The sequence below is a fragment of the Barbatula barbatula genome (genome assembly GCF_947034865.1).
Source record: "Barbatula barbatula genome assembly, chromosome: 5".
Classification (NCBI taxonomy): domain Eukaryota; kingdom Metazoa; phylum Chordata; class Actinopteri; order Cypriniformes; family Nemacheilidae; genus Barbatula; species Barbatula barbatula.
The window spans coordinates 19,650,368-19,715,813 of NC_136769.1; the positions used below are offsets into that span (position 1 = coordinate 19,650,368).

The 65,446-nt window shown below is 41.4% G+C and overlaps 4 protein-coding genes across 5 annotated transcripts; 2 read left to right on the forward strand and 2 right to left on the reverse strand.

Annotated features, from left to right (window-relative positions):
- Positions 1-1,144: 1,144 nt before the first annotated feature.
- On the reverse strand, positions 1,145-27,738 carry tbcd (tubulin folding cofactor D). Of its 2 annotated transcripts, XR_013786699.1 has the most exons (40): positions 27,243-27,738; positions 26,763-26,813; positions 26,575-26,672; positions 26,394-26,495; positions 25,397-25,543; positions 24,718-24,773; positions 24,205-24,337; positions 23,530-23,575; positions 23,318-23,450; positions 22,936-23,078; positions 22,789-22,849; positions 22,559-22,633; positions 22,378-22,472; positions 17,387-17,543; positions 13,769-13,826; positions 13,471-13,500; positions 13,278-13,363; positions 12,211-12,291; positions 12,043-12,116; positions 10,213-10,330; positions 10,076-10,136; positions 9,968-9,990; positions 9,836-9,867; positions 9,323-9,385; positions 9,152-9,228; positions 8,983-9,064; positions 8,765-8,883; positions 8,406-8,497; positions 8,091-8,231; positions 7,445-7,528; positions 7,202-7,360; positions 6,037-6,175; positions 4,286-4,387; positions 3,925-4,046; positions 3,404-3,481; positions 3,096-3,185; positions 2,911-2,998; positions 2,707-2,819; positions 2,540-2,624; positions 1,893-2,300 (listed from the first exon to the last, which is right to left on the reverse strand). XR_013786699.1 is itself a non-coding variant. In XM_079457126.1 (39 exons), the coding sequence occupies exons 1-39, from the start codon at positions 27,400-27,402 to the stop codon at positions 2,286-2,288; spliced, it is 3,567 nt and encodes a 1,188-aa protein (XP_079313252.1). In that variant the 5' UTR covers positions 27,403-27,738; the 3' UTR covers positions 1,145-2,285. The 2 variants fall into 2 exon arrangements, 1 of the variants encoding a protein (XP_079313252.1); XM_079457126.1 differs by lacking the exon at positions 4,286-4,387 and having other exon boundaries at positions 1,145-2,300.
- Positions 17,941-22,113, forward strand: znf750 (zinc finger protein 750). Its single transcript, XM_079457127.1, has 3 exons — positions 17,941-18,273; positions 19,614-20,862; positions 20,949-22,113. The coding sequence occupies exons 2-3, from the start codon at positions 19,658-19,660 to the stop codon at positions 21,553-21,555; spliced, it is 1,812 nt and encodes a 603-aa protein (XP_079313253.1). The 5' UTR covers positions 17,941-18,273; positions 19,614-19,657; the 3' UTR covers positions 21,556-22,113.
- Positions 27,739-30,291: 2,553 nt separating the features above from the next.
- Positions 30,292-35,874, forward strand: LOC306894913 (verrucotoxin subunit beta; the record flags this gene model as incomplete). The annotated part of the gene is made up of 3 exons (XM_079457752.1): positions 30,292-30,319; positions 35,374-35,570; positions 35,617-35,874. 3 exons carry the CDS (start codon positions 30,292-30,294, stop codon positions 35,872-35,874), a joined length of 483 nt encoding a protein of 160 aa, XP_079313878.1.
- Positions 35,875-41,780: 5,906 nt separating this feature from the next.
- Positions 41,781-54,163, reverse strand: LOC306894103 (interferon-induced very large GTPase 1-like). Its single transcript, XM_079456349.1, has 2 exons — positions 54,022-54,163; positions 41,781-47,208 (listed from the first exon to the last, which is right to left on the reverse strand). Exon 2 carries the CDS (start codon positions 47,197-47,199, stop codon positions 42,421-42,423), a length of 4,779 nt encoding a protein of 1,592 aa, XP_079312475.1. The 5' UTR covers positions 47,200-47,208; positions 54,022-54,163; the 3' UTR covers positions 41,781-42,420.
- Between the last annotated feature and the right edge of the window lie 11,283 nt (positions 54,164-65,446).

Here is a 65,446-nt window from a genome sequence, read left to right on the forward strand (position 1 = left end):
ATTTGGACAGATGCTTGTAGCCTAACAATTCTCGGACCCCATTGACTACCATAGCAGGAAACATTACAATGGTGACCCAGAACTGTTTCCCGTCATACATTCCCGTGTTCAACATAACAAAAATAAGCAATTTTACCCACTATGGTAAGAAATATGTAAATCTGTATAAAGAAATGTATACAAATTTGGCTAGTGAATGATGACAGAATTGTCATTTTTGGGTGAACTATCCCTTAAAGATGGTTTTACAAACTTGAAAACGTCAGGTGTTTTTATGCGGGAACCACTACTACCCATGGCAGAATCCTTCACCTCTAAATATTGAAATTTCTGATTTCTTATTGAACATGCCAGCAAGCTTAACCAACTCCCAAACACAAAGCGATGTCCAAATTCTGGTGGCACGCTGTCATCTAAACTTCATCTACTGCACCTCTCTACAAAAAGGAGACCCCATCCACCCGTCTCCAACTCAACAATCAAACCTTTGTTTCAGTCAGGAGTGCTGTTGTGTATTTTGAGAGCAGTTGTGAGTGGAGCTGGGAAGAGTGTAAGTGAGCGGCAGACATCCTCTCTCCCCACAGCCAGACACTCGGTTACACGTCGCCAGAGAAAGCCAGGACTGAAATGACCAGACCAAGCTTGTGTGTCCACTGCCAGGCCTTCCACTCCTGTAAATGTTATTGCTTTCCCTAGAGCAACTTTTTTTGGCCAGCGCCCCCCTTACCCCTTTGTCACTGAATTGAGGTAATCCGCCATCCCATTAAATGTACATTTGTTTTGTCTCGTGAAATACCAATAGAAATAAATAAAAAGCATGTCACTGAAAGATTTGATTGGTCGCTTGGAAAATTACCATACTTTCCCAAAGAGCAAAAAAGATTAGAATAACTTAGTTTCAATACTCTCCTAAATGCATAAAAACCTAAAAATCTGCTTAGATTCACCTTACTTTTAAACAATTGTGCGTAAATGTATAGGCCTCTGTGTGTGTGGCAGTGTGTGCTTCGATCAAAGGTCTAATAAAAGGTGTCATTTATAATTTGTGTTAATAACAGGCAAATGAAAGCAATATAATCTTCATACACATTTTAAACATTTCTACACAACAGTTGCAAAAAAAATCATTTTAAATGACTTCATTACAGTGGAAGTGAATGTAATTTATTGACAACATTTTCCAAGGCTTAGTCCAAATAAGTTAATAAGTTCATGCACAACTCTGTTCATGCAAACTCCACTGTCATATACTGTGCAAGGAAAGGTCCAGATGGTCCCACAGCAAATGTAGAAAGAGAGAAAAGAAAGCGGCGCATATACGCCTTATACGTGATCACGTGGTGTGTGTGTGGTCAGAAACATTCACGTCTACATTAAAACTCAGTATGCGCTCTAGCTGCTCCGGATACAGATCGTAATCTTTTGCAGGTAAATGTTTAATCTTATCTTGCCTGGTGTAAACTTGCGAACGCCCCCAAAGAGCACCTGAATGCCCCCTTTTAAAAATCTTGCTTCCGTCGCCCCCAAAGTTCTCTTAATGCCGCCCACTGGGGGGGTGGTACTGCCCCGTTGAGAAACGCTGCCCTAGAGTTTAATGAAGCGGATTAGATTGAGCTTCATTGCAAAAGTTGCTTGTCCAAAAAGCTGTTGTGTACAGTGGGGAATGAAGTGGGAAACTAAATGCAATTATATTCTCCCAAAAAAGTACAATCGGTTTGAAGATGTAAATATGAACAACACCAAACTGAAACCAAACCGAAATTCGATTAAAATTGAATGTAGGTACATTAAAGTTTACCTAAAACAAAACAACGTAACCCTTATATGCATGAATAATGAAAATCACAGGATTTTATCTGTGCACCAAAAAACGGATTTCGAACTTTTGTTTCAAAACATATTTTTCAGTTTTTATTTTAAACTTGAGTAGACATCTGAAGAGTTGTGATAGTGGATGATGTGCATCTATGCCATGGAAATCAAGAAACTGTAGTGACCTATATGAATGAAAGGGTTAAACTGTGCTAGATAGGGTTTCTTCAAGAAATGTATGCTATGACTTGTGTGCACTGACTTTTTTATGAAAAATGAAGTACAGTATTAAAAATGCTGTCAATAACTGTAACTGGTGGATTATTAAAGAATTTAATGATGACAGATCACAAGTTAGTAGATGGAATGCATTAGCTGACAGTTGAGAACACATTCTGCAGACTGGTGTCCACAACACAAAAGGGTACAGAGAGCATCTGGTGGTGCTTAAGTTTGCTTGAGAACGAACTGAGCTATTGGTGTGCACCCTGAAACACAAACACAACAAACAAACAGAAAACGATGTCAAGTATGTCAAATGCATTAATACCAACAAAGTCCTACTCGCACCACTTTGTCAAATCAATGGAAAATACAAACACCTTTCCCACCCACTAACATATGAGCAGCTGCATCTGGATCTCAGATGCTCCAGGACGCAGCTGACGCCACACTGCAACACACTCTCCCACAAAACCACAACCGTTTAATGGCTTAAAGGTGTTACCTTGGCTACCAGCGTAGGCCTTGGCACTCCCAGCCAATCACAGATCTGATTCCTGTGGGCGCGCACTGTAGCGATGTCACTTTCCCTGCAAGGTGAAACAGAAAAGATGTCATCTGAGCTGTACACCTTTGCTATTCTCCTAAATGACAAGAAGGGTCGACGCTCACCAATTGGTGTCACTGAGCGAAGCCATGACATCAGTCAGCACTTGCTCATCGTCTATGACATCGTCGTAGGTCAAGAGCATCTCATATACTTGGCTGGCTGTCGTCTTTCTGATCTTCGGATGCAAGAGAAGACAGACGTGCGTAAAGAAATAAGGCAAAATAACATCGGATCTGTAAATGTGGAGTCGGGCGGCAGATGCTCACCACAGGAAAGGGGTGACAAAGCAAAATCAACAACTGCACTAAGACCTTCTTCCTCATGTCACCCTGAAACTGGACCATTCCACAGAACCTGAGGGCGAGAGAGCGAACCCATCAGAGAGAGAGGATCTTTTGGATCCAAATGTAACATATGTGTGTAGGACGTTGGGAAAACAAACTAGACTTACACGGCTATACATGACAACAACTTCTGGACTTCTTTGGACTTCTTGATTTCCTCCTTACAGAGTGACAGCAGCTCCACAGAAAATGGATGACTGAAGAAAGAGAGATGACAAGATGAGATCAAACCATCACACACCTTCCCGTTTCAACACACGGTTTGGCTCGGTTCATCGTTGGTTCTCTTAAACATTCCCTGTGTGACTCTGATCTGTGTATTTATGTTATGATATCATCTCTGCTGTCGAGCTCTGGGTGGTTTTCGTCTGAGCCTAGGATGGCTGTAATGGATGCTGGGCTTTCCCACGCTCACCTCTCCTCACTGGTGAAGAGGTCAAAGCAACCGTTAGCCAGGAGCTGATCCACCATCTTCAGTAAAGGGACGGACACCCTGTGGGCGGAGTCAGACGAGACAAACCAATAAACTAACAATGACAACCGTAAGATACATTATTAACATGTAGGGTAGAGTGAATACGTTTCATTTATAAAATCCCTTGCATTATTTGTCTAAAGATATTTTGTTAATTATAATCCATTATATTGTTTTATTAATCATGATTTATTTACATTAGATTACAGTTTTATTACAATTTATTTCAAACGATTGAACTAAACGTTGAACCATTTTAAGTTCTGCCTTCGGAAACTGAGAAATGTCACCGAAATATTAACCTCTTTATAGATAAACCCAATACACCTAGAAATGCTGGTTAAATGGAAACTTGGAAGGGTCTCTTAATATTTTTCTTATTTTTTAATTAGGGAGATCCATAAAAAACGTTTACGTTCCTGCCAGTTGCATGTGCATCTCAAAGCAGGTGTGTTGTGTACCTGTCTTTGCGCAGGTGATCTCTGAAGATCGCTAACACAGTGTCTCCAAACTGCCGGAGAGCTGCTGCATCCTGCTGAATGGACTTCAGATACTCAAATAAAGACTGAGACGAGAAGCGCACCTGTGGACACACATTCAAAAATAAGATTTAGACTTTTTTGAAACATATTTTTTCTACATAAAAACAATAATCACCCTGTATAATGTACATAAGCTTCTGTGAAAAGACCACATTGATATTTTGTATATAGACCACGTTAAAGACTAAAATCTTAAGGACAATGAATGATTTGAAATCCAATTTAATTCGATTATGAGACTTTAGCCTGGATTTCACAGACAGGGTTTACATTTCCTTACCACTGCTGCACACACAAGTTGTTGCTCCTATCTCTTCATATGCAGTATGAATTAGTGAGGTAATGGTACTTGAGAACATAAATGATGTGTAAGTTCCTCTTCCTGTAGTATCAGAGTGAAAACAGGAAACAATCAGCAAAGAAAGCAGCGCTGTAAACTGTGTTAAGGTGTGCATGTTTCTGAAAAACTGTTTTGCTATGCTATGCTTCCCAGTCCCACTGTCATTCACCATTTAGTCTGTGGGAACCAATCATTAATATACTAGTTTTGGCTTCAAATCTTTTCAGGCTGAAGGTGAAAGAGAGAGACTCTTCGTGGTGTAATGGGGAAGTTGTTTATTAGGTTATTAAGGTCCAGTTGGTTGATGGATTGACATTTACTGCACTCAGAGCTCACATTAAAGGCCTTTTCCTTATTTTCATCATCAACAAAAACCGATGGCTTTAAATAATAAAGAAAATAACAAATATGAAATGATGATTGGTCACATCAGCCACTACAGCTAAGCCTCCAACGCTTCGGGTTTTGAATGAAATGAAACTCAATAAAACTGAAAATGAAATTCAGCTAAAGAGGAAAGAAAGTAGGAAAGAAACAGAACCATGCCTGTCAGATTTCCCCCGTTATTTGTCACGAGTCAGATTGCTTAAAAATGACTAACACACTTCTCTTCAACAAGACTCAAGGATGGCATTTGGAAGGGTGTTGGAAGGGTTACACGGCACCCTAAAAATGATAAAATCAGGAGCAAACAGAAAACGAAACAAGACAAACGGCATAGTATAATATAAAATAAAAAAGTCAGATAGAAAAACAGCGAAAAAAGGATTGTTAAAAAAAGCTGTGGTTCTGCCGCCAAGCAGTTTACACAAACCATGTGCACTCTTGGGGCCAGGATGGGCAAAGCCTAGGGATTGTGGCAAATTTTTAACACATGTAAGACATTTTCAAGAAACAGCATGACGTTTCAACACCCGCTTATTATTTTGAGCACCAAAAATAATGGAGCATGTTTATGTTGCAATTTTTGCAAAGCTGACATGAAGTAATGCAAAGTAAATAATACACGGCCTGAGAGTCTCAATGTCCCTGAGACAATTCACACTCCTGACCACAGTCACAAACTCCCTAGAAAAAGAGTGTCAACAGCGCCGCCCGCAGGTCACTCTTCTGCTATGTTCTGTTATTCATTATGTTCTATTGCAGTTTTTGTTAATTGGTCCATTCGTGTGACATCACCAGCAAGCTTGTCTCCTTTTACCCTGAAGGGGTTTCTTTTGCATCAACACCCAGCTTACTGTAAATCATCCTTCTTATTACACAGACACTTGTCACACAAGTTATTAGAAACTGCCTCATGTAACGCATTTTATTTGCATATTTTTATTCTCAAAATTGGAGATGGCATAATATTTAATGCAATATTGTTTCAAAATTATGAATCATTATTATTAAATAAGATATTTAAAATATGAAATTACTAATAGTAATTTTGTGTTCTATAAAAGAAAGAGTCATATACAGGTTTTGTTCGATATGAGGGTGAATAAATGACACATATTTTATTTTTAGGTAAACCATACCTTTAAAGGTCCAGTATTTAAAATTTAGCAGCATCTAGAGGTGAGTTTGTGAATTGCAACCAACGGCTCACTTCACCCCTCCCTTTCGGAGCACAACGGTGGCTGACACAGAACTAAGATGGCGTCATGTTTTTGCGTCTTTGCTGTGTTTAATGTAAAGTAACCTACTGTAGATTCCGTGAGACCGCCCACAGATACGGTGAGGCCAAGCAGCGTGTGGTACTGGTACTGATGGAGCCCCAGCAGCTGAGTGATGTGAGGAAAAGCCTGTGATGCTGCGTTCCAGTTGAGGGACTTTCCCGTCTCTCTGTGGTACAGAAACACCCGGGGAGAGAGATGAGTGTGGATCAAGCATCTGGGGTGGAACTTAGACAACTACGATCACAATTGAAAGCCATTACAAAAAGTATGTGCTTTTTCGGCACCTCCCTGAAATAATGGCCGAGATCATTTAAGCCTTGTTACTGTTTGACGCATTCACAGACGGTGTGTGACTCTGATGCAAAAACTGGACCAAAAAAACACACCTAACAACCAATATCATGCCTGCCTCTAAACCACATTAGACGTCAGACCTTTTCATTAATAAGGCTTTCAAGAAACTTGTATTAGCAAAAATGTTGAGATGCATCGATACTAAATGACTCCACGATAGTCGATTCAGCTTGATATCTGCCAATACAGATTCTGAAGATTAAATTAAAATATTTCTTAACTTTCTGAATGTTATTAATTCATATAACGACTATTTTTATTAAACATCAAACTGGTGATGTGAACTTCACATTTTCTTGTCAACAGAGCACAAATTCATTGCATTTTAAGAAGCCTACATTTACTTGAATGTATTTTTAACAACGTACTAAATTGCTGATCTCTAGGCCACAGCCTACCCAGGGAAAAAGGAACAAAAATAAACTAAAACACCAAAAAGTGATACGCTAGGGGATATAACCCATAATGTTAAGAGGTCTTTTGTTTGGCATGCACAGTGCTACTGTGTTTTAAAAAAAGAAAACAAAGGTTTCGTTATTAATGTTGTAAATTGAATTTCATAGTCCCATTTCACTTCAAAAGAAGGCCTGGAAAAAAGTAACCCATCGCTCAGATGAGAAAAAGTAACACAAAAAACAATGCATTACTGTTTATTAAAAGTAAATGAGTCACTTTTTAGTGAGTTACGCTAAACTGAACACTTTTTATTGAGTACTTTTTGATGTAACTTTTCCCAACACTGATGCAATTTTTATAGGGATGTAAAAATGCACAGGATTTTAAACCAGCGATAGGTCATTTAGTTTTAAAAACTAATGGTAATGTATTCTGCACTCACGGAGGGAAGATGCTCAGTAGCTCCTCCCGATGGGGAATGTGAGGTACTGTGGGCTCCACGCTGTGAAGTAATCGCAGGAAAATGGTGCCGGCGTGCGCTCTGTAGCGGTCTATTTTCTCAGCGGCCTGCTGGGCTAGGCAGCACATCATGCGCTGAACACTACCACAAAAGAGAACAATACAGATCAACCCGTGTGGTGTAGGGTAACGGGACTGGATTTATGAAAGATCGCGAGCGTCTCACAGGTCAGAGGAGAGGAGCTCTGGTGCGGATGCCACGACCATCAGGGTCACGTCCATGAGACTGCTCATTGCAGCTGCCCTCACCCTACAACAGAAGGAAGACTTAGAAAACATTACTCCAACAAAATATATCAACTACATATATAGGTTGTTGGGGTTTTCAGCGTGGTGTTGCTGGAAGGTCTGTCTGGAGGGCCCAGGGACCTTTCTGCGCACACTTAGGAGAGGAATGCATCTCTTGTGGGGCAACAAGGGTTAGGCTGTAGGGCTGTGGCAGGCTGGTCTGGTGGCATTCTTTAAGGTAAGCGTAGGTAAGCCTGGCCGCAGGGAATGTGTGTGAAACCAATACTTAACAGCATTTTCTGTACAAGACACCAGAGTTGTTATAATACTTGAATAATATCGTATTGATATGTGTCTTAATCGGTTTCAAAGTAGAAACAAAAATGTCAAAAGTAAACTGCACGAAAAAACATCCATATATGCAATTCGCAGTATATTCAATAATTGTATAATATTGCTGAAAGAACCCGTTTGAATGATGGCAGACCAAATAACACCATAACAGAACTATTTACAATGCTGCCGTCAAAGGGTTTTGTTTGGCAACCCCAGAGCGCATCTCTCAAAAATACGTGCGCACTCACCAGACGCCAACATCGCCTCGGCTGTCCGTGCTGTAGTCGTTCATGCAGCCCAGCAAGGCTTCATACACGCCCCTTATGTTGTCCTCGCAAAGCACGCGGTCCGGGTTGCCTCGTGCGAGCACTCCTACGGCTACACACACCCTGCAAGGGCGAGAAAGCGCAGGACTCATGGACGTGCAATACAAGACGGGACACAGCGGTGGCGTGAGACAAGTCGTGAATTTCAGGTCCTGCAGGAAGGAGCAGGCGTCGACCGAGTTGGCTCACGCCAAGACTGGTTCTTCAAGCGCAGAGGAGACGAGAGGTGTTACTCACTGAGACATGGCAGTGGCGGCATCCCTTCTGGCTTCTGTGAGACTCTCCTCTTTCGGTGCCACTCGACAAACGGTCTGGAGCCCGTGTAGGATCTAGGAAACACGCACACAGACCCTGAATAACAGCTGCAGACTTCATGTGGTTCCTTAAAGGGATAGATCACCCATAAATAAACATTTTGCTGCATTTATTTACCCATATGTCGTTCTAAACCTCTATATGACACTAAATAAGATATGAGAAATGTCTCAGTGGTTTTGTGTGCATGCAATGGAAGATCAATGAAAACCTTTGACAGACGTACTGTCTTGAGCTCAACATGAACACAGTGTTAGTCAGAGGGTGTTGAGCGGTGCTACCTGCTGCAGTTTGCCGTGGATCATAAAAGGAGGCAGTGTGCCCAGAGCGAGAGCACATCCACAGCGGGTCAGAACCACAGGACTCCCCAGAGCAGACAGATATTGACCGACCAGCTCTTCTGTATGACAAAACACACACGTTTGTACGCACATACATGCACCCATAAAGGTAAAGTATAATATGGTGAGTTAACCAGAGCGACTCTTTTTTCCTGTACCTTGCATTTTCAGATCAGCCACCCCCGTCTCAATCTGATAATACTGCCAACACAACGCTGCCAACGCTGAAACTGCAGCATCCTTTACAAAAAAACACACATTATCAGCAACTGAAACTTTCCCGTAGTAAACACAGACCTTTAAGACCTTTAGTTGAAGATGTTCTACCTGTATACCCTGTCTGGCCCCAGAGGAGACCATTTGAAGGTTCTTTAGGCTGTCATCTATCAACCCCTGCCAACTAGCTGCAATACAAATCATAATACACGTTAATCTAGACTCACATTCAAAATCCATCGACCAATCTTTGACACATTTGTGATGGCGTGAACGACTCACTGATAACCGGATCGTCTTTAAAAGGCATCTTAGAGAGAGACAGCTTTTCAATGAGAGCACACACTGCAAAGAGAAAATAACAAATCCAATAAATTGCTTGCTTGGTCAACTGATGATTTATTGGACTCTTCTTAAATTGACATTTCTGTCATCATCGGTTTCTGTTAAGATCTGTATAAATGTATTTGTAAAGAATGCTTGTAGTAGGAAAAATGACAATGGAAGTAAAAAGTGCTCCAGAACTGTTTGCTATCGTACATTCTTTAAAATATCTTCTTTTATAAAACAATTTTCCTACTATGGGAGTCAAGGTCTGTTTGGTTATAAGCATTCCACCAAATATCTTTGTGTTAAAAAATAAATGACATCCACAAATCCACAAAGCGAGAGCAGTACAGTAATACCCTGCAACATCATCTTTTCAATCAACACTTTATTTAAAATGATTTTATCATTCAAGCTTAAAAGTGTCACCAGTGCCACAGAATAACCGTACATCATTGGTTTATTTACCAGCTGGTCTCATGAGCTCTCCACCAAATCCCCTAGGGTGAAAAGAAGTTCAGTCACAAACTATAGACAAATTAGTCCCTCTTAAAAGCTTTTTGATGTCATAACCTGACAGTTTATGGGGCAAGTGCTTACCTGTACTGTCTTCTGTCAGAGAGCTGCAAGTGAATGTACATACAAAGAGTTAGTTTCAGCATACAGCCTTTGTTTTACATTTTGGACATTTATAGAAACACTACAGACCTTCTGATGAATGCCCTTAAGGCCTTCAATGGTGTCAGAGGACAGGAAGTCAGTCACTGACCTAAAACAAACAAACAAAGGCATTAGAGAATATTTTTTAATTCAGGTCTGATGTGGTAAAAGAAAGGGTGAGTGACCTGTTGTCCTGGGTGGCAAGCTTGTGGAGAGCATGAGTAATCTCAGCGCAGGCCAGTATAGCACCGTGACGGGTGTGTAGGTCAATTCCCGTCGCCATGGGCAACAGCTGGGGTAAAACTAAAACCAAATACGAAGCATGATGGGTTATAGTGCAGATTTCGCTAAATGTTTAGGGTTTACCAACATATCAAATCAAAGTTTATTTATAGAGCACTTTTTTAAAACAACATTTTCACCAAAGTGCTGTACAAAGATCTATAAAACAAATTTGACACATAGCAAAAAAAAACAGATAACAACACTAACAAAATACATAAAACATACATAAAACAAAGTTACATGCCAGAGTATACAGATGCGTTTTAAGACTGGATTTAAAAACAGCAAGTGTTTGGGACTGCCTAACATATAGGGGCAAGCTATTCCAGAGCTCTGGGGCTGCGGCAGCAAATGCCACCCCTGCTTTTCAGCCTTGTTTTAGGTAAAACCAAGAGTAAACTGTCAGCAGATCTAAGTGCTCTTGATGGATTATGTGGTCGCATTAAATCAGAAAGATAACTTGGTGCCAGACCCTTTAATGACTTATAAGCTAAAACTAAAACCTTAAAATCAATTCTAAAACGAACAGGAAGTGAATGAAGAGAAGCCAGTGTGGGTGTAATATGTTCACGATTTAATTAATTAATTTGTTTATCCAATTTAAAATCACTGTCCATTAACACACCCAGGTTTTTTACGTTTGGCTTTACATATGATTTAAAACACTCAACTCTACATCAAGGGGGTCACATGTGCTGCCAGGAGTAAATATGACGACTTCTGTTTTTTTCTTCATTGAATTAATAACATTTGCAGCCATCCAGGCCCTAACCACATCAAGACAGACCCAACAGTGGTGCTATAGAGTTTGTATCTTTCTGTTTCAAAGGGAGAGAGTTGTGTATCGTCTGCATAACAATGAAACGAGATGCCGTAGTTCCTAAAAATGAACCCCAACGGATGTAGATATAATGAAAATAGGATAGATCCAAGAATAGAACCCTGAGGCACTCCACATGAAAGAGATGCAGAGGATGACACAAAATCCCCAAGGCGGACTAAGAAACTTCGGTCAGACATATAAGATCCAAATCTCTCCAGTTCAATTCCCCTGACATCAACGCAATGCTCCAACCGAGAAACCAGTGTCAAATGCTGCCGTAAGATCTAGGAGTATAAGAACAGCATAATCACCTGAGTCAGTAACTAGTAACAGGTCATTATAGCCTCTCAACAGGGCAGTTTCTGTGCTGTGGAGTGATTTAACCACTTTTTGCAAATCATGTTGACCTAAAAAGGATTGTAATTGAGTAAATACAACCTCTAATATTTTGCAAAGGAACGGAAGTTTTGAGATAGGTCTAAAATGATCAAGAATAGAGGTATCCAAGTTTGATTTCTGAATCCATGGTTCCCCTATTGCATGTTTAAATTTAAGGCACAACTCCTGAGGGAATACTATTTATGATTGCCTGGATTTTTGGTCTAAGAGTTTCAAAAACATTCATTAAAAATGTAAAAGGAATGATATAAATTCAGCAGGCAGATGGTTTCATCTTAGATAAGATGTCTCTCAAAAAGGAAAGGGACACAGGCTCAAACTGTTCAAAAGCAGCAGAGCACATAGTAGCTAGATAAATCAACACAAGGAAGTGAAATGTGTGCAAACAATCTTTGTAAACAGATAAAGAGAGAACTCCAAACTAATTGATTGACGAGTATTCAAGGCAGCAGTAACAGTACTGAAAAGAATACAGGGCTTGAAGCAGTGAATATGAAGCAGTTCTCACCGCTGCCGGCCATGTACTCAGGAGCCCTGACAGTTAGATTGTGCAATGCTTTAGTGGCCAGCTCTCTTATCACCCTGAGAAATAAAAAACAAAGATTCAGTTAGATGTCACTCTGTGGACAAAACCAATGTAAAAACAGGTAACCGGTGAAAGCACGCAAATTCTTACCCGTCCCAGTGATTGAGTTTCATAGTCACCAAGTGATCAATGAGTGCTTTGGTGTATTCCTCAAAACCAGCAATATAGACACTGAAAAAGAAGAAATTGTTCGGATAAAAACAAAGAAAAAAGTTATTTATTTACTATAACAATAATCTGGTTTTACAAGAAGAAGTCCACCTCTGATAAATACTAACAAGCTCATATAATCATTATCCAAATAAGTAACAGAAGACAAGTAGCAAATACTGTAAAGCATATAATAATAATATATTTACAGTCTCAGCTTTGTTATTTTACCAAAATAAATGTATTTATATATTATTTTATTATATTACGTATTGTTTATTGTACAATTATTTATTATATATTAATTTATTTATGTTATATTGTTTATTATTTAAATTGACCACTTGTAAACACTGGTCCAGAAGAACTTCTCGTTTTAATTTATTTATTTATTATTTGTATTCTTTTAAATTTCACATATATGACTGACTCTTAAAGATATTTGTTTAACATTTACATTTTGGTTATAAATGTTCTGTGGATTGTATATTGCTTAAACGTTTGTGCCGCGTTAAAGAACTAAAACAGGAAGTTCTTTTAGGACCCGCGTTGAACCATCGTTACTGTGGTCTAAAAACCCTGGTCTATATCCCAGTTAATTAAAGAAACACTCAATATTGCAATAATCATAAGTTGTCGATTCTATACTTCACCAGCTGTGGCAACACAACCAGCGTTTCATGTTTCTGACCCTTGGGCCAGAAGTAGACAACATCACCAGAGCATTTCCCATCAGGCTGAAAGTTAGCATCCAGTTTGGCTCTTTGTTCCCTTAGGCTAGCATTTTTCTGTAGGGTGAGCCCTTTTTGAGGATGTAAACAGCGTAACCGCTGCTCCGTTCAGTGACGCACGCAAAACATACGTCTTTGATTTGTCCTGGTCTGTTCACAAGAATTGGGGCGTACGACATGATCTGTACTTTCTAACGTACCTACAGCGTAGACTCAACCATAATGGAGATCGGTTAAATATGCCTAAACTGCTGTCAGTCACACATTATTCCTCACCTGATAGTCAGGTAGCAGTTATTCAGGTTACCAACAGTGAAGTAGTCTGCCGCTGTGACAATGTCTATGCCGTGGGGGAAAGTGCCCTGTGGAGACGGGACATATCAGAGCAATATAGTGCTTAAAAAATCCCTGCGTTTATTGCCTTTGTTCTCTATTAAAAGGTGTTTGTGTGAATTGGCTTTCTTTTTACCTGTCTTCCCACATTCTCCTGGAAAGCGGCCTAAAAACAGAGAACACCAAGGAGATATTATATTTCCCAAAATGTATTTAGCAGTAACAGTAAATACAATTAAAGCTGAGGTGTGTCACCTGCTCCATGTTATAATACAAATGGAGAAAGCACCACACCATTTATTTCCCAGTCAAGACAAAACTACGGCCAATGGCGCGAGTTGGGACCATCAGGAAACCCGCATTGAACATTTATTACACTAGTAGTGTGGAAATGACATGTCTCAGCCTTGGAGAGTAGTTTGGGATGAACTCACAGAGGCGGCCTTTCTGCAGGTGATGTTCCTGTCAAACAGAGTTGTGATGACCAGAGCACTGTGAAAGGTAAGATAACAGAAATATACATGATCGGTGATAATATATATTGGACATTAAGTACATCATAAACTGACCAATTGTTTGATATGTATTTGTAATTGTTTTGTTCCTCTTTCTTTCTTTCTCTCTCTCTCTCTCTTTACCGGCATACACTATGCCCCCCCCCACAACCACCACCTCCTCTGCCTGTTATGAGACATCATCTTAAAAACAAGCGTGTCCTGCTCATCTATTATTTCAGCACCCCCATCAGCCTGTTTCACTCTGATTTCCCTCTTTATTTCTGTGTGAACGTGCCTGCGAGGTATTCCCACCATCACTCACAGCCTGAGAGAATGAAGTATACAAAAACACTTGCGCACACACAACCCTACGGGCTTAACACTGCCACGCCGGTTTCGATGAACAACTGATAGTGGCCTGGAGCAACGTAAAACGGACATGGAACGAAAGCATTTAATTTTTAGGTAATGTTGTAAACACAATATAACAAATAACAACCACGATGATGTTCTTCTATGCATAATGTAATAGCAGGCGATATTTTATTTGTGCACTGTAGCAATGACAAAACACAATATATGTGATCATTTAATGCCACTACAAATATTTTGATATAAATGTACTATAATCATTTTTGTCCGCGCAATTTGAATGCACTGGGAATCCAACTTTGGCTTTAAATGGAGGCATGAAGGTATGATAATATGACAAGTATATGTGAAAGATTTGTGCGAGACAAAAGTCAACATATATAATAAGTGAGTATTCAAAAACAGGGTTTTCATTTATTTAGTCAACTATAGAGAACTGAATGAGTTTGTTGTTTCAGTTTATACACAAAAACATCCCGTCTTTTCATCTTTCGAGGCGTGTGTGGCTAGCAGCAAGATTCTCATCACATGCTCCGTTTTTTCACCTGCCACCACTAAAATACACTGTGACCTGCATGTAAAATGATCTTTAATCTGTATCTGCATCTGTTTATTTGTTTCAGTGCGAATGTTATCAAAAACACTCCTGCATGGCACAAAAAAAACAATGCCGTAGTTTCAAGCAATGACACAGTTTCTAAGCGAAACCTTTGACTGCTGATGAAATGAAGACAGGACTCGACAGGCCTAAAGCCTGTGTGCCAAATGGCGACCGAAACCCGCGACAACAGGCGAAACCTGGCAGCAGTGTGGGGTTTGGGAGGAGGGAAGTTGCAGGGAGGGCCGACGCAGTCAAGGTGCAAAGCAAAGCGCACCAACAGTTACCGTACACGCAGGTTCACACTTGCCCTAAACAGGGAGGGGGGCAAGCGCAACATCTTTCAGCTGTCATTCAGCGTAATATCATTACATTTGGATGACGACTTAAAGGGATAGTTCGCCCGAAAATGAAAATTCTGTCATCATTTGCTCACCTTCATGTCATTTCATACCTGTATAAATTACTTTGTTGTGATGAACACAGAAGGGATATTTGGATGAATGCTAGCGATTTTCAATTGATCACTTAGTAGGAAAAATTAAATGGTTGTCAATGGTGCCCAGAACTGTGTTCCTCAATCCTTCAAAATATCTAACTTTGTGTTTAACAGAACAAAAAATATACAATATTTTTTTCCCACTTATCTTTGTCGGTGTTTAACAGAACAAAGAAATGTATACAGGCTTGAAACAACCTGAGGGTGAGTAAATGATGACAGAAGTTTCTTTTTTTGAGTGAACTATCCCTTTAAGGACTGTTGAACCTAAGATGGAGCAATACTTTCTGCTGATGAAACGGTTTTCACGGGCTGATTCACCACTACATCATTCAAAATAACCAGCAGAACTGACAAAAGAATGATAGAATACATGTTTTTATTGAGATCCTTCAGATTTACCATTTAATCTAAATGCAATTTTTTTTTAAATAAAAGTAGAACAATGCCTAAACTCACAATGTTAACAATTATGTTGGATGATAAATTATTATTAATATAATATAATATTAATCAAGAGATAAATACAGTTATGTTTTGGAGTTAATGGATTGTTCACTCATCGGTCCGTCTTTCACCTTCAAAGAATTCTTTAGAAATATTTTATTCGTAGCGTAATCTCATTACTATGTATTATTCTATTCATGTTTTATCAAGGTTGTAACTATAAGTATGCATGGCTATCTCGAACCATTGAAATCTGCTTCCACTTTTGCACCATGTCATAACCAGCTATAGCTGCAATTGAAACCAATTTTCCTTCTAAATTACCAACAGTTTTGTAACCTATTAAGGAAAGTACGTCCTTTGCACCGTTCGTCTGAATAAATGCACGCCTAAAATCACCTTTCATCATGTTAATAGGGCTGCGGTGTAGATGTACATTACAAAAGCCTGTTTCTAGTGTCTGCACCTCATACAAAGCCAAGAGTTTTAATGTACCAGCAGAAACGTAGCTCAAAAGACTGAAGTGTTCTTCACAGAAGGGAGAGGTTGTGAGCCGGGAGAGGTGTATAAACTGGTTTTAAGGCAGTAAATACCTCTAGCCGGGTGAACAGGTATGAGAAAAGGCTGTTTTGTCGAACATTTTTAAGAGGTTTATAATACAAAAACTAATGTCCCTCCTTTATACTGTACCAAGGCCATTGTTACAAAAGAATAAAATGTCCCCACAGTGCATTAAAAGAACATGATGCAGCTCATTGAGATGAAATGATCACAAAGAGCAAGGAGGAATATAGTTCAATTATTAGGAATTAAAGACTAGGATTTAAAAATAAAACCTATTCAGTATGTGGGCTGCCAGTCCGGCTCCTCACCTAAACTAGGTTTTTGTTGGAGAGGAAGCATAACTGTAATATCAGAGCCACCCATGTTGAGCTGTTCACCCATCATGACATCAGATCAGCTCTTACCGTTGATGGTTTGGTGGAAATAGTTTCCTCCTGAATGGCTTCCAAAAACACATTCTTAAAGATTTAAGAATGGTCACATCACACTCTTATATAAAGAGTGGTGTACAGGAGCCACTTTCCATTCAGGGATGGCATAGGATAGATTTGCATATATTTAGCTGGCCTACTAAAATGACAAATACCAGAGTCAAGCAAACTCTATGTCTATTATAGTTCTAACAGATACAATTAAAAAGAGAAAATGTGATGGGTTCCTGCCTTTGGAATACTTGCTACTGTGCAAAATCAAAAATCTCAACTTTAGTCTTATAGAGTGTTCACATCAAACACGGTAAATCACGCTATTCACGTGTAGTTGGACGCTTGAACATTTTGAGTATACTCGCATCATTACAGACGCGAATTCACGTCATGGGAGGGGCTTCTGCCGCTCGCTCACGGCCCTACTAGAGCAAGCTCCTGTTTCAGATTTTTTCAACGCTCACATTCGCGTCATTAGCGCAATTTGCGTCATTCGCGCTGCCTCATTCGCACGAAACGCACCGCAAGTAGGTCATCACGTCTTTGCATTGACTTAACATGTAAATCACTCGCGCTTAAAGATTTTATGAATTACAAAAATAGGGTGTATTATGTAAAGTGCAGTTGGTGAGTTAGCGTTGGGATCTTACCTGGCGATCTTGTTGACGTAAGGCTCAAGTTCACTTGGGTCGTAGGCACGAGCGAAAGCCCAGCACACATAACAGGCTGCATCACGGACGTTCGAGCCCAGGCTGCAGGCTCCCCTTTTCTCATCATACGTCAGAGCCTTTACAATCAGCGGCACCACTGTTGGACCGAAAACATAAAACAATAGGCATCCACAAATGACTAGTTTGGGAATAGAAAATTAAGCTATAGCTTCGCATCTTTGGTAGGATATAACCATTTGATATGTTCTTTTCAAAGTAGTTTATGATTTATACTAGTGTTCAAATTTTGTCGAAAGAACAGAGAAACCTACTACTACATTCTTACAAAGGAATACACACTAGGCATTCTTAGATCAGCATACACAACTGGGCTACTAAGAATATAATCTGCATATTGGTGCTTTGCCATTTAAAGACATTTTACATCAAGTGTAGCACACATTTGGCTTCATGCAAATCTCATTGGTTTGTCTCCACACCCCTCTGACGAACCTGCTTCACACCTAACTGTACCACTCCTGTGCGAATTCAGCCATTTAGCAAACAAAAAAGCCACAAACTCTGTTGCAGGTGAGATGGAAGGCAAACTAGGCTCGGGGCTTGCCTAATATCAGGCACATTGATGCTGCCTCCGGGCTCTACTTGGGCATAGACTCCACCCCAAAGAGAATCTCCACCTCAGTCAAAAAGACTCATCAGACTTATCACAAACTAGTCAGACACCTGAACGAGCGGACACCTGCGTTCAGAGGCAACCATATCGGACAAAGTGTTCAACTCGAGGACCATTGTACGTTTTAGGAGGTTGGCTGTGGATATATATCTAACAACAAACATCCTTCATCCAGAGCATTGAGTGTCAACAGGTAATGCTGAGCAATATTCAATTGCATTTGTTGTAACTGATAAATCTAGTTTACCGACATGTTTCAGCAGCTGTAAAGGCTGAATTGATGCTGTAGTTGTAGCTGTTGGTTATGGGGTAGGAGTGAATTACTACTGACTACAGGTGCACCTGTTGTAGTATATTTGGTTCTTGTCTATGGGGTTCAACGTATGTACAAATAACACAAAAGAAAAACTAAAATCCAAATTAAAAAGATTCTTGGTATATTAATATTACCAGATATTTCGGAATCTAGGGCATAGAGGAAAGTGAAGAAACAGTCAAGTAATGGACCAAAATGAAATTGCACGGTACAAAAATGTCTCCCTTGAGGAGGGAGCGGCTTCGTATGAAACATGTGAAGCAAAACCTGAGCCACCACTTCTTGCGACAGCACGTGACAAGCAGGTTCCTTAAGGTGGAGTCACTTTCAGCAAAACTAGCTTGGCAATTGATTTCTCAGATCTTCTGCCCGGTAATACAAACCTTCAGGCCTCGAAATCTTTGCAAACTTACCGGACCGTTGTGTATCCGTGCTATAGTGCAGAATAACACCACAAACACTGAATGAACAAATTAATTCCATATCTGAAGCAACAACATCCAACTGGCTTTTGATATTTTAATACAGATTAATTTCATTTGGATAACTTTGTAAGCTTCTCTAGTTTGGAGTGCAAGCGAGATCAACTATTAAATATCTTGAGTTGATATCCTGCAGGTTAAGTCATGGGAAACAGGTGTATGTGGTTTCCCACGCCGTCAGGTTTTAAAAAAAGGGAGCATGTTACTACAGGCCTGCGCTGGCTTCAAAAGTGCAGCTAGAGCACATCATGCTTACACAAGGGCTGATAACCAATATAAAAAATGCCAAGTTGATAGGTTTTAGACACCATGCATATATTTTTTGTTACCGGCATGTAGCTAGGGCTGTGCAATTTATCGCAAATGAATCGGAATCGTACATTTTGGCCTTCATCAATTACAAAAACGAAATAATAAAGGTAAACGATTATTGTGCTGCATTCCATTTTGCAAGGATCCTCTCTTTTCTTGTAGTATAAATCCACAGCGAACCCTTTCCTTTACAGTGGTTCAGCAGTACTATTTCTTAAAAAAAAATTCAGACGTTTTTGTTTTAAAGGTTACCGAGTAGTCGTGTTAAATAATCAGGATCTCAAAATTGGCCAAAATAATCGTGATTATGATTTTTGTCATAATCGAGCAGCCCTACATGTAGCACCATTGACTGAATAAACAAAACAAGTTCTGCCGCAGGGTGTAACAGAATTGTTCTTTGTTTTTTCTGTTTTCAAACAGAGTTGACAAACCACGCAGTACTGGATTCAGAAAAGAGTGCCAGCATGGACACCCTCCAGGGGAGAAAACCAAAGAAACCCCATTACATTCCACGACCTCTTGGCAAACCTTTCAAATATCAGTGCTTCCAATGTCCTTTCACCTGCAACATCAAGTCTCATCTCTTTAACCATATGAAGTACAACCTGTGCAAGAACTCCATCTCTCTGGTGTCTCAACGCATGGAGCAGACAGGAAAATCACCTAGAGCTCCTCAACGTAACCTACCTTCTTTCCAAAACAGTAAAGAATCATCCCTGGAGGTTGAACATCTTGAGAAGACCAAAACCAACAAAACTGAAAAAGCAGAAATGGGAAAAGAAACCAAGGAAAAGCTGGAAGGTCCTATCAAGGAGATCAACAATGCGGTTCTTGAACCAGTTCGGGAAACTAGTGAGACTAGACACAAAACTTCAAACATTAACACTCAACAGAACAAACTATCTTCAGCTTTCTCTCCGGTTTCCCGAACGTGTGAAAGCGAAGCGCTACCGCTCCCTCTGCCCAAAGATGATCAATCAACGCCATACATTCCCCAGTTCTATCATCAAATGACACCCTGGGTCCCTCCCACTTCCACAACACCCCTTCATCCTCTAATGCCGGAGTATTCCCCACACATGGTGACAGAACGCCCCCTGCATTCTGTTTACACACATTATTTATCAAACCAACCAAACACTTCAGCCTTCCAACTCACACCCCGAGAGACCCAGAGACCCCTTGTTCCATCACCTCTGATACCTCCAAGTACATCCCTTCTCCACCCATATCACTACAGATATGGGCATTCTATTATTCCCGGTCCACCATTACCCTTTAGCCTCTATCAACACCTTGAACTGCCCATGCCCCTCCGGAGCTCTAGGTATTTACCTTTGGATGCATACAACAACAGATTTTACCCCAGAGAGTATGGAGGGCACTTGGCCCAAGGAATCCAGGAGGACAGAGGAATCCAGGAGCACAACATAGACAAGGGTACCCGCCAGAGTCCTTTAGCAGGCTCTGCTGCCTCTGGGTCTCCAGACAGACCCAGTGCTGCAGATTTCAACCAGCGTGTCCCCATTACACTCAGGCAAACTTCCCACGGGCAGACACTTGCAGTCAGCCAATTACAGCATGGTATTCAAGGGCCTTCCGCACAAACCACAGCAGCCAACAGCCCATGTGGACAACCTCAAGAGCATTTGTTACCAAATAGTGAGAGGTAAGTAAGAGCAAGGCTGGTAAGAATGTCAACAATAGAATCACAGAATTTGCAATAACACTGTGATGTTGTCTTCTTTTTTCCAGTAATGAAACAGCAACCACAGTTTCAGCAAGAAGCAGTGACATTTCATCAGAGAAGGAAGAGCATGAAGAGACCGAGGATGAGCAAGGACCTCTTAACCTATCGAAGAGGGACCAGGCCGCATACAGAAACGCAATGCACCATGATCCTGACCACATGCTCCATTCTGACTCAGAAAGTAGTCAAGATGAGGCACCACTCAACCTCTGCCTCAGGGCAGAGACCTACATTCAAGCCCTTCCCGACACAACAGACTCTAAAACAGAAAAAAAAGAACCCAATTCTGAGATGTCTCCAGCCAGAGAACAAGATCTAGACCCTTGTGATCAGAGGCACTCCGCAGCTTTTGCTCTTTGTCAGCTTGCTAGCTCAAGGCATGTTATCAACGAGTCCCCCGTTGGCCAACAAGAAATGACCAAGGGCCACAACATCAAACAGCTTTCTTCCACAGAAAACGATCCAGGCAAGGACACTCCAGACATGCTCAAACAGGGCACTCAAGCACCAGGGCAAAAACGGGCAAGAAGCAGACCTCTGAGACACACTGCCAAGAAAACAAGGGTACAACAACCAGCTCGAACTCAAAGGAAAAGGTCACAAAACTGCTGATGCAGAGATTGGAAAGCTTGGACACTTGCAATACTTTACAAAGACTTTACAGAATGATGAGCAGCAATTACACAGAGTAGCAATAGATATAAAATTTATGTCTGTACAGTTTTTTTGTCAATGGAGTGTTTACTGTTAAATATTCTTGCAAATAATCTGCACTGATTGGAAAAGAAAGCAGTTCAGATTGTTCACTTTGTTCACTTGGACACACTTAGAAAAACATGTAACTGTGCATTAGAAGGAACTAGGTGGTGGCATTTTTAAATAAAGAAGCTTGTCAAACAAGATATTTAAATAGTGTTTGCATAAAGTGTATCTGATGTTTGCTTATGAATGTGTTACAAACAGTGTACGGTATAACAGAGGGATTTGCAACTTTTATTTTGCAAGATTATAGTTAGGGTAATACGAAAGGGCTGATATTAAGAAAAAACAGCATATTTCCTGTTATTTCTTCAAATTTAAAGAAACAAAATGATGTAGTCATCATTTAGTAACTGTCATGTCCAAAATCATATGAATTTCCATATAAAATATTCAGATAAATCCTTTTTTTCAATATATGTTTACATATTTTCAATGTTAAGACTTAAAACATTGTTAAGACATCTAGTCAAGAGACGTGCATGAACAAATGATGTTTGATATTATTGATGCGACATCACATTTGATCTGGGTTTTCTATGTGTCAATCTATCGAGTATTCAATTGTATACAAGTAAATTTTCGTACAGAATAGCAGCTGATACAAACTCAAAATATCTTCTTCGGAGTCAGGTCAACTAAAACGATGGTTTTAAAACAAGAATGCAAACCAACCATCTGACAGACGTGAAGGAAGCAGCAGTCCTCTCCGACCCAGCTCTGCAAGAGCCAGGCAGCCTCCATGCCAGGCATTATCTGTTTCCTGGAAACTGTATCATGGAAATATTAACCAGATTCCATGAAAGATACACCGTTAGGTTAACTTAAATTGTCATTGGTTTCTGTCATAACGCACCTGAAGCACTCTAAAACAGATCCAACCACATCATCTGCGAGCTCTTTGGGTAACCTACCGGTCACTCTTCCGATCCTGGAGAGGGTTAAAGAGAAAGACAAGAATGACATTAATTCTCATGCCAGTGCGTCACTATTTATACTATTTACAATTTATACAGTTATTACACTGCATTATTTAACCTAGCCAAGATACAAAATGTAAACTGTGATTTTTCTTTTTTTTCTCACCCCTTGGCAGAGGACCATCGCACTATTGTCTCTTTGTCTTTCAGTCCAACTAACAGCTGTTCTACAACATTAGAAAGCAGTACATCAAAGCATTTATTATTGTGTAAATACAACACAGATAGATCAAAACTGTGCTTGGATTCTTACCAATGACAGTCTCAACGTCCTCAGGTATGTCATAGTCTTCCTCTTGACTGACGGATGACAGGTCCGATTTTGTAGCCTCTACACTTTCTATGATGGCCGACTGAGCCAGGTTCATTGCGAGAGACCGACATCCTCTCTGGTATCTGCATGATGAAATAAAAAATGTTTACTAACCAAAACCAGCACACATTTCTACATAAACTAGTTGATTACAAGCTTTTCTTTCATTTGTAACCATTTCACACATCTTTCTTACAATTTTGATATTCGCTATTCGATTTTGTTTTATATCAGAATACAAAGTAGCACCGGTCTACTAGGGCAAATAACATAAAACTATCCTACACTGGCCCCAGGCCATCCCTTTTGTTAAGCAAATTACCTCCATTTAGCCAAACGTGGTTTTAGAAAGGTCAGGCCTAGTCTCTGGACAACTTTGACTCCCAGTTTCCGCAATGTGGCCTGGTTACTATCAGTTATTCTCTTCTGATTCAGGCACTGAAGAACTGTAGGGGCTGCAGAAAGAATGAGAGCCAGAAAAATTCACATATCTCTGATATTATTGACCAAAATATTTTAATGGCTTATACGCACCATACTGCAGGAAGTCATCACGTTTTCCATGCTTGAAAAGCTGGGCCTGAAAATAAAAAGGCCATTTGAACACTGTTTTTCCTATGCATCATTTATAAAATTTGACTTCACATCAACATAAACCTGTTTGCAACGTGTCTATTAAAATGTGTACCGGACATGTTCCTGTGCTATGGCTTGTGGCACTATTAAAGCACATATGCAAAACTTGTGGCACTTGTTTCAGCACCTCGGGCCTTCCAAACACACAGAGCCAGTTTTGAGGGCCTCGGGCGACAGAGACGAGCTTTATACAAATTGAACAACAACCGGACCATTTTCTACCCCTATCCGGACTACAACCAGTATATTATGTTTTATTAAAGAGTAGACCACATGTCTCACCAGTGCAAACAATATGGAACAAACATATGTAGTCCATTTCCCTCATTACCCTTAGTAAATAAACGGCACGGAAACAATAAAGATTACAGTCAGAAAGACAAAGGTATATATAAATAAATAAAAGTCCTATCATCAACGAACTCTTCCTGAGGCAATATAAATAGACTTGAATCTTAAGAGAAGCTTGTTTTTGAACGCAGTAAAATCTGCATGTGGTATTTGGGCTTTCTGTCAACAGGAGAAACGGGCAAATGATTGTGTGAAACGTGAAAGAGGAGATTTGAGACTCGCCAGTGACTGTAATGCTCCATCGAGGGCCACAGTTCCTTCCATGGTCAGCTCACTGGACTGAGAGATTGTGGTCAGACACCAGTCCAGAAATTTTCCCAAATGCTTCTGCTTCACATCTGGTCGGGTCACAAACCTGTTTTTTGGTTGTATAATTCACAAGTGGTTACACAGCGCCCTCTGCTGCTTGAGAAGTAAAACTGGCAAAAGTTTCTGGACCAGTATGGTCGACAATAAAAAATATTTTTGAATAAGACCTTAATGATCATTTTATTTTATATACAGAGTATATGTCAATATTTTTAATAGTGATATTGTTCTAATATAGTTTTAAAGGGTGATTTGTGTCTAATTTTAACCATACACTCAAAAAGTTTAGCAACAAAACTACAGGGGAAAAGTGAGAATTCTTCTTTACTTAAAGGATAAAAGGAAGGAATTATGTTTTATTAATTCTCATTTATGCATCAACATATTACACATACATATAGAAAACCATAAACAAATGTAGCTTACTTAGACACCAGTACAGATGCAGCGTCTCGAGATTTGTCACTGACTCCAAGAAATGACTAAAAACATAAAAACAAGATCAATCAAAAGAGAAGACAATCGTGACAAGTTCAAAAGTGTATAAGACTGGTTCTACCAGAGGCTAGAGTGTGTATTTTACAGGGTACAATTACTTTATACTTTAAGTTTATTTACAAGCAATGCCTTGCCATCACTAAATCCAAATGATCTTGTGCTGCAATATATTCAAGTAAAAAATCCTGTTTTCAGATACCTCAAGAGCAAATTAGTAGAAATGTATAAATTCATTCTCAAACATGCAACAACAGCAGCACTGAAGATGACAAACAGGAAACCAAGAACACTATAACAGCAGAATCATAATTTAGTCATGTCATGACGCAGTGCATGCTGGGAGCTCACAAGTCATTAACCAAACAGCAGCATTAACCAATATAAAAACAATTGTAGACTAGGGGTAACAGCTAAGATAACCCTGTTGACAAAATCTGCCTATTATGTAGATTCACTATATATTTCTTAAGATCTGGGATGACTCATGTATAAAATAATAAACAGTTTTTACAGTGTGTTGGTCCACTGTACACATGTATATGGCTGAAATCAATTTAAACTAGACCTGTTTTAGACCTGACACATGATCTGCGATTCTGTGCGTTACCTTTGCAATAGATAGGATACGATCCATCACAGGCTCTCTTTTGACTTCGGAGTCCGTTGACAAGTGGCCATCCAGGCGGGACAGGTCAAAAGGAATGAGGCATGTCATGGAGAGCCACAGGAGGAGTATGTAGCGTGTTTCCCACGTCTAATTAAAAACATACAATAATAGCAATATAATAATAATATAAATGACATCTCTCCTCTACTTCTTTCTTTCTCTTCCTTTACAAAAGTCATCAACACAGGACCGTAGCCAGCTTTGTGAAAAGGGTGGTTCTTTTTCTCAAAAAGAGGACTTTTTTGTGGTTTCCCCCCACATTTATTGTTCTTAATCTGTGTAGTTTCAACACATGAATCCTCGTGACTCCAGTATTACCTAAGGTTAGTAGTCCTTTCGTGGCCGTAGCCAGGGTTGACTATGGCATGCTGCGAGATCATGCACCAAAATAAAACAAAAATGTTCCCGTACAGTAAAAAATAAATCCATGTACGATGTGATATGTGAAAATGTAGAAAAGTTAGTTTGGCGAGAGGTGGATTCGAATTGGTTGATAGCGTCAAAACTAATATTACTCGTCACACGTCTTAGTCACTGAAGCTGTTGATGAAGTAGTGTGGTTTTTGCCCTCACATTTTTTGTGCTTCCGACGACCATGGTCATAATTATTGGCAGTTGTTATTTTAAAGGACACATTTTCATTACAAAAGTTCAGAAAAAAGATAACTTAAATTTAGGACCTTTGACAGTGAAGGGTGGGTCGTAGCCCTCTGGCTACAGGCCTGTAACAACTGTAAATGTACCACAGCACTTTTAATTTAACATTTTATATCCCTGTTATGTTAAGTCGGCTTGTTTTTCTTACTTTTCAAAGTTTTGAATAAAAGCCTCTTCTATATGTCAAAATCAAGATTCCGTCACTTAAGAACTTTGGAAACTGATAAGGTATGTCTCATTATACTGTAGAGTCCATGAGGGGTTAGGAATGAATGTCTACCTCAGTGTCTGTTGGGTCCTGTCTGCATAAGAGGTCCAGAACGGGCTGAACGTCTGACACCTCGTGGGGGAAAAGCTGCATGAACACCTTGTAGCCTCGGACCTGCAAAACCACCAACATTCAGTCACTGTATCGCTGCAAAGAGTCTATGAGACACTTATAGAGCTGTGCACCATCTTGCCTTTGAGATGACATAGAGAAATTTGAAACAGAGATGGACCAGAAGAGGTGGCGACTTCTCACTGCGGATCATCTCCAACAGCATGTTCAGCATCCACTCTGCACAAGAAGAAATGTAAGGTGTGCGAAGAGATCACCCATCTTCATCCCAATCATAATACTAGACATCTAGCATCAGGATCCTCTTACCTAAGTGACGGTCTAATAGATGTGGTTGTTCCTGGTAGCGGTCCATCGTTACTGAAAAGGTTAAGCATTAAGCAGACAATCTTAGCGACTGCTTTAGACACAGATATGGAAATAACATATTAATATAATGTGCATTAGAGCATGTGAAGCTGACGTCACGCCCTACGTTACATGTTGCAGGTGCGCCGCCATCTTGGGAGGATCATACACTGCTATTATTGTTTTAATATGTACCGTTACTTGTTTTCTTTGACATATGGAGAAATCGAAAGTGAAAGAACTACGGGCTTTTCCTGAACACCTTTGCCTAATGCTATTGGATTTTTTAACACAGCAAGGCCGACCTACCCTAGTTACATTTCCTAATCAAACAAGAACAACAAAACACTTCCAGCGATCCTCCCAAGATGGCGCAACATTATTCAACAAGGCGTGACGCAGCTTCACGTTCTCTATAGCTTGCACATGGGAGACTCTTACCCACGAATTTCTCAAAGGTGTTCTCTCTGCAGACCAGGTCGTGATGGATGTCGGGTAGACTGCTGATGACAGTTCGCACTTCTACGCATTCACTGAACTCAGAAAGCACACACGTCTGAGACATCACATCTGACTCTTCAGCATTGCAAACAACCTCCATGGCTAAGTGCTGTTTTGTACACACGGAATCTAGTAATGCAAGTCGGCGATGTCATCCGACATCAACGGATTAAAAGGAGTTAATGGGTTTGTTTTTGAGCGTCGCAGAATGAAAGGATACGACTGGTTCAGGCTAGTGCACAGAACTAGACACGTTTTTCTTTAAATTTCACAATATAACCCTGTATTGTGCGAAACATACACTCTAATTTATCATATGTCTTTTCCTTAAAACTGAATATTTATAAAAGACACAAAATCTTATGCGAGAGTGAACTTATCGCTATGTGATGCATCCCGGTAGGTCTCCATTGAGTTGTGCGACACAGTTGACAACGGACGGCAAGCCGCGAGGGTCAAATAAAATGGAAACGCGTTCATATTTGAGAGAGCGCGAAATAGAAAATAACTTTGTTGAAATAAAATATAACTTTGTCACGGTAACTTTATTGTAATTCCTCAGCATCTGAATTCACGTTTTGCTTTAAATGGAGCAAAGCTGCAATCATTATTTTATGGGAAAGTTTGTTAAAAACATATTTGAAAACGACAAACTATTTCTATGTTTGTGTTACCTGGGCTTACTAAAACTAATGTGTATCTTTAGATCTTTACTACTGGGAAGTGTGAACTACACATGTTTTGAACCAACGTCACAGTTTTCTCCAGTCTGAATTTACGTGAGAGTATGAAGGTAAATCGGTAGCAAAACTTGAGAGCGTGTAGATTTTAATTTGTGAACATGTAAACATATACACTAAAATGTACACTCACAGCCCCATTGTGAACACTTGTAAAATAAAAACTGAAGTTGAATGTTGAGATTTGCACTTGTGGACAAAACGCACAAGTCTGACCTTCTGAATTTGAAGTTGCAGAAAAATTGGCACAAATGTGTAAACTGGCATTTTCAAAATAAATTGGCAGATACAAATGCATAGCACATATTTACACGTTGTCCTAGATTCAAATTTGAATTGCAACCACAAATAGGCATCTACAACCTCTCAAACCCGTCACTGCAGTTTCAAATCTGCCTTACTTTTGCTACTTCTTTCGCGATAAACAGGTTGCAAAACTAACTTGTGCACTTGAAAGCTCAGAGGCGAGAGAAGGAGCGGCATTTGATGACGCCATCCACGTGTTAAAAAAACAGCATGACTTGAATAATTACAGACCAATTTCTAATCTGTCTTTTATTTCCAACGTTTTGGAAAAGGTTGTCTACCATCAGATCTCCTCATACCGGATTACTTTTTATATTTTCGACAAATCTCAGTCTGGTTTCAGGGAGCTGCATAGTTCTGGCTGTATTTTAGTCTTACTTGATTAAGTTCAGCGTCTGACACTGTTGATCACAATATCCTTCTACACAGACTAGAACATGTCGCTGGGTTTTCATGGCCCTGTGCTGGAGTGGTTTGCCTCCTACATCAAAGGGAGAACATTTTCTGTGAAAGTAGGGAATTATTTTCTACCCACGTCCGATACAGTATGGTGTTCCCCTGGGTTCCTTTCTCGTCCCTCTTTTATTAATTACCCTTAATAATGTTTCTGTGTCCGGCCTGTTGGATTGCCTGCTGGTTGGACATGAACTTCCTACAATTAAACAATATAAAACTGAAATTTTTATCTTTGCCTGACCAATTATGACCTTTGACTTAATCAACTTGGTTCTTTATCTCCATATGTTCATGCCCATATTAAAAATCTTGGTGTCATTTTAGATTCCAATTTGACTTTTGACTGTTAAAAGCAGTTTCTTTCAACTAAGATCTATTTTTAAAAAATCAAGATTTACATTTACATTTAGTAATTTAGCAGATGCTTTTATCCAAAGCGACTAACAGATGATGAAACATTGGAAGCAATTATAACAACATAGGCAACAAAATACATGAGTGCATAAAAACTAGTCCATTAAAGCCTAGCACAGTATACAAAGCTATATACAAAGATGATGCTTTCTAAGAAAAATCTTGAAACCGTTTGTAACAAGGTTCAATAAAAGGAAGGAGCAGAACTGGCGAACAGTAACACAAACTTAAAATGCCATACAAACAAAATAAAACGCAACATAAACTTCAGGCCTGGTCCTCTCTCGTCATACCCTCCGGTCGCTCCTGCTGCCTGAGCACCTCCATGAGAGATGCGAGTTCTCACGGCTCTCGTCCCGCCTTGCTCGTTACACCGTTATTCACGCATTATCACTTCAAAGTTAGATCATTATAAATCCTTATACCTGGTTTTACCTTATTCAGCTGTAAATCGTTTCAGATGGTTCAAAACGCAGCAGCCAGGTTTTTGACTCAAACTAAAAAATTATTTTTGTTCTTGCTTCTCTCCATTGGTTACCGGTCAAGTCCCGAGTTGATTTTATGATCTTGCTTTTTGTTTATAAAGCTTTACATGGGCTTGCCCCTCAGTATATCAGTGATCTTCTTGTTCTGCACAATGTTTCAAGATCTTTATGCTCTTCAAATAAACTTATTTTTATTCTTCGTTCACTTTACATAACGAAAGGTGACCAGGCTTTCTCAGTGGCTGCTCCCAGACTTTGGATCAGTGTTCCTCTCAATATTACATCTTCTCCTTATGTTTCCATATATATTTGCATATGTCTCTATGGTTTTGATCCCGTGTGATAATTTTGCTTTTAATTATTTTCTTTTAATAAGGGTTTTAATATATCTGTACAGTACTTTGGTTACAACATCTGTTGTTTTAAAATGTGCTTTATAAATTAATAAACTAAACTAAACATTGTATGTGATACCAGAATGCATTGACAATTCCAAAAAATCTATTCAAATGTATTTATAAAGCGCTTTAAATGTTGCAAAGTTTAAAGGCAGTTTAAAATAAATAAAAACAGGAGAGATCTAAAAATATGGCACATCCAGAGCTGTCAGTCACAGGTATCCTCGGGATGAATCTCTTTTGATTCTAGGAGAGGTTGGCATCCATCTGGAGCTGTGGATTATATGGACATGCAAAGGTAAGTGGAAGGGCAGAGAGTAAGTAGCTCCAGTTTATGGATTTTTAGATCATTATTAGTGTTATTTGAATTTGATCTTTTACTTTTAAAGTCCAGGGACAGAATGCATTCTCTAAAGTGGACATTTTTTTTATCTGGATTTAGGTGATTACTAGTCAAGAGATGCATTTAAATCATATTACAAAACTAAACAGGGCCTAGGCATCAACAAAACCATATTTTATAGGCATATGTTAAAAAGTTAACCCACAAATCGACCCAATTTCTAAGATCCACAGTCATGGAAGGCCAGTTAAATGCTGACTGAGGGCATCTGTTGTTTGGACAATGCCACAGTGGGCACCAGACTGCTATGAATTTCTATGAAAACCTGTTTGGCCTCCTTTCTGGAGTTTAACACTTTGGGTAGCCCGCCCAGTCCCCGTCTTCATAATACAAAACGTAATCTAAAGACACTAAATTTTGTTTATTAGAAAACAGTATTTTAACACACCAGAAGACTCATTCAATATCAGTTTTGATACTGTCATTGGTTGATGTACATCTTATAGAACTTTTTTCAATGACAAAGAAAGTGCATTTTTTTCTTTTCAACTTTGTAATCCTGCTACCAAGTTATTTATTTATCAGAGGTTTTTATTTTTAACTCAACACCATAGCTCGTGTATATTGCTTAACAAGGAATCATGTAGAAACATGGATTAATTATTAAAATGTTTACATATAAGTTTCCTTCAGTGTAAAGGAATGATGGGCAAGGAACAGATTGCCAAACCCAATAATATTCTTTTTTTTCTTTGGTTTGGACTTTTAATCATTGCTATAACCGCCTTTGACATTTCTGTATTCAAATTGTTTTAAACATTGTGTACATACTGTACATCATGTAAACATATTTCTAATCATACAGAAAATATGAAATTAGATTGTGTGCCAGCAGTTTCTTGCATGCTGCTTTTAAACAACAAAAAAAACACATCAGGGTTTTTACTTGTTTCATTTGTTTATTTCAACAAAATAAAATTGATTGTTTTAAAATCAAATCCCTTTATTGTCACTCAACCATAAGTTATTTTGTAATATCTTGTGTCTGTGCATCCAGAGAACACGCAGTCTGGTATTGCCTGCAATGTGTTATGCATTGTTGCATGATTTATTTACGCATGGTTAAATTGTGAAACGTTAACTCTTTGGGCGCTACATTTTGAATGTCCTATTTTTTGTCTTTTGGTCTCTCTTCTCCTTTTGAGGTTTTTGAAAAAAAGCTTGACAAAATAACAAGATAGAACACGACAGAAGCCTTGTATACATGCATCCGACGACATCTGAGTTTTATTGCGTCAATGAAAGTTTTGAAAGTTACGATGCAGCTAAAAATACACGCAGCAAGTGACGTTAGGGACGCAGTTTACACAGCTTGGAAATAAACGACAGAACGTGTTCGATTCGCTCTGCATGTTTAGTATCATCCACGTAAGCTGCAAAGCAAAACCATTGGCATATTGCCATGACAAAGCGTTTTCTAAAGAACATGCAAACGATACGCATTTTAGTCTATTATGTGAATAACATAGTTTAAACGGCCACGCCCACCACGGAATGATCAATGGATAGTCACACTAACCCAGGGCTGGACTGGGATAAAAAAAGGGCCCTGGCATTTTTGCTCAGACCAGCCCACCACAATCGGTCGGACACAACCAACCAGTACACCATCCTTGCGGTCCCTGTAGATATGCATATCTACTTTTCCATTCCCAAAAACCCCTACAAAGCTGAGAACTAAGTGCCATGGACCAGTGTACTCACTCTCTCTTGACTGACTCCGTGGTGACCAAAGGTGGCAGTGGAGTAGGGCCTACACAAAGTGAGGGCAGCCTGAGAGAGAGAGAGAGAGAGAGAGAGAGAGAGAGAGAGAGAGAGAGAGAGAGAGAAACGAGAATGATAACTGAATGAGAAAAATGATCCCCATACAAGTATCACAATGTAGAGAGATGGTTGCACATATTTTATACACAAACGTGAGGGCATCGAGAGAGAGAGAATAACAAGTCACATTTTCAGTCTACAATATTATGAATATTTTTATAATAATATCAATAATCTCAACTCACCTTACAATAACAGCAGTTTCCTCAGTAGCTTGCTCTTCTTTGCAACTCTGTCAATTACAATGTGCTCCATGTTATAAAAGCTAGTTAACATTAGAATAACCAGCCGAAGTTGCAATTGAATAAATTAACTCTGCTAACCTAGCTCCTAAAACAATGCAAAATAGCTTATGATGTGTTATTTGACTTTAGCTGACTGAGTGGCTAGTGCAGTAGGTGACAATCTGACAGACATTATAATAGCGGCAACGATTATGTTGTCTTACTATAATATTCATTGATTTAGGTAAATCATCATCTTCGTCGTGGCCCAACCAGGCCCACACACTGTGATGTCACCGTCCAGAGCAGAAGGTGGCAGTAATGCACCAAAAAGCTGTTTACCGTAAAACACGAAGAAGTCACCGGCCGGTCCCTGTATGGTGGTGGCGTCACTTACTGGACCAGGATCGGTGATCCTTAGCAGTTGTGTTTCCGATATGAGCTTGTTCTTCAGAAATGTTTGGTAATATGTAACGTTAGCTTGTGTTGACGCTACCGCACTACTTGATCAACAAAAGACCTTCGCTACTGAAAAGCTATTTGATTCAGAAAACAGCGACGTTACCACCACGCTACTGAAAAATGTAGTTAAGCTAGTAGCGTCACTGCTTGTAGCGACGCTACTGCCCAACACTGCTTACCGTTTCAAGTACACTCTCCTACTCACTCTGTCTCTCCTTGACTTCACTATCAGACACCAACTCCTCTGCCTGGGTGCCGCCATGGCTTGTCACCTCTCCTCCATGTGCTATGTTCACCTGTTTTTGCAAAATTTCGTCAGGTAAGCTACTATAGGCTTGGAAACTGAAGCTACAGCACTTAACATGTCGGTTATTTTTGCACATGTTGAGGCATCAACCTCTAGAATTTTTATTTGTTTGGCCCGCAACTGCTCCGCACCCCCCTTGCCCTTCCGCTTTTGTTTCTCCATCCTAAATCCACAGATTTCTGGCTCTGACCCACTAACTGCATTTGACACAGGAAACCGAGGGGGAGGGGTGGAGCCCTAACCCTAAGAGATGATTGGGCCAGCCCAGTGTCAGTATGGATAATGAACCAATGGGCCGCTGTCCCTGCTTTATGGGCCGGTCGTTGGCAAATAAAAAAAAACATTTTATATCAACCGGCCCCCAAGTGCGTCGGCCCACCGGGCATTTGCCCGGTATGCCAGATTACCAGTTCAGCCCTGCTTCACAGCGACATCCATGAAAAGTGTCTCTACTGTTTTTTTATATAAAGTTGTGCTCTTTTGTCCATTCCGGACTAAATGATGTCTGACGTTTCAGCAAGTTACCGTTATGATGTGACGAAGCCAGCATGTGGACTCCACTTCCACGACGTGGAGGCTTGTTTACGTTATTAACCAATGATATATCAGATATTTATTTGACACCTCTTTCAGCCAAATCATTTGTTTGACCGGAGATCTTACGGCGTCAGACGCTATGCTGCTGCGTCCCAATAAATGTTCTAAAGCGGGTTTTGTTTAGGCCGATTCAGGACAACTCCAAAAACGAGTACAAATGAGTGTCTGGTTTGAGGCTGCCCCGGACGCCGGACAGGGGGCTTAAAATCCTGACTGTCCGGACGAAATCCAGAAGTATGGCCACCCTAGACAACGTTGAGTCGTATCACCCGATAACCGCGACAATCTCCTTCTAGGGCCGCTCATGCAGGCTCAGCTCAGGTGCCGGTCGCGTGCAGCGCTGCACCCCCGTAAACAGAGTTTGCCCTTCCCCTTCTGACTTTTACTTTAGTTGGCCGAATACGGAAGTGAATGAGGCTTTTCACGTTTTTTTTTATCTAGACGTATGTGAAATTCTGCATCCATTGTATGATTTATTTATTTTCCACCTCGGAAGGGCAACGTGAGTCGAGAAGGGCATATGGGCAACCTGAGCAACCCCCCTGTGCACGTCCCTGTTCCCGACACATTCAGCCATTAAACGCTAATAACTACAAAACGAATTGCCCCCGAAATTTCAAAATAGTATTACCTCTAAGATAGCAAACTTGGTAAAGTTTCACAACCTTCTTTAAGATCGTTCTCGCTCTATATGACAATGTCTGCCCCGCAAAAGCTGTCGCAATGTGCAAATCGCCGGGAGAGCTCGCTCTTTGCCGAGCTGTAAGTAAGGGATCATAGGGAAAGTGCAAATTGTCTCAGTTTTTGTAAAGACCGGTGGGTATTTTTGTAATAGCTTTTTTTGTTACAGGACATACAGACATGAGGAGAGTGCCATTCAATAAAGGGTGACAGTGGGCATCTTTCACAATTAACATAGTATTAACATAGTAATTTATTGTCAAACTATCAGTATGCCTGTATAAGTTATTTATGCCTGTATATATGTGGCACCTTGGTCCTGTGAGGCACGACATTTCCTTCCACTGTATGTCCCATAGACCGCGGAACTGGGGGGGCCACCGCCCGGGCAACTTTTGTACTCTGACAAACTATCTTATATGAATTAAAGCCTAAGTTGTATCTGTGTTTTTACGAGCCAAACAATACTAGTCACCACACAGCTTCACTCACTCTCACCAACTGCTGCCGGTAAAAAAACTCCCACTGACTGCTGGTTTTTGATTTAAAATTAGTGTGCATTGTTTATCAACTATAACGTTACGTCGACGTAGTTACTAGGTCTGTCATGTGTGAGCGTCGTCGTAAGCTAATGGCAGGCACCTGTTTAACCGCTGGCGGCATTACCAGGCTGCGACAATGAAGGGACAGAAGTCAATATCAAATTTTTTACAAATAAACTGGCAAAACAAAATGAGCAAACTACTCCAACTTCCACAGTGGCCTTATCAACAGACCCGGAGCAGGTGGAGAGATCTGCCAAGTATCTGCATGACACCAAATCCTCAAACCATCAGTCCAGAGTAACAATGTATTACAGTGAAACCACAAGACTTGACCAGCTCACCATGACCCATCTGGGACACATCACCTACCCTCAGGTGTTTGACCAAAAAACTGCAACTCATGTGGTCACAGCTGTACTGTACGGAGCTTAAGCTTAAGCAGAACCCCACCACATTCATGGAAGCTCTGCAGGTGTACAAGCAGCTCCCCAAACTGCTGATGGACAATCCACAGAATGTGATTCCAGTAAAAGTCTACCTTTATCCTCTTTTTCTGTTAGACACGCAGGCTGCTCGGCTGGTGAGAGAAGTCAGCACAAGTCTGGTGTCCTACACTGAAGCTGTAAGGGAGGATCTGGAAGAGGTGGAGAGGAGATGCAGTGACCTGCTAAAAGTTAAAAATGTCAATATATTCAGTGACATTAAAGAGAGGCTAACCTCAGTTCATTGAGTAGTTACAAGACAGCGTTTTAGAAAGCAGTGAGAAGGGTCTTGCCCGCTATACGAGGTGGAGAGAGCACACACTGGAGGACGTCATGAAGATCCACGAAACCTCTCCTTTTAATGCCAGAATACAATGGTTAGATGACGCAAAGTCTGAACTTGAACTCTTGAGTTCCTACACCAAATCTCTGAAGGGGATCAAAGCTGTAGATGCACGTCAGATATTGATGTTGTGGTGTGCTTGACCTTTACGTCACTGAGGTATGAAGGTGTCAGGAACTGTGCAGGAGAACCCAAATGCAGGCAGCAAAACAGGGATGAAGGGGTTAACAAACAGACTTTAATAATAACAGAAAACAAAGACCCACGAGGGGGTAACAAAACAGTAGACAATAACAAACACGATAAACTGAAACTCACCAAGAACTCAACTAAACTTAAGTCTCTTACAGGACAATGATTCTAGGACAAAATACCAGGCTTCTATAACGGGGTAACAAGTACAACGAACGAGCACAAGACAATAGACATGAGGGCATCTTATAGGAAAACTAACAAAGGAGATAACAATGGGCAGGTGTAGGTACTGAAACACTCAGGGAAGGTTAACGAGACAAAAGGGCGGGAAACACTGACGAGACACGAGAAAGCACATGGCAAGTTAGAATCAAAACAAAGCCATGCCTTTCTCACACAAAACCTAAGACTATGCCATGACTCCGCTGCAAGACCAAGAATAAACATGACATGATAGCGGAATCATGACATAAGCCCCCCCTTAAATGAACACCTCCAGGTGTTCATCAAGGGGTAGACTGACAAGACAAGGCAGACTGGGACAACGACAAGACAAGGCAAAACATTGTAAACAAGATTAGGGGCAGACAAGAATAATTTACAAAAGGGTTGGGGTGACATAATAAAAATAACAAACAAGGGAGGGGGGAAGGGGGAACAACAGAGTTAATGGGGGGAACACATGAGTCCATGGGGGGAAGTCCGAAGGGATTGGGACAAGGGGGAACAGTTCTTGTCCCTGGCGTTCGTAACTGCGGAGTCCCAGGGTACACCCTTGGGGGCGGCGCTCTAGAGTGCGGAGGCCCAGAGGCTCTGGGAGGAGCCGGCTGAGACACCGGCTGGAAGGCTCTGGGAGGAGCCGGCTGAGACACCGGCTGGAAGGCTCTGGGAGGAGCCGGATGAGACACCGGCTGGAAGGCCGGCAGGGCAGGACTTGGCGCCGGCTGGAAGGCCGGATGAGACACCGGCTGAGACACCGGCTGGAAGGCCGGCTGAGACACCGGCTGGAAGGCCGGATGAAAGACAGGACCGGGCACTTGACGGACCGCCGGACTTGGGACCAAAAGACTTGGGACGTGATTACATTCACATTACAGTATATTCATTATCATTTATAATGATATTCATTCCATATGAAGCAGATATTTTCCACCGTCTTTGCCTGTTAAATCTGTATCTATGGTCAGACGAAGCCTCGAAGGACAACTAATATTATTCAACAATCTCTGTTTATTTTATTCTATTGCGTTGTCTTTATTATTCTATCACATCTACAAAGCTTTCGTTAAAATGCTGAAGTGCCATCAAACCATTTTGTCACACTTTATTCTAAGACTTAGAATATTTGACAAGATATTTTCCACTTCTGAAGTGTGACCATGTATTGGCCTACAAAACGTGATTTATTCGGAGACAATAACAAACAGAGCTGTTCCTAAAGGCACCCTTTCAACATCTCTGCTTGAGCCCTAAATGATAAAATAACAAAAATCCTAACTTATCTGGAAGCAATACAATTACTGTAGAATCTTAATAATAAAACCATTGAGAGCAAAATATGCTCTCAATTTAACCATTTCAGTGTATTTTGGCAGTTAGAGGTACATTTGCAAGGTTCAACATGTGTTTTTGGATAGAATAAAGAAAATGGTACATTTCAGTTTTTTTCCTAAATTAACTAATCATATCTCATAATTATCAGCAGAATAATTGACACACATTTGGGTTTCAACCATTGAAACCATACTACAATTTGTACATGTTGCCTTATTTAGATTCCCATACCTTGTACAGAGGGCCTTAAACGTTTGTCAAATAACCAGAATCAAAAAATTTATGAAGGTATGTTTAACAATTCTAGAGTAATGCAAACTTTGGAAAAGAGAACACAAAGTAATATTTCTCATTTTCAAATTCAGTGTGATTCAACAAGTTATAGATGCTAGTAATAGTCATTTACTGCTGTACTGTGTTTTACCAGATCCATAAAAAGAACATCTTTTATCTAAGAAATATCTGCTTTGTGGTATATCTGTATACTTTTACGTTTTTTTACTATAGAAATGTAAAAAGCCCTTGAGCCCAAGTAAAATTATGACAGAAAATATTCACATATCCACCAACCTGCACATTCCACATTCTGCAATTACTGTTGAATTTAAATGAGAAATCGAAAGAAAAAATTTAAATCCTGTTCTTTTTTCATGTTGCTTAAAGTCGACTTGAATGCCGCTATGTAGTGGGACAGATGCTGGGCTCAGGAAGCTTTGGCACTGTTTTTCGAGGGACGTGCAAATCCGATAGCTGAAAGGTAGAACTATTCGTGCTTAATGAATTTTTATGTATTATTTAATAATGTCCACAATTTTTGTCAAAACTCATTTTAACCCATTTATAGATTCTAAATGGTATCTTGTAGTTTAATTTGTACATAATATGATGTTCTAATGAATCATTATGAAAACAAACATGCTAATAAAATGTCCCTTTTGGAGAAAAGCTAATGCATAAAGTTGGGGTTGATTATTATGTCAGGTGACATCATTAAAGCATTAATTTAACTTAGTTTTTTGCAGGTCGCCATCAAATTTATACCTGAAAGGGACAGGGATAGATACTTCATAATTGTAAGTTGAAAAACTCAATGAATAAGTTCCTCAGTTTTACTACTTGTCTCCTGCCGTACAGAATGCCATGATGTGATCAGACAGTGCCTGAAACAAAATTCAGTCGAAAGACCGAGTTTAGAGCAGCTCTTACAACACCCCTGGTTAAGTAAGGTCAGCGGTGCATACAGGTAAGTGTAACGCCTCTCCCAACAAGAGTCGAGGACCAGACGAGAAGTGCAGTGCTATGCAGAGGTCATGTGTAGGATGATTCACAGGTATTATACACTGGACGCAGTGCACATCCTGTATGGGTGAGCTTTGGTTTAAAGTCCTTTCCTTATGCAAAAGGGACCTAGATCTAGGTTAAAACAGTCACAATTTAGAATACCTTATTAATTAAAATGAATAGCAGGCTCTATATAGTTTATTAGGGATGTAACGATTCACTCAGCTTGTGCTGCGATTCACGATTATGATCTCACGATGCGATTTTATTCACAATTCTCACGATTTTATTCACAATATTTCTGCAATGTTGCACATTGTCGTATTTTATGTAAATGTAACTAAATTTCAGTTAAAAAAAATGAATACAACTAAATTCTCTTTAATATAAACAAACTTAGACTTTGTGCTTTTTCTGACTTTTACTTTTTTAAGAAATATCAGCATATCCACATTTACCAAGTTTGCGGCCCCTGCTGTTCAAAACATGAACTGCGATTATTTTAACTTCTCAACCAATTTGAATCGTCAATGTAACAAAGATCAATAAAGGAAGGACAGAGGCGGGAACCGGCGAACGTAAAACAATCTGAATAATAAACAAACAATCAAAATAAACAAACAATACAATGGAAGTAAAAGACCGGCAGCCACCTCACGGTAGACTGCCGGCCACAAGAACATAAATACAATCTTAACTTATGTCCTCTCGTCAAAAGTCCTGCCGCTCGTCCTCTTATGCTCCCGCTCTCCTCCGTGAGATATGCGGGACCGGTGTGCACACAGCTGATTCCAACAATCACTCACGCCACCGGCCCCGCCGCACGGCTCTCGACCCTCCTCACCACAGTCACATATTATAATCGATTTAAACCAACTCACAGTGAATCGTTACATCCCTATACTTTATACCTTAGTTTTTACTAAACTGTAGTATACTGTAACATTTTACAGTTTGACTTCACTTAGTATTTTATAGTTTGCTTAACTGTAGGAAATACTGAGGGAGACTTAGTTACTATGGTAATACTAGTGTCTATGAGTTTAACTACTTAAAAAAAGTATACTTTAACATTTTCAGGTTGAAAGGTTCAAGGTTGTTTCTCCACATTTATAGTGGAGTTTTGGTTCCTTGCCACTGTCGCCACTGGCTTACTCACTGCTTTTATACTTACATTTAATATGAAACTCACATCCAGGAACAGCACAATCAGCCCTGGCGTCCCCCAGGGGTGGGTTCTCTCCCCGCTGCTCTTCTCCCTGTACACCAATGACTGCACTGCCCAGGACCCTCCTGTCAGATTTCTAAAGTTAGCAGAATTCAGGATAAACCACCCTGCATCACCCGTCACCATCATTAACAGCTCTGTGGCAGCAGTGGAGTCATTAAGGTTCCTGGGCACCACCATCTCTCAGTACCTAAAGTGGGACAATCACATTGGCTTCATTGCTAAAAAAGACTCACAGAGGTTGTACTTCTTACATCAGCTGAAGAAGTTCAACCTTTACCACAAACTCTGTTAAAACAGTTTACCCAGCCATCATAGAGTCTGTCCTCTGCACAACCTCTGCATGAAGCGGCATTGCTACCTGATGCACCTGCTGATATGTAATCATTGTAATTTTATGTTAGTTATATATGCTTATGTTGTAGTTTTTTTTAAATCCTGCTATATTTATATACATTTTAATCATTTGTTGTAATATAAATAAAGTGAATGATGAATTCAGTAATTGTGTCTGCTTGTTTTTTTATAGACAATGGTCTATGTTAGAAAAATAATAAGCAGGATTGTATAAAGGCAACACACTAATTGGCTATTAAAATGATGTGTTTCAAGTTTGTATTTATTTATATAGCACATTTAAAAACAGCAACCAGGGCTGAACAATACATGCGATAACAGGGACAAAACTTTCAATAACAAGAGATCACAATGAATTGAAAGCTAAAGAAAAAAAGTAGGTTTTGAGAGAGGATTTAAAAACATTTAGAGATGGGCCGTTTCGGATTTAAGCCGGAAGGCTATTCCACAGCCTAGGCCCGGCTATAGCAAAGGCTCTGTCTCCTCTTTTCTTGAGCCGTGATCTGGGGACAGACAGAAGTCTCTGATCACCAGACCTCAGGTTTCGTGAGGAATTGTGTGGACAGAGAAGATCGGACAGATAGCTCGGTGCCAGATTGTGTACTGACTTAAAAACAAAGAGAAGAATTTTAAACTCGATTCTAAAATGCACAGGTAGCCAATGCAGTGATTTTAATATAATGGCAGCAAGATTTGACTTACCTCACGTTCTGAACCTTTAAACCCAGAGTATCCCGTTTTCTGGGGTAAATTTACTCTGAGTTTGCACTTACCCGGCTTTCTAAAACGGCCACAGGAAGTAGCCTGTTTTTGTATTGAATGAAGCTACAGTAGTGGCATGCATAAAATCACTCAAAATATCAAAATCACATTGAACGTAATTGAGTAAATTCATGCATAGTCACATACTCTACTGTTTATGGGATTGCCCCACTCTCTATAAAATGGGGAAAATATGTAATCGGAGGGCCACCGCTAATCCAGCAGTGTGACAGGTGCTAAATCAAAAGTAGTAAAAGTGTGATAAAATTGTACACGTTAATTAATTTAAAATATTACAAAAGAACTCATTACAAGTACTGCAAAATACTTAATTTGTTAGGGTCGATCTGGAAAGTTTTACTTCCAGGTGTTGATAAATATATTAATTAACAAACACCTGGGCAGTATTAACACATAAATCCTCATGACTCCAGTATTTGCTAGCCCTTTATTTATTCTTGATAACTCCATTTCTTTATTCATCATTAGTTCATGTGGAATCAAGTATTAGTTCAGGTATTAGTACATGATTATTCATTGACTCTTATTGTAAAGTGTTACCACATTGACATTTAAACATTCTAAAAGTGCTAAAAATCTAAAATAATGTAGGCTGACTCAAAAAAAGTACTTCAAGACTGAAGTCAGATTATAAATTTGTTTAAATGCACTACACAAACAAAGAAATTTAAAACACCAATAATTATAAAAATATTAAAATATTGGTGAAACAATAATAATTTGTGTTGATATTTACATAACATTTTAGGTGTCCCAGACACCTGAGATTTGGTCCTGCTCAATCTTACATTGTGTTTAGGTTTATCAACACACTTTGTTTGATATCATCCCACCCCCTGATATAGATAAATATAATTGCATGTTCAGTTAACTTGAGTAAGTTAAGGGTTTTAATTGTCAAACTAGTGATAATAATATTGTGTAATAACATATTGCAGTGGACAGAAAATTTGCTTCATATACCTTTACAATTTTGTGAATTCAGAACTACTTTTCGTGTGTTGTAGTCTTTTTATAAGAGGTTTCTTAATCTGCTCATTCAGTTCATATTCATTAAAAGTTTTTATCCAAACTCTCAATAGCTTCTTGTTTTGTAATTTGTTTCCATTCATTTGGAATCCTGCCAGAACCCTTGAATGTTTTTTTGTAGTGTTTTTCCAAGTTTTTCTGGAATCTGAACACAAACCACTTCCAGTAGGGCAGCTCAGAGAGATCAGGGGTTATGCTCCAGTTAGCAAAACTAGGTCCTGCTGTTCTGTATTCTCTCCAGGGGACTTCCTCATCTGAGACATCAGAGTCATCAGAGTCATTTGCAATAAAAGATCCATCACTTGCTACTGAAGATGTGCAAATGTTGATACAAAGGTTTCGTGTTCCTCTGTAAAACCAGCCGTTAATTCCATTAATACGATGAAAAGGAACGCTATGATCTCCATCATGGTTTTCTATTGTGTTGGTGCAGATGGCTGCACAGAACGGACACTGAACCCAACAGCACTGACAAAAGTGGTCAATCAGAATCTCATCTGGTCTGTTGCTAAGAGCCAGTTTTACATTAAATGAATGTGTGTTGAACTCTCTGTTGATGTCAGACATTACAGAAGGAAGATCTTTAACTATCACATCTTCTAGGAGCTTGAAATCATCAACATCATCACGTTTTACTCCACTGAAGTCCTTCACTGAGAATATGAGAACATCTGAGAGCTTCTCTGTGAAAAACCTCAACCACAAATCGACATCATCATTGTTCTCTTGAACATGTTCAGTAGATCCATGTGCTGCCATCATTATCTTCTTCTGCAGGAGTTCAATGTTCAGTTTCATTTTGGGCTGAACACTGATAAAAAAATCATTTCTGATGTACTGATCCACTTCATTTCTGATAAAACTCTTAAAGCGATTTCTGGGCTTTTTTATGTATTTCAAGTAGTTATAAAACTTCTCCTGTTCTGCCAGTCTCTTCAGGATGTGTTTCTCCAGATTTGATCTGTTTCCATTGAGTGATGGACAGTTTGATCTTATTTCATCAGCTAAATCTATGGCAGTCTGTTTGTAAACACTCTGTTGAATGGGTTCTTTTAGTTTCTGACAGATGATTTCACCGAAAATAGCAGCTGATGTTGCTCCTTGACAGAATTTCTGGAAAATACTATAGTATTCTTCTCTCTTCTTTTCCAAATATAAAACAGGATCATTGGCTTCTCTGAACATTCTGTGTTGGTCAGCGAATGTCTTGTTTTCTGTTTTAAATAGAGACCATACCAAATCTATGAAGAATTCATTCTTGAATACATATTGCACTGGTCCCTCTTCATACTCTGTTATTCTTGTCTTGATGTAATCTGTGATCTGATAAATATAGTTGATGTTGTAGCCCGTTTTTGCTATGTCAAATGACCTGACCATCTTGTCTGTTTGCTGAGCAATGCCTGTAATCAAGTTTCCTATTTTCATTTCATCCTCTTCAGACAGAGTTAAGCCAAACTTCTGTTGAGCTGCTTTGATGGCATTTTTAACAGGTCCTGTAATGCCACATGATTTTTTCAGCTGAACATAATCTGAATATGTTGGGACTAAGAAAATATCACAGGTGCCCTTCAATTTGTCTACATGGCAATTTTCATAAGAATCACGGAGGAGTTTTTTCACATCTCTCAGCAGGTCAATGTCTTTGATTGGGTGAGTTTCTTTTTTGATCTTCTTCACACGCTCTTCCCAAAACAAATCAAACTCTCTCTTAAGAGTGCATTCATCATTTGTTTTGTCTTTGTGTTTTAAAGCAAGTTCTTTGCTCTTTTCCAAGAGAGTGTTTTCATGATGTGTCTTCTGAGCATCAATCTTTCTCTTCAGGTCTTTCTGCTGAAGAATCTCATTTAATTGTGTGTTCGTTTTTCTTACAATGTTCCCGTGAACCTCTTTAACTTTTATTTCAAAAGACTCCTTCCACTGAATGAGTATATCTTTATCTATTTCTTTGTCAAAAAATTCAGACATGGATTTTTTCACTTCTTCCCTTTTTAGTTTGAGTTCTCTTTTGAGATCCCCTTCGCTTATCTCATGAATTAATTCATTTTCTATTTGGTTCTGTAGTTTGTTCTCGATTTCCAGCATAGCACTGCGAAGAGTCCAGGACCATTTGCTATATTCTGTTTCCAGTCTCCTGTATGCTGAAATCTCTAGAGAATTTCTGAAGCTGAACACAAATTGTTCATTCAGTAAAGCCTCCCAGAGATCTTGAATACGATCTTTCAGTTGATTCAACATCATTCCACCTGATTTTGTAGCTTGTGAAATAATAGTTTCCTTAAGTTCTTGAAGATTCTCACAATAGTTTGGGTTTGGTGGGGCCATGGGTGGGCTTCCCTCCCATAGCTGAGCAAAATACTTCACATCATGACGTACATCAAAATTAATGACATCACTAAAACATTGTGCATCAGAGTCTTCTTCTTGTGCAGCAAGTTTTGTCATCTCATCCAGTGTCTCCAGCAGTCGTCTCCTTCCCTCCATGTTTTTCTCTCCAGCTGTGACGTCTGTAACATTCTGATGTACAAACATGCAGCTCGGGTTAAGCTTGACCTTCTTCATCCTCAGAAAGGCCTGTACAACAATCTGAAGAATATCCTGCATGTCAGAGGGGTTTTCTCCAAAGATGTTGATCAGTGTCAGATGTCCAAGACCAACAACAAATGTGGCCAGTTCATTATCATGATGTCTTGTGGATCTTCCATTCAGTTCTAGAGCCCGAAGACCCTCAGTATCAACAACCAGAATATGGTCAAACTTCATCTGTTGTTTCATCTCTTCTGAAACTTTGATCAGCTGCATGAAAGCTCCTCTGGTGCAGCGGCCAGCACTGACAGCAAACTCAAGTCCAAACATGGCATTCAGCATGGTGGATTTCCCAGAGCTCTGAATCCCTAAAACTGACAGCACAAAGACTCTTTGATCTCCCAGTTTCTGGACGAGTTCATCTAGAACAGCAATAATCCAAATCAGAGGAACATGAGCAGCATCTCCATCCATCAGCTCCAGTGGATATCCAGCGATCATCATCTCTGCCGCAAGTGTTGGGAGAGAAGAGAATGGAAACTGCAGGTCTTTCTTATTCTTCTTCACAGATGAACATGATTCATAGATCTGACCGATCTCTCTCATGATGTGCTCCAAGCCAAAGGTTGCTGCTTGAAGCTCTTCAGATATTCTATCAAGTTCTGTTTGTTCAGCTTTGAGTTGTTCAGATTTATCTTTGTTCTCTTTTTGTTCCAAGACTGTTGACCACTTTTCATCATATTTGTGATGTAGAGCCGATAGATCAACTGAGGTTAATTCATCCATAAGGATTCCGAGAAATTTTAGAAAAAGCATTCTAAATGCTTCATTTGAGTTCATTTGTTTTATAAAAAACTTTATAAACTCACTGATGTGGGATTCATGTTGCTGTTCACGAATGTTCTTCATGTCGGTTTGTTTTACGCTTATTTCTTGCTCAAGTTCTTCCCCTTGAGGTCGATGAAGTTCTTTGTTCTTTTGACACCACCGATGCCACAGTTTCCCCTGACAGGGCAGGAGTGATTCTTTGATTTCTGTCAGAGGTTTATTCTCCAGTAAACTCATCATCTGCTGCGCTGCTTCTCTTCCTCTCCTGTAGTGTTCATCATCTTCCTCATCTACTCCGATATCTGAGTAATTGGACACATCTTCAAGTCTGAACATGGATGCTGATGCTGAAGATGAGAAACAATCCTTTATAGCTCTTCTGAGTTCTACAGATACATCTGACTGGTTTCTATTTTTCAAGCCAATTTTGTATATCTCTTTCATCTGCTTTGCAGCAGATCCATCCTCAGTAAGAAGGCAAATAAGTGGTTTTTTGACTTTGTACAGCTCTCGTATCTTAAATGCGTTTTTGTCATTCTTGTCAAGATGTGATAAAAGAACAACATTGACCGAAGACATTTCAGTGAGAATCTTCAGCTGTTTCTCATTGTCTCCAGCATCACCATGAAGATTACAGAAAGCAACACAGTCAGTGAATGCGTCTGTGTCTTTTCCAGATGGACAGAACCAGGTGATCTCTACCACTCCATCCAATAGCAGTCTGGTTTTGCTGCTGCCTGGACAGTTTCTGTGGAAGAACGTGTGGTGTTTCTCATTGATCAGACTGTTCATCAGCTGAGATTTAGATGAAGACAGAGAACCAAATCTGAAGAACGACACCATTGGAGTTTCTGCTTTGTACACTGGCTGTACTTTACTGATAATTTTATTATCAGTATTTCTGATCTTCCAGCTCTTGTTGATTTGTCTGAATGTCCAGAGAGGGAACTGAATCTGTTGTGTAAATGGATCCGGAATTAGTAGAGGAAGAGCAAACTGACACTGTGAGAGTTTAGTGATCATCATCTGTTTTAGGAAACTATCAGCTGAATGAAACACAGCCATTTGAACATCCATTGGGTGAACAGAGTCCAGGGAAGTATTTGGACAACCAGACCAACATCTTTCATCAAAAATATCCTCCTCATCTTCAGACAAGTCATTGTCTCTTTGTTGTGTGTGATGCTGTTCATCTGTCTCTTTAGTTTGAATGTTTCTTGCTCTGTAGTTCATCATCAGTAGTTTCTGTAGATAATTCTTGACCAGCTCATGTTCAGCACAAGACTCATGACACTGTAATGAATGTGCTGTTATCTGAAGAATATCTGCAGCTCTTAGTTTGTGGTTCCTGCCTCTGGGATGCAGTTTGTCAAATAGTTGTTTTATTTTTATAGTTTTCTCCAGTCGTAGGTGCTGATCTGGTTGAGTTCTTGTTCCTCTGAAATCCATATTTTCTCCCTGTTAAATAGACAACAAAAAGGCAATCATGCACATGATTAACATATAATTATTTATTTAATTAAATTGCTGACCTCTTTAAACTAGATGCATCACCCTCACATTTTAAGACACAGACAAAAATGAAAGCCTTTGTAAGGTCTATGTTGTCTTTTTGAATTTGTTGTCCAATAATTACTGGTAAGTTGGTAATACATTGAACAACTAGGTTAAACTTTTTAAGACTGGACTTAACACCCTTGACAGCTTTTTCTTTCTACTGGATCCGATTGTATGCATGCATAATAAATGTTAAATAATTGACAAGAAGGAACTTATATACCCAAACTGAATTTGGCGTCTTCTGCCTCTAAATGCAAAGATGGAAATTACTTCAATAAAAATAATAAACACAAAAATAGAAAGCGTTTTAGTATTCTCTGCAGCCCGCCTCAACACACTTTTGCCTGAGCATTTAGATATGATTCATATTACTCCACAAATCATGTACAAAAAATAAATTTATAATCACATGAAGACTGAAGTGTTTTCTAAATTATTATGTGCAATCTTTGTAATGCTTTGTTTTGTATAATCTTTTATTCATGCAATGCATATCCTTGATTACGAAAATCAGTATATAAGGTAAGTTTGTTGTGTATATAGCTATAAATAGCTGTGGCGAGTAACCCCTTGCGCAATCAGCATCGCCAGGTAAACGGACGAGTCACAGCTGCTGATCATCAACTCGCCAATCAAGTGGGCACAAAAAAGACTCCCTGGAGCTCCCGACCTCGGCCAGACGAGACCAGGACGAGTCTGACGCGGAACTGTCAGTCATGCTTGCCCGGGCGGCCTGGATTGGTACCCCGTACCTCTCTTCCGGATGTGCATGACGAGCTCACGAAGACTGGGAACGCCCCCTTTTTGGCTTCGTTGCCTTGACTTTCCTTGACGTTGGCATATTGTCAGCTAGGAATATGTCGATGTACCTCAAGTCGAGCGTGCAGTCGCGGCACTCCTGTGCCCGCAGACAGCCGCCACCAGGAGGGATCGACCAACCTTTCCAAAGCATGTAAGTTCTTCGACACTAGTGCTGAACACTTGCACTGCTGAGGTTTAAGCTGCCCCTGCTCGAGGGAAGACACGATTCAGCTGCGCGCCGCCACTAACTTTGGGCTTCGGCCAAATAGGTGATGGCGTGCACTGTTTGGCTGATGTCCACTATGAATCAGCCTTGCGCAGACGTGTGACGCCTAGAAAGTACGCTTTCTGGATGCACCTGTCATGCAGGGACTGTTTGGTGACACTGTTCTTGATGGTGAAGAAGCGTGTGCTTCCCAGCAAATCGATGCGGCCCCGAGCCGTGATGGGAGCATTGAGAAAGGCATTGTCCCCGTCGGGTTCAAACATTGACTATAAGTAAAGCATAAAAGGTTATGCAAGTCAAAACACAGGTCAAATATCAGACACACTATAAATTCCTATATGCAGTGTTAATTAAATAAGACTATAAAATTCTAGCAGCCCCCCGGCCAGGCAAACAGAATGCAAACGGTGACGAGAAACCCAAAACTCCATTGGAGTAGAAAAAAAACCTCAGAGGGAAACCAGGCCTAGCCAGGGGATTCCAGTTCCCCTCTGGCAAAAGCTGCAGCCTCTGCACAAGCTCGACAGTGCTTGCACAACAAGTCAAAATAAATAAAAAAGTTTGATTTAAGATTATCATTAATAATCTAATAGTGGCTGAAGTTTGTAGAGTCGCCACGTCCTTCGTCCAGCTCTATCATCACAGCATTTGTCAGGTATGGGTATGGTTTGCGCCCTACCCGCTCCGGTAACCTTGGACTGTGTCCTGCCCGTTCTAGTAACCTTAGAACAATGAGACAAGACTGGCTGAGAGTAGAGTACTGTTCTGCACTCTTTGATGCAACAAATGCATCAGTTGTTATTGGAAGTGTTCCTGGTTCCGGTTGATCTAACCAGTGCAGCCTAGGTCTTTGTAATATATATATTATGATAGTGTAGTGTATGCAACATTAAAATGGTGTGTCTTTAGTCTAGATTTAAACTGACAGAGTGTGTCTGCCTCCCGGACAATGCAGGGAAGACTGTTCCAAAGTTAAGGCTCTAAATAGGAAAAGGATCTGCCGCCTGCACTTGATTATGAAACTCTAGGTATTGTCACTGACCTGACGCCTGAGAGCGTAGTGCACGTGATGGACTGTAACACCTGGGAAGTTCACTCAAGTAGTGAGGAGCTAAACCATGCAGGGCTTTATAGGTAATAAGCACGATTTTAAAGTTAATGCAGTGCTTTATAGGTAACCAGTGCAAGGTTGACAGAACCGGGCTAATATGCTCATACTTTTTTTATGTGTAATAACTCGAGCTGTCGCATTTTGGACCAGTTGGAGTTTTTGTAATAGGCCTGCAGGGCAACCACATAGTGCATTACAGTAATCTAGTCTTGATGTCATAAAGGCATGAATAAGCTTCTCTGCATCTTTTGCTGATAGCATATGACGTAGTTTTTATATATATTTTTAAGACGGAAAAACGCAATTTTACAGGTGTTGTCGACCTGGTTCTCAAATGACAGAGATTCTTTGCTGAAGATGAGGGTCTTATGGAACATCCATCAATTGTAGTATTCTTGGTTATTACGTATGGCAGTTTTCGGTCCAATAAGTTACACTTCAGTTTTGTCCGAGTTCACTAATAAAAAATTGCTACTTATCCTCTTTTTTATATCAACTATGCATTCCACTATTCGATGGAATTGCTGTGTTTCATGAGGCTTCGAGGAAATATAAAGTTGCGTATCATCAGCATAACAGTGAAAGCTTACTCCGTGTCGCTTTATTATATCTCCTAGAGGTAGCATGTATAATGCGAAAAGCATAGGCCCTAAGATTGAGTCCTGTGGTACACCGTACTGGACTTGCGATTTGCGTGAAACCTCATTGTTTATTGCTACATGTTGAACACGGTCGCATGAAAAAGATCTAAGCCATTTCAAAGCTATTTCCTTAATACGACATCGTTTTCGAGTCTATGTAGGAGCGTGCTGTGGTCAATGGTGTCGAATGCAGCACTAAGATCTAGAAGCACCATACGCCATAAGCAGATCATTTGTAACTCTAATCAGAGCAGTCTCTGTACTGTGATGTGCTCTAAATTCAGACTGGAAATCTTCATTAATCTCATTCCATTGGAGGAATGAACATATTTGTTGAGACTACTTTTTCCAGAACTTTAGATAAGAAAGGTAGGTTCGAAATAGGTCTGTAGTTAACTAGTTCTCCAGGGTCGAGATGGGGTTTTTGACAAGGGGCCTTATAACAGCCACCTTATATGCTTTAGGCACATGTCCTAATATCAGAGATGAGTTAATAATCCTAAATAGAGGATCTATAATTTCTGGGAACATCTCTTTCAGTAGATTTGTAGGTATAGGGTCTAGCATGCATGCAGTTGATTTAGATTATAAAATGATTTTAGAGAGTTCATTGTGAATTACAGTAGAAAATAAATGCAATTTCTCCTTAGGGGCGCTGTAGTTAGTCATATGATTATGGAGGTGAGTGGGTCCTGACCTCCCCATGGAGTTAAGAGTGTCTTTAAAAGCCATTCCTAAAGCATCTGTATCATTATCTACATGGATGTTAAAGTCACCAACAACAATCACTCTGTCTGCAGCCAGTAGTAGTTCTGATAAGAACCCACCAAATTCTTAAATGAAATCTGTGTGGTGCCCTGGAGGCCTATATACAATAGCCAGAATACATTTTAAAGATGTTTTATCCTTAGTATTAGGTGTTGATACATGAAGTACCATGACTTCAAAAGAATTGTCAGTCTCGATAGGACGTCGAGAGACCGACAGAAAGGGAACGTCTCGGTTATGTGATCCATGACATGAGCACTGTGCGGGCCCGCTGCAGCGAACGAGGGTGCCTCTCAAGTTCCTCAGGCCAAAATGAATGGGCATGCCATCTTCTCTTTTATGCCCGGAGTCTAGTGTGCCGTCCAATTTGCCAAGTTCATTGGCCTTTTCAAAGTATAATCGGAGATGATAGGTTCCCTTTCTGTTGATCTCTCTACATTGTGTCGAACAGACAGATGGGGTTTGACTTGAGAACCTATCATCTTCGGACTATTTTGAAAAGTGTGTTCTTTTGGGATCCAGCCACCTCCTCGTCTGTTTCCCGTTCTGTGACCGCGGTCAGCGACTGTGAGCAACTTGGGTGAAATGGGGATTATCTTGAGCGTTAATCCGGCTCGCGGACCGTTGCTCCAAAAGACGGTCCTACGCCGTCTTACTCCGCCGCCACGCACTCGGACACGATGCGTGATGATGAGGAGATCAGGTAGACCTGTTGCCTCATTGGACTCCACCCATTGCACGCTATGGTACTCCCTGACCAAGGCCCCCCTTGGCACGGATGCCCTAGGAAAAACGGTAGTACACCTTCGGCACAGTGAGCCTCATTGCACAGGTCCTGCGCAAGGTCAGGGAAGAGTATCATGCGTTACTAGTCGCACCTTACTGGCCCAAAAGCTAATTCTCCTGATGACAACCCCCCCCCCCGGCCGATTCCCCTGATAAAGGTCCTTCTCTCGCCAGGGAAGGGCACGTCGTGGCATCCGAGACCAGACCTCTGGGAACTCCATGTCTGGCTCCTGGATGGGATAAGGAGACCCTGAGTGACCTACCCCCGGTGGTGGTAGAGACTGTCACTCAGGCATGGGTCTCGGCCATAAGGTGTCTGTACACCTTTAAGTGGCGCCTCTTCTCGTCCTGGTGTTCTTCTCAGGGAGAAAAACCACGGAAATGCTCTATCAGGTATGTGCTGTCCTTCCTGCAGGAAAGGCTGGAGAGTAATATCTCCCCATCCACGCTAAAAGTGTATGGAGGCGCAATCGCCGCTCATCATGAACCAGTTGCCGGTAAACCTCTAGGGCAGCATGACCTGGTCATTAGGTTCCTGCATTTTCCATAGTGCCTAAATGCCATAGTGCCTAAATGCCATTTTCCATAGTGCCATAATGCCTAAATTTCGGGCCCGGTGACTCTCAAGTTATCCTGAGACCCCAGCCTGGCTAGGTGCCCAAAATTCCCACAACTCCCTTTCGGGACCAGGTGGTGAACTTGCAAAAGCTCTCCACTGGGGAGGAAGACCCAACCCATCCGTGTTGTGTCCGGTACGCGCGCTACGCCTCTATCTTAGCTTCAGGAGCTCTGAGCGGCTACCCCGTGACTGTGCTTGTTCCCCCCACCTTCGGGGGTGGGGGTGTCGCCCAGCCTTGGCGGAAATATCCCCTGGGGGTATGCACCGACGAGAGGAGAGAAATGATACGGGAGCACTCCGAGAGACCGTAATGAGAGAGGGGAGAGAGGAAAAAACAAAAGAATTGTAGTCCGGTTCCCCAATATGCTGCCGCTCGTTCCTTAACCAGGTACTCTCCTTCGCGGTGCCTTGCAGTGGCCCTGGGCTCTTGACCATGCGCCCCCTGGTGACCGGCGGGTGCTCCTCTGGTAGTGAGACAGCAGCGGGCCCCCCGTCCCCCCTGGGCAGACGGCCGCAGGCTCCGGCCTCTGGCAGGCGGTATGCCCTCCCAGCTCTTCTGCCCCCTGCTATACCCCATCAGGTGGACAGACAAATACGTCTCGTTCCCTCCATCAGGGAACCGAGGTTACATCCGTAACCAAGACATTTTCGGCATTGATATGCATTTTAACTAGTGCTGTCATCAATTAATCGCATCCAGAAAATTTGTTTTACATAATAAATGGCTGTGTTCTGTGTATTTATTTTGTATTTAAAAGCTGTTTTGTATTTATTTACCTGTCATTCATATGGCCTCTTGGGCAGGCTTTGGGCGATGAAAGCGGACATAGGTACTGGACCTGGTATCTTTTGCTTGTTATCAAACATAATCTGATTTCAAGCTGAGCTGCTGGTATGGTTTATGTTTTTTAATGTATTTTTATGCTAAATAAACCTTATAGCTTTACTTATTTCGTTTTTGGAAATGTAATTTCAACAATATCCATGTATTAGTTTGTAAATTTTTATAATAAAGTTTAATTATATAGCACTATATTTCATTGTTCATCTTCAAAGTTTACACAGGTTGATGTGGAGTATAAAGCTGTTATAGAACCATATTAATCTCCCTGCATCTCCCTTGTATTAATCTCCCAGCATCTCCCTTGTTCAGTAGTCAGGGCACTGATCATGGAGTTGGGCATTTTAAGGGCTTATTTGCTAAATCCTTCCAGTGTAATGAAACGTTTTCTCAACAAAAAAAAAATCCCACAATACAACGTAATATCGTTGGAGTATAGAAGCTCCCTATGTTCCCTAACCAGAAATCACATGATATTTTTCAAAAACACCTAACCAAAACAACCCAATAAACTTCATTAAACGTAACAGAACTTTTGAAAAGACAAACATTTATTCAATATATTAAATACAGACATTGCTAAACAGACAGGGAACACAGTTAACTTAATATTTACATTTTATATTTAACCTAATTTATAATCAAAGTAATAATGAAACTGTTTTTCATTATGTACTTTAACCAGTATTTAAAATGAAGTTGGAGAGATGTTAGTTTTGCCTGTTGTTGATACCAATACCAGACGTGTCACAACAAGCAGACATGTCACAGGAAAATAAATCATCAGTGTCCGACAAAATGAAACGTGGCACCAACCCTTGCCACAACATAAATGTGTTTGATGGGAAGACGACGGGATCATGAACAAACTACCCAGCGCTTCAGAAAAAGAAAAAGTTTTGTGTAATAAAGACAAACCTGAGTGTAAGGCTGGATTCCAGACAGCAATTCAAGGTTTCCTGCTTGTTTTGAATCAGCATATGTAAGAGAGTGTTAACACAATCACTCCTCTGCGTTTAAACTATGATGTGCTCTGTGGTAATTCATAAATAGGTGTGTCAGCCAAACAGAGAAAGTCTATCGTTAAAGTAACAAACGTATTCCAGGAAATCACATGACTTTCAGGAACCTGCATCTGTGACGTATAATCCATAGCAAAGAGATTACAGGCAATCACGTGACTTCCAGGAACCTGCATTTTAGGACATTTTAGAACCCCATGAAATCTGTATTTTCATGTATGATGCTTTCTTGTGCAAACATTTAAATCATTCACACACGTCTTACCAACTGAGATTACTTAGTTCTAGACTTTCTAAAAAGTTCCAGACTTTCTGTCTGTCTGTCCTTTCAAAATTCTACTTTTGACAACTGTTTGTGAATTACCTTTTGAAATGTTTTGTTTTACTGAAATCTCTGAATTAAAGACTGTCTGTTCTTTAGGTGATTTTCTTATTCCCTACAAAAGCAATTAATTCAGTGTACTAAAAGAAACTCTATGGCCTCTTTAACATAAACAAACACAACGTTCGTGCTATGTTATGAAACCACTGCATCTAATTAATGTGAGTATTGCAATAAGTGTTGTGAAGATATATGTTATAACATGTAACATGTATGTTTACATGCTTGCACTACAAATTATCTTGCACTGTTCCCCAACTAGCTGCGTGACTTGCAATGTTTCTCTATTCTTTGCACATGTACAGTATGTATTTGTAGCATTTGCATAGTTTATTTGGTCAGACTCTCTCTCTCTTAGTTTGAGTAGATTGGTTTGTGTTTATCCTTGTTTTACTCTGTTGTTGTATGTCTGTATTTATGTAGCACAGAGGAACGACATTTCATTCCACAATCTTTTGCTGATTTCTTATTGAAAAGTTAACTTTTCATTGTTTCTCCTGTTTCATTTCTTCTCATCTTTTAATCTGATCCCCCTATGTATTGGAATGACAATAAAGCTCAACTTGACTTGACTACTGAAGCTACACTACATGGACAAAAAAAATAGCTTTAGCTTGGGTTCTGACAGGAAGACGTTAACGATATCTGTCACTCATTACCTATAGCTCTAACCAATCATCATCTAACACTTGGGGTATATAAGATATGCAGATACTGATTCAGTCATTTACCCCCATACTCCCCACCACCACCACCAGGTTGGTCCCTGTCCATGCATCCTGGTCCGCCCCTGCCTTCATCTCCTGGCAGGATTTGTAAGTATCTACGACCCTCTGCATTCGAGCTATGGACAGGGCCTACGCCAAAGAAATTTATTATGTCATTATTTATATGCTTGTTAAATTTATATGGTTGTCAGTTGTTAAATAAATGAAGTGGTTGACGTAGTACACATATTAAGTACTTGAATAAAAGTAAACATATATACTGTTACGGAAAATCCACTGACCGACAGGGCAAAGGTACTTAGACACCACGTGGCAAACACAGCTCAGCTAGTGCCCAAGAACTAGACATAACGACTGGTAGGTTGCGAGACAATAACACTGACGATCTGACACAGGACAGAGGCACAAACGGATATAAGAAGGGAAAAGATTCACAAGTGAAAATCAGAAACCAGGATGGGAGAGAGAAAACCAGAACCAACCCAGGTGAGAAGAGTGAAACAATAATGAGGTAATCAATGCAGACACATGAGGGCGGGGCGCCCACGGAGACACCGAGCACATGGTGAGCTGTCACACCATACTTGACATGAAACAAAACAAACAAGTGCTCAGACCCGAGACCACGCAGGACCCCCCCCGGCGGCGCCACGTCGCCGATTGAAGTCCGAGATCCAAGACGGGTACAGAATGTCCCGGGAGGGTACCCATCATCTCTTCACTGCACCATAGCCTTCCCAGTCCAAAAGGTACTGGAGACCTCTGCCTCTGTGATGAACTTCCAGCAATTTCACCTTGTAGGTGGAGGAGCCATCAACTAGTCGTGGGGGTGAGGGAACCGGGTGGTTGCTGGCACGGTGAAGAGGGGCTTGACCGTGGACACATGACAAACAGGGTGGACCCAACCAAGGGAGGTGGGAAGTCTGAGCCTGACGTCCACCCGGTTAACCCCTTTTGTGATGCTGTATGGACCAATGTGCTTGGCCGGCAGCTTTCTAGAAGGTGCCCTGGAGAGGCAGGTCCTTGGTAGAAAGCCATATCCACTGACCACAAATAAAGGTAGGAGGAGAGACCCGATGGCGATCATCTGCTGCCATCCGTCTTCCAGTTCTCCCAAGTGTGGCAGCAACGATGGATGAAGGCTAGAGCAGACGGAAAAGCAGCGTCGGGATCCTGCGAGGAAAACAGGGAGGGGGGGTATTGCCAACAGAACACTTAAGAGGAGACATACCTGATGCAGCCGAGGGAAGGGAATATTGGGCGTACTCTACTCATGGGAACTGAGAGCACTAAGAACTCGGGTTGGAGGATGTCAAACAACGGAGCATTCTGCCGACATTCTGGTTGGCTCGCTCGCACTGCCTGTTGGTCTGTGGGTGAAAACCTAAATACAGACTTGCTGAGACCCCAATCTTTCTACAAAACCCTATCCAGAACCGGGAGAAGAACTGAGGCCCCCGATTCGATAGTCTTGGAGAAACGATCCACCACAGTGAGAACCATCACGTTGCCCTTGGAGGTAGGTGGCCCAGAGACAAAATCAAGAGCCATTTGGGACCAGGGGCGGGAGGGAATGTGTAGGGTGCGAAGCAGACCAGTGGGGGGGTGATTGGGCGTCTAAAATGACATCATTGACCAGAGATGGCCACCAGAAGCACTGGCAGATGGCAGCCATCATTCCTCGAATTCCTGGATGGCAGACCAATCTAGAAGAGTGAACCCACTTAAGGACATCAGATCGCATAGCGGCCGATACCAACCGCCTACCCCTGGGCACTCTGCTGGCACATGCACCCCTTGTCCGGCCTATGCTACTCGCCGTTCGATCCCCCAAGAGAGAGCCCATACCAGCACCCTTCCTGGGAAGATGGTTTCGGTTGTGAGCTCCTCCTCAGTGGTCTCCAACAAAAGCGACAGTGTGTCGAACTCTACCTATTCATATTCCTTGTGGTCTGGCCAGACCAAGAACGACCGCTCTGCACCCTCCAACCAGTGACTCCACTTCCCCAGGGCCAGTCTTATCGCCAACAGCTCCTGGTTTCTGATCTCTTAGTTACATTCTGCAGGGCTGAGGCAGTGGGAGAAGAAGGCCACGTGTGCACCTTCCAACCACCAGCGGAGCGTTGAGATAAAACTGTGCCGACCCCGACATCAGACTCATCGACCTCAACAATTAGCTGGAGAGCAGGATTTGGAACAGACAGAACAGGTGCAGAGACAAAAATACTTTAATTTATCCAAGGCAACCTTTGCATCATATTTCCACTTGAAAAGCACTTTTATGGAGGTCAATGCAGTGAGAGGAGCGGTGATGAGGCCGAAGTTCCTGATGAATCGGTGGTAAAAGTTTCTGAAACCCAGGAACCTTTGAAGTGCTTTGCGAGAGTCTGGGGTGAGCCGTTCGGCCACAGCTTTAATCTTAGCCGGATCCGCCTTGATACCATTGGTGGTGATGAAGGGGCCAAGGAACGTAACTGACTCAGTGTAGAATTCGCACTTCCCCAGCCATACGCCTTTCCACTAATACTGAGAGTTTAATGAGAACATCCAACTCACTGGGTAGGTCAAGGGGTGCCAGTTCATCTGCAATGTTTGGGTTGATTCCATCAAGAAAACGGGCATGGAGGGCACTGGGGTTCCAGTCGCAGCGAGAGTCTTAAGGTGAATAGCCTACTCGGTTACAGAGCCCTCTTCTGAGTGATCCATGCCAGCTGACAAGACGCTTCATCCCCCTGGGCCATTCGGTCAAATAAACTGATCATCTCCTTAGCATCCCAAACGGCATCTGCCCACTCTATGGCCGATATGGAGAGGAGAGTAATGACATATGCTACCTTACCGATTCGGTGGAATAGCGTCGGGGCTGGAGAAAAAAAACAAGGGAACACAGGGAAAGGAAGGCCCGACAGGGTATCCACTAGGGTAGTTAGGGTATCCACTGTAACCAGGTGGACTTTTGGTGTGTGGTTCGGGTTCACAAGTGGCGGGGTACGCTGGAACTCCCCAAGGCGAGCCGTGAACTAGGCATTGCCACCTGGGCATTGAGGGCACCGCTCTCTTAGGTGGCGGCGTTGAGTCTGGTGGTCTCCTGCCCTTATAATATTTCCTGCTAAGCGAGGGCTGTGTGCAGAGGGTCGGACCCTCCTGTGACTCCATGTTGGTCAGATCTATCTGTTACGGAAACTCGAGAGTCAGAAGCAGGGTATATAAATCTTTTATTTGACACCTCACACAACAAAACTAGAGAGTAGAAATGCACAAAAATGTACTCTGGTAAACGTACTCGGATGAAAATCCACTAGACGGACAGGGCAGAGTTCCTTGGACGAAATCCACTTAGACCGACAGGAGAAATGTACACGGATGAAAATCCACTAGACCAACAGGGCAGAGGTACTTGGACGAAATCCACTTAGACCAACAGGGCTGGCAAGCAATTCCTAGATAGTCCCATAACCCAAGAGCAGGTTAGGATCATTAAATTATAAAATGACCAACGTCACAGTTTCCACGTGGTTGTCATCACAATAGTTTTACAATAATAGTGTTCTACAGTAGTGACAAATAAAGAGCTCGCACAAAAAACAGGAAAATACTTTGGCCCATTTAGATGCTAGGCCATTTGTAACGAATGTATATTGGACTAGCAGCTCAGAGGAATGCTCTGACAAGAACGGCCTGATTTTCCTGATGATGTAGAGCACCTATCTGCAAGTTCGAGAGGTTGCTGCGATGTGGGAGGGGAATTTCAGCTGGTCGTCGAACATCACCCCCAGGTTCCTTGTATACTTGGTGGGTGTTATAGTTGAGGATCCAAGCTGAATGGTAAGGTGGTGTTCAATTGATGGGTGGGCCGGAATAACCAGAAGTTCTGTCTTGGAGAGCTCGAGTTGTAGGTGATGTTCTTTCATCCAAGAAGAGCGATGTCCAGATGATGGGGTATGTGACTTAATTATTGGACCCAGGGAGGTGGTATTTACAGAAAAGAGGAGAGAAGCGAGAACTGATCCCTGAGGAACTCCATTTGTCACCTGGTAAGATCTGGATGTCTCTGTGACGAGTCACCCCTAGTGCAAACAGCGTTGCCATGGGAATCAACCAGGAACAGCTGACAGTCGCCAGGAGCTCATCTCAACCGGCATAAAAGCCAGCTTCGCCAGAGGCATTGTGAGCAACGTCTCCACAACTCTATGTGTCTGACTACCCACTCTCTTCTCTCACGCCAGGGTCAAGCGACTGACGATCGGCAGCGATGAAACCACCTCAAACTCGGAAGTAACCGCGCTTAAGGGATAGAAGGGGTTCACAACACACAATCACGAAGAGCACGGAGGACCTACAGGAGTCACTGCACACGCACCAAGGGACTTTCACCACAGGACACTCACTTTTGTTGATCCTTTTCACGGCCAAGGGCCGGTACTACAATAAATCTCCCCTCTGGGGTGTGTTAAGCGTGACTTGGCGTGTTTGTTGTTCCTCCACCCGTCACAGTTGGAGGAGAATGCAGGCACCCTAAGGAGGAAACCACACACACGGCAACTCCTCAACTCTCCTCCCATATCTTTTTGCAGACCTCTGCTTCTCCCACTCTCTGTGTCACCCAAGATCGACAAGCCATGGAGGAGATAGTCCAACGCCTGGCCAAAATCAGCGTCCATCAGCAACAGCTCTAAACAGCGATAATACCCCGCAAAACCCAAAAATTACCGTACCTGGGTCTTTGTCCTGGGTTTTGGCCCGGCCCGTACGGCTTTCACCTACCTCTCTTGTGGCTTGATCGTCCCGCGATCTCCGCGCACAGCATATCTATGCAGCACATAAAATAAAATCCTACCTGATCCGTAAATAAATGCATAAAAATTTATTCTATACCATTTTGCTATGCAAGTCAGTGAGTGACAGGTGACAACAAGTGGTAACTGCAGTAAAACAATGACTAACACTGTCTTCCCAATGACATGATGCGTCTAACACTTATTTACTTACGCAGCCAATCAACGTCATGAACAGCGCTTTATGCGTATGTGCCGCTGTATAGCAGGTTAACGCTTAGTTTACAGAGAGGGGTCAAAATGAAACTATGGCAAAACCAGTGGCCGTTCTACATTGAATTGCACCCCGGGAGAGACCACCCTTGAGCGCCCTCCCCCCCGCGCCGCCTCATTCCCGCGAATCGCACCGCAAGTAGGTCATCGCGTCTTGTGTTGACTTAACATGTAAATCACTCGCGCTTAACGCTTCATTTGCGCTCGATGTGAACACACCCAGAGGTGAACTATCCCGTTCTCAAACACACGGCACCTGCAGCATGCAGGGGCGCCAATTTGCCAATTCCCCACACAATGAATGAATGATAGATAATAGGCCAAGAGTTTTTTTAGCTACTGCTCGTGCTGGTGCCGCCCCTCATGTGCTGCACCCGGTTCGCTCGTGCCTAAAACCGCTACAGGAGAAAACGAACGGTTAGTGGCACATCCACTCACCAAGCCTCATTGTGCAAAATGTGAATGTTTTTATGTGAACAAAATTTGATCTCTGAAAGGTGTACATTTGGCGGGGCCATCATAACAGAATTATGCTTAGGGCACCAAAATGGCTAGAGGAGGCCCTGCTGGTGTGGCCACAGTGTGCACGTCTGATGTTGCTCACATTGGTCCAAGGAATTCTCAGAGAGTTTGTGTGGTTGCTCAGACACATGAAAACTTAGGGGGTACATTGGTCACCACGTATACAGAGCCTCATGACGAAACTTCAGCGTTATGACTTAAGGTTGACCTACACGCCAGGCAAATATCTGGTGACAGCGGATGCCCTTTCTGGTGCACCTGTCCGAAGCACACAGGACAAGCCGAGTTCTCCAGAAGAGGATGTTGACTTGCATGTTAACCTGGTATCTGAGACTTTGCCTGTGTCAGACTACAAGTTGAAACAGCTGGCTCATGAAACCCCAAAAGATGTCACACTATAGGTAGTAATCAACAACTTGTAGAATGGTTGGCCGAAGGGTTTGACTTCCCAATACTTTCACCTTCGGTCCGAGCTATCTCTTGTGAATGGATTATTGCTTCGAAAAAACAGGATTGTTATCCTAGAGAACATGCGTTCTGACATGTTGAATGAACATTTAGGGATCGGAAAGTGTAAAAGAGGAGCAAATGTCAAACATGCCTAAAGTACAGAAACAAACAAGTCAAAGAACCCATCATCATAGAATATCAGATCTGAAGTGTGGGATAAATTTGGTACCTACCTCTTTCATTTAAATGGCATAGATAATCTGTTGGTGATAGATTATTATTCCAACTATCCAGAGATCGCTCTGTTGGGAGATGCAACAGCCAGTATTGTAATAACTCACATGAAATTCATATTCTCCAGACTTTTTGATTTGATTTGATTCAATTTATTGTCATTACACACATACAAGTACAGTGCAACGAAATGTATTTTTAGAAGAAGATAAAGCATAACATGGGGGAGGTGAGGAGAAAAACATGTACACAATACACCATAGACAAGACTTGCAACAGGGATAAGTAATCCAGTTCCGACAAGCAGCCATCTGATCCTGCTGCCATGGTGGCGCCCTATACAGACCCCCTTTGTCAGGCTGGCGGGTCAAAGCAACGGAGGCGATGGATCTGGGAATGGGTGACCGCCCTCGAGTGCGGCCTATGTTTGTGTGTGTGTGTGAGAGTCTGTGTGATAGTCTGTGCAGGTGTTTCAGTAGAATGGGGGAGGGACGCAAGAGCGTCTCTCCGTACTGCTCCACTCAGGGTTGAATTCCAGCACCAGCCTTGGCCAAGGCTGATACGGGGGAGTCGAAAAAGATAAGATTGATTGTTTAGTCTTAGGGCGAGCAACCGCATTGCATTTCCATGGCTACTCTCTTTGTCCATTTTGGTCTCCAACAATATCAATTTTCCTTTGCAAAGTCGTGAGCTTCTCCGTGATAGAATCCATATTGCGGTTATTAGTCTCATTTCCAGAGCCGACCGCTCTTCCCACGACTTCCATCATAACGGGCAGCCTTGTGAGACTTTTGAGAGCTGTTACCGTTTTCTTAATTTCTCGATAACTAAGGGCACAGCCTAATCCAATCAGCATAATACCTGTTATCATGGTTCCGAATAGGTAGATATCTTCAATGTCCTCCACGGAAAGAGGAGCCAGACATGATCCGCCATCTCTCCCAGGCGTCCATCGTGTAGCCAGCTACGAACGTTCCGTCAGGGCAGACAGGTTCCCCCGAACCCAAGCTTATCGTCGAAAAGATCGTGTCAATAGCGTTGAGAGACCAGTTGATCAGATCCATAATTTCAGTTTTAGAGTAGTGCAGAGACAAGACACGAGATCAGCAGGAAAAAAAGGGGAGGACGGGAGCAAGAAAAATGCGACTGCCTCCGTTGAGAGAGCGAAGAGAAGAGGAATTCCTAGAGTTGTGGTTGGTGACATTAGGCCATGTTATAATTACAAGGAGTTTGAGCAATTTGCAATGCAGTGTGAATTCCAGCATACATCCTCCAGCCCATTGCATCCACAAGCAAATGGTAAAGCAGAACGGGGAGTGCAAAGCATCTCAAGAAAGCTTTAGAAGATGGTTCAGATCCGTATCTAGTTACAGAACTTCCCCTCTTGAGTGTGGTGTTTCATCAACTGAAATGTTAATAGGTCTTAAACTATGTACCACACCTACACACGTTACAAGGTTTAAACCAAACAAACATCTCAGATGAAGAAAATAACTGGTGAAAGACAAACAAAATAGATATTTTGACAGAGCAACCAAAGTTCTTCCACCTCTTTTCAGTTGAGTTTTGTTATTTACCTGTATACATATGTTAAACATTGTGTTGATAATTGATTTGAAATGCATACATTAATTTATTCATTTATTAGAGAACTAAAACATTCTAAAGACAGGAGGAAGTACTAATCAGTGAAATACTGCTTACCACTTGATGGCAGTATTGTATAATGTGTGGAGTAGTGGAGTTGGTATCGGAGAAGAAGAAAAGACACGTGAAGGGAAACATGTAAAAAAGGAGTTCAGTAAAAGAATACACTAAGTTCCCTTCAATTCAATTTCTACAGCGCTTTTCACAATGTGCACTGTTCCAAAGCAGCTTTACACAAAAAAATTTAAAACACAGTACATGAATAGTTTAACTTGTTATATAAACACCTAGAAAAATAAGATCTAATGTCAGCAGTCTCCTGGTGGTTTATTTAACATATTTTGCATTAAGTGAATGCTTGGCTGAAAAGATGCGTCTTTAATCTAGATTTAAATTGGGCGAGTGTGTCTGATCCTCGAATAATATCAGGAAGGCTTTTCCAGAGTTTAGGTGCTAAGTATGCGAAAGCTCGACCCCCTTTGGTGGATTTAGTTATTCTAGGTGTTATCAAAAGTCGTGCGTTTTGAGATCTTAGAGAGCGTGATGGGTTGTAATGTGATAGAAGCTCTGTTAGGTAGGTATGGCCTAAACCCTTTAAGGCTTTATAAGTGATTAAAAGAACTTTAAAGTCAATACGATACTTAATGGGTAGCCAGTGAAGGGTTGATAACATTGGGGTTATGTGATGGTATTTTCTGGACCTGGTTAGAAATCTGGCAGCTGCGTTCTGAACTAACTGTAGTTTGTTTATTGATGATGCAGGACAAACACTAAGTAGCGCATTACAGTAGTCAAGTCTTGAGGTCATAAATACATGAATAAGCTTCTCCGCGTCAGCAACACAGAATATTTCGTAACTTGGCAACATTTCTTAGGTGGAAAACGTCTCGGTTACGTCTGTAACCTCGGTTCCCTGATGGAGGGAACGAGACGTTGTGAGAGACTGACTGGGGTTTGATCTTGAGAACCTACCTTCTCCGAGATAATTAATTATAAAACGCCAATGGGCTTGGCGAATGGCACGCGCACGCCAGTCTCCGCCCCGTGCATACGGGTATAAAGGAAGATGGCGGCGGTCATTCACTCGCCCTTTGTACTGAGGAACCTGAGAGGGCACTCCCGTTCACTGCAGTGATTCGGTGCAGCGTTGTGGCATGAAGTCACAACGTCTCGTTCCCTCCATCAGGGAACCGAGGTTACAGACGTAACCGAGACGTTCCCCTTCAGTCGATCTCTCGACGTTGTGAGAGACTGACTGGGGATCAATCTTAAACGCCACAGCGCTTGCACCGATATCATGACCTCTAGCGGAGCGACCCTGACTGGGCTAGCGAGTCACAAGAGTGCTACCGCGAGACGTTATCTTCCAGTCATATAGTATTGGTCATACTGAGAAGCCTCTACTGACGGCCTCACGGACAGTGGCGTACGCCTCTAGTAGCGAGGAGCTGTCCGGAGCCGAACACTGGGGAAACACTGCTCTCCTCTTAGAAGAGTGTGTTACGGAGGCCACATCCTACCCAGAGGACATGACATGGTCTCCCCGGCGGGGAGAACAACATGCGGAAAGGTGTTAGCCCGAATAGGGGGACAATCCAGGTGGGATTACCACCGGCGGGGAGGTCACAGATTCACCAATCGGGAAATCCTGAGTGAGGAATTCAACACACGGGACGACCCAGTGGGGAGTCACTACGTATGGGGCACTAGTCCTAATACAGGGGTCTGCCTGAGCAGGGATGACTCTACCTATAACGGACCTGGTTCTAACAGACGGCTCCGCTCAGTCTGTTACCAAGTGCAATGCTTAGTGATGGATGGAATGCCTATACTTCGCCCGAGAGGGGAAAGTAGGTAGGCTACAATAGCGCACTAGTCTCACCTGGTGAGGGGAGAAGGCACTTTCGCAGGCGTACGCCCAAACCAGGAGCCCACCCTAAACGTTGGCGGCGTTTAAGGGTATGTGCTGCAACTGGTTCCACGTGGAGATTGTAAAATCTCGTGAAGGTACTGGGCGTAGCCCAACCCGCAGTTCTACAAATGTCTGCCAGAGAGGCGCCCTGTGCCAGTGCCCACGAGTGGAGTGGGCTCTCACTGCCAGCGGGCACGGCGATCCTGGGATTGGTACCCAGTGCGCCACCTCTGTTTGGAGACAGCCCCCCCCGGGTGCCGTCTCCCAGAACAGACAAAGAGCTGCTCAGAGCTTCTGAGGCTCTGTGTGCGGTCCAGACCGAGGCGCAGCGCGCGTACTGGACACAACACATAAAAAGGTTGGGTCTTCCTCTCCGGAGGGGAGCGCCTGCAGGTTCA

Bases quoted from the DNA above. Each gene is read 5' to 3' on its own strand.
- znf750 (XM_079457127.1), top strand. From the start codon at position 19,658: ATGGACACCCTCCAGGGGAGAAAACCAAAGAAACCCCATTACATTCCA. The intron at 20,863-20,948 runs GTAAGTAAGAGC...TCTTTTTTCCAG, and splicing joins TTGTTACCAAATAGTGAGAG to TAATGAAACAGCAACCACAG.
- LOC306894103 (XM_079456349.1), bottom strand. From the start codon at position 47,199: ATGGATTTCAGAGGAACAAGAACTCAACCAGATCAGCACCTACGACTG.
- tbcd (XM_079457126.1), bottom strand. From the start codon at position 27,402: ATGGAGGTTGTTTGCAATGCTGAAGAGTCAGATGTGATGTCTCAGACG. The intron at 22,634-22,788 runs GTGAGAAAAAAA...AACCCTCTCCAG, and splicing joins CGATGGTCCTCTGCCAAGGG to GATCGGAAGAGTGACCGGTA. The intron at 9,229-9,322 runs GTGAGTCGTTCA...TTTGTATTGCAG, and splicing joins TAAAGACGATCCGGTTATCA to CTAGTTGGCAGGGGTTGATA.